This window comes from Aegilops tauschii, chromosome 2, assembly GCF_002575655.3.
Source record: "Aegilops tauschii subsp. strangulata cultivar AL8/78 chromosome 2, Aet v6.0, whole genome shotgun sequence".
Classification (NCBI taxonomy): Eukaryota; Viridiplantae; Streptophyta; class Magnoliopsida; order Poales; family Poaceae; genus Aegilops; species Aegilops tauschii.
In genome coordinates this window covers 638,579,244-638,651,332 of record NC_053036.3, presented here as the reverse complement: position 1 = coordinate 638,651,332, position 72,089 = coordinate 638,579,244, and the positions used below count along the sequence as shown (strand labels likewise).

The 72,089-nt window shown below is 43.7% G+C and overlaps 2 protein-coding genes across 2 annotated transcripts; one reads left to right on the top strand and one right to left on the bottom strand.

Moving 5' to 3' along the window:
• Positions 1-19,821: 19,821 nt before the first annotated feature.
• Positions 19,822-27,427, bottom strand: LOC109763350 (ABC transporter E family member 2). The gene is made up of 11 exons (XM_040400185.3): positions 27,146-27,427; positions 26,234-26,319; positions 26,028-26,125; positions 25,823-25,940; positions 25,639-25,728; positions 24,504-24,808; positions 24,214-24,409; positions 23,950-24,132; positions 23,252-23,521; positions 22,380-22,625; positions 19,822-20,233 (listed from the first exon to the last, which is right to left on the bottom strand). Exons 1-11 carry the CDS (start codon positions 27,246-27,248, stop codon positions 20,114-20,116), a joined length of 1,815 nt encoding a protein of 604 aa, XP_040256119.1. The 5' UTR covers positions 27,249-27,427; the 3' UTR covers positions 19,822-20,113.
• Positions 27,428-54,415: 26,988 nt separating this feature from the next.
• Positions 54,416-58,569, top strand: LOC109763347 (4-hydroxy-7-methoxy-3-oxo-3,4-dihydro-2H-1,4-benzoxazin-2-yl glucoside beta-D-glucosidase 1c, chloroplastic). The gene is made up of 12 exons (XM_020322183.4): positions 54,416-54,739; positions 54,906-54,975; positions 55,143-55,201; positions 55,722-55,797; positions 55,944-56,015; positions 56,108-56,195; positions 56,398-56,656; positions 56,762-57,095; positions 57,199-57,233; positions 57,381-57,483; positions 57,821-57,926; positions 58,129-58,569. The coding sequence occupies exons 1-12, from the start codon at positions 54,464-54,466 to the stop codon at positions 58,361-58,363; spliced, it is 1,713 nt and encodes a 570-aa protein (XP_020177772.1). The 5' UTR covers positions 54,416-54,463; the 3' UTR covers positions 58,364-58,569.
• Positions 58,570-72,089: the final 13,520 nt, after the last annotated feature.

Genomic DNA, 72,089 nt, shown 5'->3' with positions numbered 1-72,089 from the left:
ATGAGCTTCACAGCCCAAAAACAGCTCGCAAAGGGTGACATAGCCTGCGATGTGTAATATGGAGGCAGGAGTAAAATTATGCAGCTGGAGGCCGTAGAACTCCAGGAGCCCGCAGAGGAACGGATGGATTGGAAATCCAAGTCCCCTTAACAAATACGGGACAAGGCATACCCGCTCCCCCATAGACGGGTTGGGAAAGCTCTCCGCTTGTTCCCCGCCATTGTAAGTGGCTAGTCCAGCTTGGACGGGGACCATATACGCAGGAGGAAGAAACCCCTGGGGCTGTAACTCTACTAACTATCTGTGGGAAACGGAACACTTCTTCCAGTTGCCTGGCTTAGGGCTACGGGAGCGAGAGGAGGAGCTGCGACGACCGGCCATGATAGGATGGATTTTTTCGGGCGCACTCCGATGGATACTCGCTGAGGGAGGATGGTGTGATCTGGATCTAAGGATCCCCGGTCCCTTAAATAGACGATTTACTCACATGGTTAGGGTGGCAAGTGCAAAAATGCCCCAACTTCTCGCATTCGCTCGACACGTGGAGGATAGCCATTATTGGGCGCAGAAGCCGAAGAATGCAACATTTATGGGAAGCCGGACACTACTCGACAGGTACTCAGGACTTGGAGAAGAACCCGCCTTGCAATGTCGAAGACAATCTGCGCGCCGGACTCATCGTCATTGAAGACTGGTTCGGGGGCTACTAAGGGAGTCCTGGATTAGGGGTTCCTCGGACAGCCGGACTATATCCTTTGGCCAGACTGTTGGACTATGAAGATACAAGACTGAAGACTCCGTCCCGTGTCCGGATAGGACTCTCCTTGGCGTGGAAGGCAAGCTTGGCAGTACGGATATGTAGATCTCCTCCCTTGTAACCGACTCTGTGTAACCCTAGCCCCCTCCGGTGTCAATATAAACCGGAGGGTTTTAGTCCGTAGGACAACAACAATCATACCATAGGCTAGCTTCTAGGGTTTAGCCTCTACGATCTCGTGGTAGATCAACTCTTGTAATACTCATATCATCAAGATCAATCAAGCAGGAAGTAGGGTATTACCTCCATCGAGAGGGCCCGGACATGGGTAAACATCGTGTCCCCCGCCTCCTGTTACCATCCGCCTTAGACGCACAGTTCGGGACCCCCTACCCGAGATCCGCCGGTTTTGACACCGACAATTGTTGCTTTGGTATGCTGGTCCTATGGGGCCTTAACACGACATATTCCCAACTGTCAACTACGATAAGGCTTGCCCAGCCCTAGTGAGGGAGGGTCGATGACGGCGACTGATACGTCTCCAACGTATCTATAATTTTTTATTGTTTCATGCTATTATATTAACACTCTTGGATGTTTTACATGCGTTTATATGCTATTTTATATCATTTTTGGGGACTAAGGTATTAACCCAGTGCCAGTTCTATTTTTTTGCTTGTTTTTTACTTTTCAAAAAATCAATATCAAACTAAGTCCAAACACGATGAAACTTTATAATGATTTTCTATGGACCAAAGAGACCCTAGAAGGTTTGGGAGGAGGCCAGAAGAGCTACGAGAGAGCCCCGAGCTCACAGGGCTGGGGGTTAGGGCATGCCCCCTGAGCTCGTGGGCCCCACGCAACACCGGTTGACCTGATTATGCTTCTATATATATTCCCAAAACACCAGAGAGCCATCAAAACACTTTTTCCGCCGCCACAAACTTCTGTTCTTTCGCGATCCCATCTGGAGGCCTTTTCCGGTACTCTGCCGGAGAGGGAATCGATCACGGAGAGCTTCTACATCATCCTTGCTGCCTTCCAATGATGCGTGAGTAGTTCACCACAGACCTACGGGTCCATAGCTAGTAACTAGTTGGCTTCTTCTCTCTCTTTGATCTTCAATACAATGTTCTCCTCGATCTCCTTGGAGTTCTATTCGATGTAATCTTTTTTTTTGCGGTATGTTTGTTGGGATCCTATGAATTGTGGATTTATGATTAGATTATTCATTGAAAGTAATTGAGTCTTTTCTGAACTTTATTATGCATGATTGTTATAGGTTTGTATTTCTGTCCGATCTATCTGTTTAGTTTGGCCAACTAGATTGATTTATCTTCAGTGGGAGAGGTGCTTTGTGATGGGTTCAATCTTCAGTGTCCTCACCCAGTGATAGCGAGGCACGTATTGTATTGTTGCCATTAAGGGTAAACTGATGGGGTTTAATCATATTGCTTGAGTTTACTTTGTCTACATCATGTTATCTTGCTTAAGGCGTTACTCCATTTTTCATGAACTTAATACTCCTACCATAGATGCATGATGGATAGCGGTCGATTGGTAGAGTAATAGTAGTAGATGCAGGTAGGAGTCGGTCTACTTGTCACGGACATGATGCATATATACATGATCATTGCAATGAATAACATAATAACTATGCGCTTTTCTATCAATTGCCCAACAATAATTTGTCTACCCACCATATGCTATTGTTTTGAGAGAGAAGCCTCTAGTGAAAACTATGGCCCCATGTCTACCTTCATCATATCAAGAAAACTTAAATAGTTTGCTGCAATTTATTTACTTTCTTTTTATTTTGCAATTTATCTATCTACCACTACAAGATTTAATCTTTGCAAGTAACGAGTTTAAGGGGATTGACGACTCTCTTGCCCATGTTGGGTGCAATTTTTTTTTATTTTGTGTTGTGCAGGTTCTGTTCACGAGGATTTAGTTGGTGCTCCTATTGGTTCAATAACCTTGGTTCTCATCGAGGAAAATATTTATCTCTACTGTACTGCTTCACCCCTCCTCTTCGGGGAAAATCACAACACAGTTTAAAGTAGCAGAGGTGCGCCTTTGACTCGCTTCAATGCTTGTAGTCCTCTCTAGGTGGTTCACAGGCTTGCTTGTAATTTTTGTTAGGTATGGTGTTCTCTAAAGTGCCATCATTGATTACGAATAGAATGGAAGTTTCTCCCAGAAAAAGGAAGAATGGAAAAATGACTATTTTTCGGCTCATTGCTAGGACATCGACCTAGGGCTCACTTCTTTCCCTTGAATGAAAAAAAATATACCAGGAGTTATGTGACTATGGAGGGCTGGAGATACTCCGCATCACCAAGAGGACTTCTGAGCCAAGATCCCCTATCACTGGTGTGCGTCCATGGTTGTTTGAGGCGTCGCTAGGTGGCCGCCCATGCATCCCCTTCTCACAGGAGATTAGGTATGTTGTATTCCATAGGAAAACCCACAAAGTCTTGAACTTCTACGAGGCATAAGGCGATCTAGCCATACACCTGATAGGACTATTCCAAAACTAGGTTCAGTGTTATCTACGTGGGAAATTCGCAGGGGTACTTAGACGTGGGGCGCCTACTCAGTTGGTCGCACAATTTCTTCAAAAACTCGTTTATGCGATTAGTCCTTACTTTCAGTTCGTGGGGTCCAAGCTCTCTTTCTGGCTCCGCTCGAACCATCCCCCTGCTCTCTATGCCACATTCATGTTGGTTTAGAGTGGACGTGAACTTTCACTCCCGCATGTTGGCCGAACGATGTGGCATTCACACCGGTGCGGTAGTTGAGAAAGTTGCTCCAGCTCGCCACTCGCTCTCTGCACCATGTTAATGCCAATTCAGAGTTGACATGACCTAGCAGGATGAGGGGATGACTTGCTACCCCATTCAAGCAGGGTGACCGTCCGTCCGCCTGCCGGGAATTCGCATCGGCACGACCAAATGAGAAGCCACTCCGGGCACCTACTATTTAATGACCACAGTCTACGCCATAAACCGCACACCCTACAAGCCCCGTATCCATCCTTCTGAGTTGCCGGTGTACCACCTCTTCCCTCCTTCCTTCTTTGACCTCCACGAGCAATGTCCAGGATCCACTGTGGGTGGTGAAAGACTCTTTCACTACGGCGCCGCCACAAAATCGTGGTCGAGGTGGACGCTTGGCATGCCCAATGCGCGGCCCGCATGACGAAGGGAGAGCCTTCGAAATATCCGAAGGAGGATAGATCGGAGCTTGGATAAGGAGGGTGCAATGATGGAGGAGGCAGACGAGGAGGAGCAGGCAACCACTTTGGGTACCATGCCGGAGGCACACTACAACACCGTCATGGCATAGGTGCAACTAGAGGAGCAGGCGCCGACGCTATATATCTGTGTCTCGGATGCTGCAAGAGTAGCAACGATACAACATGCATCTCCTCGAGTAGCACCGGCTCGCGAAGTACCAAATCGTCGGCGAGAAGGCAAACTAGGAGCAATCGCGGCCATGCTCGCGGAGAATCCAGGCTTCATGGATGAGCAGCGGGCACTCTACAATTTCGTGTACAGCGCCCGAACCATTTGCCGCGAACGTTGGCAGCTCCCCGTCAATGATGCTGAGTACGACTGCATGTTCGATGAGATAGCGGCGAAGTTACAGGCGGGGCAGTGCATACGATGGTGGACGGGGACACTGCCAAAGTTAGCAACTCCACGACATTCGCGTCGTGCAGCAGTGACTACAAGGAGGGACTGTTTGCGTTGGTCGTCTGAAGGAAATATGCCCTAGAGGCAATAATAAAGTTATTATTTATTTCCTTATATCATGATAAATGTTTATTATTCATGCTAGAATTGTATTAACCGGAAACATGATACATGTGTGAATACATAGACAAACAAAGTGTCACTAGTATGCCTCTACTTGACTAGCTCGTTAATCAAAGATGGTTGAGTTTCCCAGCCATGGGCATGAGTTATCATTTTATTAACGGGATCACATCATTAGGAGAATGATGTGATTGACTTGACCCATTCCGTTAGCTTAGCACTTGATCGTTTAGTATGTTGCTATTGCTTTCTTCATGACTTATACATGTTTCTATTACTATGAGATTACGCAACTCCCGTTTACCGGAGGAACACTTTGTGTGCTACCAAACATCACAACGTAACTGGGTGATTATAAAGGTGCTCTACAGGTGTCTCCGAAGGTACCTGTTGAGTTGGCATATTTCGAGATTAGGATTTGTCACTCCGATTGTCGGAGAGGTATCTCTGGGCCCTCTCAGTAATGCACATCACTATAAGCCTTGCAAGCAATGTGACTAATGAGTTAGTTGTGGGATGATGCATTATGCAACGAGTAAAGAGACTTGCCGGCAATGAGATTGAACTAGGTATTGAGATACCGACAATCGAATCTCAGGCAAGTAACATACCGATGACAAAGGGAACAACGTATGTTGCTATGAGGTTTGACCGATAAAGATCTCCGTAGAATATGTGGGAGCCAATATGAGCATCCAGGTTCCGCTATTGGTTATTGACCGGAGACGTGTCTCGGTCATGTCTACATAGTTCTCGAACCCGTAGGGTCCGCACGCTTAAAGTTCGGTGACGATCAGTATTATGAGTTTTTGTGTTTTGATATACCGAAGGTAGTTCGGAGTCCCGGATATGATCACGGACATGACGAGGAGTCTCGAAATGGTCGAGACGTAAAGATCGATATATTTGACGACTATATTCAGACACCGGAAGTGTTCCGAGTGGTTTCGGAGAAAAACCGGAGTACCGGGGGGTTACCGGAACCCCCCGGGGAGTTAATTGGGCCTCATGGGCCTTAGTGGGAGAAGAGTAGGGGCGGCCAGAGCAGCCGCGCGCCCCCTCCCCCTCTAGTCCGAATTGGACAAGGAGGGGGCGCCCCCCTTTTTCCTTCTCTCCTCTCTCCCTTCCTTCCCTCTCCTACTCCAACAAGGAAAAGGAGGAGTCCTACTCCCGGTGGGAGTAGGACTCCCCCCTTGGCGCGCCCTCCTCCTGGCCGGCTGCCTCCCCGCTTGCTCCTTTATATACGGGGGCAGGGGGCACCTCTAGACACACAAGTTGATCTATTGATCTATTTCAGCCGTGTGCGGTGCCCCCTTCCACCATATTCCACCTCGGTCATATCGTAGCAGTGCTTAGGCGACGCCCTGCGTCGGTAGCAACATCATCACCGTCATCACGCAGTTGTGCTGACGGAACTCTCCCGTGAAGCTCTGCTGGATCGGAGTTCGCGGGACGTCATCGAGCTGAACGTGTGCTGAACTCGGAGGTGCCGTACGTTCGGTACTTGGATCGGTCGGATCATGAAGACGTACGACTACATCAACCGAGTTGTGCTAACGCTTCCGCTTTCGGTCTACGAGGGTACAAGGACACACTCTTCCCTCTCGTTGCTATGCATCACCATGATCCTGTGTGTGCATAGGAAATTTTTTGAAATTACTACGTTCCCCAATAGTGGCATCCGAGTCAAGTTTTATGCGTTGATGTTATATGCACGAGTAGAACACAAGTGAGTTGTGGGCGATACAAGTCATACTACTTACCAGCATGTCACACTTTGGTTCGGCGGTATTGTTGGATGAAGCGGCCCGGACCGACATTACGCGTACGCTTACGCGAGACTGGTTCTACCGACGTGCTTTGCACATAGGTGGCTGGCGGGTGTCAGTTTCTCCAACTTTAGTTGAACCGAGTGTGGCTACGCCCGGTCCTTGAGAAGGTTAAAACAGCACTAACTTGACGAACTATCGTTGTGGTTTTGATGCGTAGGTAAGAATGGTTCTTGCTCAGCCCGTAGCAGCCACGTAAAACTTGCAACAACAAAGTAGAGGACGTCTAACTTGTTTTTGCAGGACATGTTGTGATGTGATATGGTCAAGGCATGATGCTATATTTTATTGTATGAGATGATCATGTTTTGTAACCGAGTTATCGGCAACTGGCAGGAGCCATATGGTTGTCGCTTTATTGTACGCAATGCAATCGCCCTGTAATTGCTTTACTTTATCACTAAGCGGTAGCGATAGTCGTAGAAGCAATAGTTGGCGAGATGACAACGATGCTACGATGGACATCAAGGTGTCGCGCCGGTGACGATGGTGATCATGACGGTGCTTCGGAGATGGAGATCACAAGCATAAGATGATGATGGCCATATCATATCACTTATATTGATTGCATGTGATGTTTATCTTTTATGCATCTTATATTGCTTTGATTGACGGTAGCATTATAAGATGATCTCTCACTAAATTTCAAGATAAAAGTGTTCTCCCTGAGTATGCACCGTTGCCAAAGTTCGTCGTGCCGAGACACCACGTGATGATCGGGTGTGATAAGCTCTACGTTCATCTACAACGGGTGCAAGCCAGTTTTGCACACGCAGAATACTCGGGTTTAACTTGACGAGCCTAGCATATGCAGATATGGCCTCGGAACACTGAGATCGAAAGGTCGAGCGTGAATCATATAGTAGATATGATCAACATAGTGATGTTCACCATTGAAAACTACTCCATCTCACGTGATGATCGGACATGGTTTAGTTGATTTGGATCACGTGATCACTTAGATGATTAGAGGGATGTCTATCTAAGTGGGAGTTCTTAAGTAATATGATTAATTGAACTTAAATTTATCATGAACTTAGTACCTGATAGTATTTTGCTTGTCTATGTTGATTGTAGATAGATGGCACGTGCTGTTGTTCCGTTGAATTTTAATGCATTCCTTGAGAAAGCAAAGTTGAAAGATGATGGTAGCAATTACACGGACTGGGTCCCTAACTTGAGGATTATCCTCATTACTGCACAGAAGAATTATGTCCTGGAAGCACCGCTAGGTGTACCACCTGCGCCAGCAACTGCAGACATTGTGAATGCCTGGCAGTCGCTTGTTGATGACTACTCGATAGTTCAGTGTGCCATGCTTTACGGCTTAGAACCGGGACTTCAACGACGTTTTGAACGTCATGGAGCATATGAGATGTTCCAGGAGTTGAAGTTAATATTTCAAGCAAATGCCCGGAAGAGAGATATGAAGTCTCCAATAAGTTCTACAGCTGTAAGATGGAGGAGAATAGTTCTGTCAATGAACATATACTCAGAATGTCTGGGTACTGCAATCACTTGATTCAACTGAGAGTTAATCTTCCGGTTGATAGTGTCATTGACAGAATTCTTCAATCACTGCCACCAAGCTACAAGAGCTTCGTGATGAACTATAATATGCAAGGGATGGATAAGACAATTCCCGAGCTCTTCGCAATGCTAAAGGCTACGGAGGTAGAAATTAAGAAGGAGCATCAAGTGTTGATGGTCAACAAGACCACCAGTTTCAAGAAAAAGGGCAAAGGGAAGATGAAGGGGAACTTCAAGAAGAACAGCAAACAAGTTGCTGCTCAAGAGAAGAAACCCAAGTCTAGACCTAAGCCTGAGACTGAGTGCTTCTACTGCAAGCAGACTGGTCACTGGAAGCGGAACTGCCCCAAGTATTTGGCAGATAAGAAGGATGGCAAGGTGAACAAAGGTATATGCGATATACATGTTATTGATGTGTACCTTACTAGAACTCGCAGTAGCACCTGGGTATTTGATACTGGTTCTGTTGCTAATATTTGCAACTCGAAACAGGGACTACGGATTAAGTGAAGACTGGCTAAGGATGAGGTGACGATGCGCGTGGGAAATGGTTCCAAAGTCGATGTGATCGCCGTCGGCACGCTACCTCTACATCTACCTTCGGAATTAGTTTTAGACCTAAATAATTGTTATTTGGTGCCAGCGTTAAGCATGAACATTATATCTGGATCTTGTTTGATGCGAGACGGTTATTCATTTAAATCAGAGAATAATGGTTGTTCTATTTATATGAGTAATATCTTTTATGGTCATGCACCCTTGAAGAGTGGTCTATTTTTATTGAATCTCGATAGTAGTGAAACACATATTTATAATGTTGAAGCCAAAAGATGCAGAGTTGATAATGATAGTGCAACTTATTTGTGGCACTGTCGTTTGGGTCATATTGGTGTAAAGCGCATGAAGAAACTCCATACTGATGGACTTTTGGAATCACTTGATTATGAATCACTTGGTACTTGCGAACCATGCCTCATGGGCAAGATGACTAAAACGCCATTCTCCGAAACAATGGAGCGAGCAACAGATTTGTTGGAGATCATACATACTGATGTATGTGGTCCGATGAATGTTGAGGCTCGCGGCAGGTATCGTTATTTTCTCACCTTCACAGATGATTTGAGCAGATATGGGTATATCTACTTAATGAAACATAAGTCTGAAACATTTGAAAAGTTCAAAGAATTTCAGAGTGAAGTGGAAAATCATCGTAACAAGAAAATAAAGTTTCTACGATCTGATCGTGGAGGAGAATATTTGAGTTACGAGTTTGGTCTACATTTGAAACAATGCGGAATAGTTTCGCAACTCACGCCACCCGAAACACCACGGCGTAATGGTGTGTCCGAACGCTCGTAATCGTACTTTACTAGATATGGTGCGATCTATGATGTCTCTTACTGATTTACTGCTATCGTTTTGGGGTTATGCTTTAGAGACGGCCGCATTCACGTTAAATAGGACACCATCGAAATCCGTTGAGATGATGCCTTATGAACTGTGGTTTGGCAAGAAACCAAAGTTGTCATTTCTTAAAGTTTGGGGTTGCGATGCTTATGTGAAAAAGCTTCAACCTGATAAGCTCGAACCCAAATCGAAGAAATGTGTCTTCATAGGATACCCAAAGGAAACTGTTGGGTACACCTTCTATCACAGATCCGAAGGCAAGACATTCGTTGCTAAGAATAGATCCTTTCTAGAGAAGGAGTTTCTCTCGAAAGAAGTGAGTGGGAGGAAAGTAGAACTTGACGAGGTAACTGTACCTGCTCCCTTATTGGAAAGTAGTTCATCACAGAAACCGGTTCCTATGGCACCTACACCAATTAGTGAGGAAGCTACTGATATTGATCATGAAACTTCAGATCAAATTACTACTGAACCTCGTAGGTCAACCAGAGTAAGATCCGCACCAGAGTGGTACGGTAATCCTGTTCTGGAGGTTATGTTACTAGACCATGACGAACCTACGAACTATGAAGAAGCGATGGTGAGCCCAGATTCTGCAAAATGGCTTGAGGCCATGAAATCTGAGATGGGATCCATGTATGAGAACAAAGTATGGACTTTGGTTGACTTGCCCGATGATCGGCAAGCCATCAAGAATAAATGGATCTTCAAGAAGAAGACAGACGCTGACGGTAATGTTACTGTCTACAAAGCTCGACTTGTTGCAAAAGGTATTCGACAAGTTCAAGGAGTTGACTATGATGATACTTTCTCACCCGTAGCGATGCTTAAGTCTGTCCGAATCATGTTAGCAATTGCCGCATTTTATGATTATGAAATTTGGCAAATGGATGTCAAAACTGCATTCCTAAATGGATTTCTGGAAGAAGAGTTGTATATGATGCAACCAGAAGGTTTTGTCGATCCAAAGGGAGCTAACAAAGTGTGCAAGCTCCAGTGATCCATTTATGGACTGGTGCAAGCCTCTCGGAGTTGGAATAAATGCTTTGATAGTGTGATCAAAGCATATGGTTTTATACAGACTTTTGGAGAAGCCTATATTTACAAGAAAGTGAGTGAGAGCTGTGTAGCATTTCTAATCTTATATGTGGATGACATATTATTGATTGGAAATGATATAGAATTTCTGGACAGCATAAAAGGATACTTGAATAAGAATTTTTCAATGAAGGACCTCGGTGAAGCTGCTTACATATTAGGCATCAAGATCTATAGAGATAGATCAAGACGCTTAATTGGACTTTCACAAAGCACATACCTTGACAAATTTTTGAAGAAGTTCAAAATGGATCGGGCAAATAAATGGTTCTTACCTGTGTTACAAGGTGTGAAGTTGAGTAAGACCCAATGCCCGACCACTGCAGAAGATAGAGAGAAAATTAAAGATGTTCCCTATGCTTCAGCCATAGGCTCTATCATGTATGCAATGCTGTGTACCAGACCTGATGTGTGCCTTGCTATTAGTTTAGCAGGGAGGTACCAAAGTAATCCAGGAGTGGATCACTGGACAACGGTCAAGAACATCCTGAAATACCTGAAAAGGACTAAGGATATGTTTCTCGTTTATGGAGGTGACAAAGAACTAGTCGTAAATGGTTACGTCGATGCAAGCTTTGACACTGATCCGGATGATTCTAAATCGCAAACCGGATACGTGTTTACATTGAACGGTGGAGCTGTCAGTTGGTGCAGTTCTAAACAAAGCGTCGTGGCGGGATCTACGTGTGAAGCGGAGTACACAGCTGCTTCGGAAGCAGGAAATGAAGGAGTCTGGATGAAGGAGTTCATATCCGATCTAGGTGTCATACCTAGTGCATCGGGTCCAATGAAAATCTTTTGTGACAATACTAGTGCAATTGCCTTGGCAAAGGAATCCAGATTTTACAAGCGGACCAAGCACATCAAGAGACGCTTCAATTCCATCCGGGACCAAGTCTAGGTGGGAGACATAGAGATTTGCAAGATACATACGGATCTGAATGTTGCAGACCCGTTGACTAAGCCTCTTCCACGAGCAAAAAATGGTCAGCACCAAGGCTCAATGGGTGTTAGAATCATTACTGTGTAATCTAGATTGTTGACTCTAGTGCAAGTGGGAGACTGAAGGAAATATGCCCTAGAGGCAATAATAAAGTTATTATTTATTTCCTTATATCATGATAAATGTTTATTATTCATGCTAGAATTGTATTAACCGGAAACATGATACATGTGTGAATACATAGACAAACAAAGTGTCACTAGTATGCCTCTACTTAACTAGCTCGTTAATCGAAGATGGTTGAGTTTCCCAGCCATGGACATGAGTTGTCATTTGATTAACGGGATCACATCATTAGGAGAATGATGTGATTGACTTGACCCATTCCGTTAGCTTAGCACTTGATCGTTTAGTATGTTGCTATTGCTTTCTTCATGACTTATACATGTTCCTATGACTATGAGATTATGCAACTCCCGTTTACCGGAGGAACACTTTGTGTGCTACCAAATGTCACAACGTAACTGGGTGATTATAAAGGTGCTCTACAGGTGTCTCTGAAGGTACTTGTTGAGTTGGCGTATTTCGAGATTAGGATTTGTCACTCCGATTGTCGGAGAGGTATCTCTAGGCCCTCTCGGTAATGCACATCACTATAAGCCTTGCAAGCAATGTGACTAATGAGTTAGTTGCGGGGTGATGCTTTACGGAACGAGTAAAGAGACTTGCCGGTAACGAGATTGAACTAGGTATTGAGATACCGACGATCGAATCTCGGGCAAGTAAATACCGATGACAAAGGGAACAACGTATGTTGTTATGCGGTTTGACCGATAAAGATCTTCGTAGAATATGTGGGAGCCAATATGAGCATCCAGGTTCCGCTATTGGTTATTGACCGGAGATGTGTCTCGGTCATGTCTACATAGTTCTCGAACCCGTAGGGTCCGCACGCTTAAAGTTCGGTGACGATCGGTATTATGAGTTTTTGTGTTTTGATGTACCGAAGGTAGTTCGGAGTCCCGGATATGATCACGGACATGACGAGGAGTCTCGAAATGGTCGAGACGTAAAGATCGATATATTGGACGACTATATTCGGACACCGGAAGTGTTCCGAGTGGTTTCGGAGAAAAACCGGAGTACCGGGGGGTTACCGGAACCCCCCGGGGAGTTAATTGGGCCTCATGGGCCTTAGTGGGAGAAGAGGAGGGGCGGCCAGGGCAGCCGCGCGCCCCCTCCCCCTCTAGTCCAAATTGGACAAGGAGGGGGGCGCCCCCCTTTTTCCTTCTCTCCTCTCTCCCTTCCTTCCCTCTCCTACTCCAACAAGGAAAAGGAGGAGTCCTACTCCCTACTCCCGGTGGGAGTAGGACTCCCCCCTTGGCGCGCCCTCCTCCTGGCCGGCCGCCTCCCCCCCCCCCCCCTTGCTCCTTTATATACGGGGGCAGGGGGGCACCTCTAGGCACACAAGTTGATCTATTGATCTATTCCAGCCGTGTGCGGTGCCCCCCTCCACCATATTCCACCTCGGTCATATCGTAGCAGTGCTTAGGCGAAGCCCTGCGTCGGTAGCAACATCATCACCGTCATCATGCCATCATGCTGACGGAACTCTCCCGTGAAGCTCTGCTGGATCGGAGTTCGCGGGACGTCATCGAGCTGAACGTGTGCTGAACTCGGAGGTGTCGTACGTTCGGTACTTGGATCGGTCGGATCGTGAAGACGTACGACTACATCAACCGCGTTGTGCTAACGCTTCCGCTTTCGGTCTACGAGGGTACGTGGACACACTCTCCCCTCTCGTTGCTATGCATCATCATGATCCTGTGTGTGCGTAGATTTTTTTTTTGAAATTACTACGTTCCCCAACATGGTCGACCTCACGTCCACCGGCAACATTGAGAACCAGATGGCGGATTCAAACCAGAAGTATGACACGGGACATGGACGTGCCTACGTTCGGCGAAGAATAGACTAGGGCTGATTAGTTTTGCTATGTAAAAATAATCTTAATATAAATAAAAATGTCATGTCGGCTTTTATTTGATGCATCAGGTTGAATGACCGGCTTCTATAAATCTATCTGCGGTCTGCGGACATGTCCGGACGTGTCTATAAACATTTGATGTGTCCGTTTAAGGTATTGTGTTGGATTTGCCTGAGATGGATCAAAGAGGATTCAAACTCAAAGACGTGTGCAAGTCCACACACTCAGCTCGGTCCATGCAAGCTTGCTCACTGGTTGTTGCTGCTAGCCTTCTTTCTTGGAAGCGGGAGGCTGAGCAGTTAATTAGTAATTCTGAAAATTTTGTTTTTTTTTCTTTCAGGAAGATAATATGTATTCATGGTCGAGCACTCGCCGTGATTATTTATTGAACGGAGCGGACGTGTTTTGAGGGAGGTCGCGTGATGTGGGAGTCGTTCGGCAGTTTTGTCAGAAAACTCTGGTGTGCTAGTTAACTTTCTCATAGAAATATTTGTTCGGTTTCTATACATATTTGCTCTCCATCGGAGAATATGCATTTCAAGAAGAGATCTCATGAGCTCACGTCCAAATAATCTCCCTCCGTTCACATGCATATTCTTACATGTTTACATACAAACATATCCACACTCAAAAAGAAAATATTTTGTGTTTACTTGCATATTTGCGCATCGGTCCCCGCTAGGTTCACATACATATTTGTGTGCTAATTATATGGCAGTCCAAAAAAATCTAGCTATAAGATGGACCATCCTCCCTCCTTCTCCTTGTACTTACCAAACACAAGTGATGGCTCGTAGGCGGAGCGCTAAGATACAATGGATCGGCAACGACGCGAAGCGCGAGGAAGCGTTGAGGAGGCGCCTCCCTACGCTCGCGAAGAAGGCTCAAGAGCTAGCGATCCTCTGCAACATTCCAATCTGCCTATTGGTGTGTGTTCCCGGTGAAGCCCGACCGGTCCTACAGTGGCCATCACCGGAGGAAGCCACTACTCTCCTGCAACGGTATGGCAACATGTTAGACTCAGAAAAACTCAAGAATAAGGTGGATGCCGCCGGCTTCATCCAGCAGATGATCATCAAGGCAAAGGCGAGGTTGTTGAAAAACTACCGGAAGAACCACGAATCGAAGATCAATTTGTTGCTCAGTCACCTCTATGGTGGCCATCGAAGCTTTGGCGAGATGCCCCTTGAAATCCTCCATGTCCTTGGAAAGAGGGTAGAGATGCAACTCAATGCAGTCAATGCACGCATTGAGGAGCTCCGTTCAGTGTCAGCACTAGTGTTGCCTCCACCACATGAGCAAGATGCGTCACTGGCCATGCTGCCATCTCCTCTTGCACCCATTGAATCCATTCATGTGGTGCCAGCGACCGAAGTAATCTCAATGAATGATCATCACATTGGTGCAGCCACCTCAACTGATGGGGCGAACTCCTCTTCTGCGGTGCAAGTGCCTGACAATGTGCAGATGGTTGATCCTCTCCCTATGGTACTGTTGCCTCCTTCAATGGTGGATCCATTGCCTGATGATGCTTTTGATGCTCCCATGACCCATGATCATGATCCCCTCCATGGTAGCTACCTCTTCGAGGTGCTCAATGCATACAACGGGCACAATTTCGCTACGACCAGAAATTGCATGTTGTCTTATTCAAGACAGGGATATTTTTCTCGCCGACATTAAGCACATACTTTGAGTGCATCAAGGGTTGCACTTTTCTACTTACCGCCTAGTCTATGCAATATGCAGGGTGATCCATCTTCAGCGTCATTTGCTTTCATTGATTCATTGAGTTCGATCCATAGTGTCAGTATGTTCCTTTCTTGGACTCCATGAGATGGTATGGATTTTTGAAATTTCTTATTGTTGTGTTTCCTTCTTTAAATGACATCCATTGTACTTGACAACAGATTCTACAGTGTAATCTTGTCATGTCATTAATTAATAAAAATATATTGTTGTCAAACTATTAGTAAGAAATTTGTTGGCATCCATTTTAGATTAGTTATCTGTTTTTTATCTTGTTTGTTGCAAGTTTTATTCATGAAACATGCTCCCTTGGGTCATGTCACTAGCTCGTTTTTTTTGTCGTAGTAGAATAAGTAGGCAAAAATCGTGAAAATGTAATACATCAAGGGGTCCACTCCCCTAGTGCGTCCTCTACATTCAGAGGCATGATGATCGGTATATCTACCATTGCCTTTAATTTATTTTGCTATATTATACATTGTTGGAATCTTATGTCCATTTTCAGTTACTTCCATCGAGTCACCAGTTTGATTTCGTGCTGAAGAAGGAGAGCGATGGCAGAACAATGGTGGTGAGGGCAAATGCGATTAAATCGATTTTTTCATATGGATGCTTATACTATATAATTATAATACAAGCATCTTAAGTTGGTCAACTAACTAGTTGAGTTGACAATTCAAGTAAGAAGAAAAAGTTGACTATAGTATTTGACAATAAGTCACTTACCATGATAAACACCTGGGAATGGTCAGAGCCATCTCCAAGGAAACGGGAGCTCGCAATGATAATAGGTGCTATTTAAAAAAACATATAACTATAATTAAAACATACTTGCATTTATATGTTTTAAATGGAATATCGACCAACTAAGCGATCAGACAATACCTCTAGCTTCTAGAGTCAAGGCGACCTCATGACCAGGATCGGGAGAGTCAGGGACGGAGGCAGTGGGAGGGGGGGGGGGGGGGGGGGGGGGACGAGAAGGGGCTAAGCCACCCCTAAGGTTTAGATTCCCTTCATATTACTACTCATTAGAACACCATGTTCTTGATATTTGCCTTTGAGTTAAATACACCACGGGTGCTTTAACTTGTCATGTGTGATCAGTTTGGTGTCTAAAGTTGCAAAATACACGAAAGTGGTGCTCTAACTTATCCACCCATGCAAACACGGTGCCTCCTTCCGTATTCGGGTGTACGCCTTGCCTGTGTGGCGTGTCAGTGTGGCGGCAGCCCACATGTCAGTGGTTGGAAGTGAACGAGTGATTTTTTTTTTTTTTGCTGGGATGGAAATTTGAACCTGGGACCTTCTGATTAATGCAATAACGTGCTGGCCACCCGGCCAAACTAAGTTATAAATTGTAGTATTAGCCAGAAATGTATATAGACCAATTCGGCGTATCGGTCTGGAATTCTTCAACACATTTTCTACATGTTTTCTAAAGTTCCTGTTTAGTTTCCATGATATGTAAATTTTACCAAATAAAAAATACAATAATTATCAGTATGGCATTATTGTGTATTTTAAATCTTTATTCTATTTTCATTATTGTGTACTTTGAAGAGGTTAACATGAACGTTTTCTTAAATTTATGTGGATTTAGACAGTTCAACGTATATTGAAAATTATTGTGTAAATTTATGTATCTTCATGCAGAACAAGAAGCACGGACAATTATTATGCATCTTCATTGTATTGCTCTATTTTTAAAATACCCAGTTACAAAAAAAATGACAATGTAACTGTTCAACGTGTATTAAAAATTATTGTGTAATAACAGTAATTCTAGAAATGTATTAAAATATGTTAAAGATGTTTGTAGAAATGTAAGAATAATTTTACACAATAACCTTTTCAATACACGTTGAACATTTTTTAAAATACATGTTGTCTATTTTTTTGAATGCATGACAAATATCTTTCAAAAATAAGTTTACAATTTTATAATACACGTGAAACATGTTTCAAAATCATTTTTCCAAATGCGCTAGGATATTCCCTAAATCTCCCTCGATACAAAAACGTTTAAGAACTAAATTATCTCATTTAGGCATCAAATGGTGTCTTGTATGTTGGTTAGCACACACACACACACACACGTTGGTAGCACCGAGAGGTCCCTCGATGAACAAGATAACCACGAGGCAGGACATCACGTGGTGCCTAAAATGAAGAAATAATGTTTACATCTTTTAGAGGGTGAGACAAATAAATCCGCAGGAAAATTCCAACTAGATACTCTAATTAAACATAAAATCTTGCTTGGTTTATTGGCTATATTGCAAGGGTGGCACACCTGAGCTCCTGGGTTCGAAACTTTGGATCCCCTTTTCTTTCTTATTTTTTCTTTATTATTTCACACGGTATAACTATTATAAATTGCGTTATATCTGTGATTTGCACATAAAGTCATGCTTGGTGTCGCTGATCTGTGGGACCCAAACCTGACGGGTTGGACCTATAGTCTGCATCCGTGTGCGATAGAATTACGTGTAAATAAATAAAATGTGAGGGGGTTGGCTGTAAAAAACGCTCCCGGTCACTGACAGGCGGGCCGCCACCATACTGGCTCGCCATGCGGGCAAGGCGTATGCCCGGATACTGTAGGAGGTACCATATTTGCACAGCCGGACAAGTTAGAGCATCACTTTCGTGTATTTAGGCACTAAACTAACCGCGCATGACAAGTTAAGGCACCTATTTAGCCTTATTAGATTTCAGACGAATGAAGGATTGGTGGTAGTAGAACTAGCAGGTACCCTGCGCCTTGGCGGTTTAGACAAAGATGAACTGTCCCCAGCTGGCGAGATGATGGGACAGACAAGACAATCAGGTTTTTTAGTCAAAAAAAAAGAGACGACCGGTACTCAGTGCGGAAGGCAAACGCCAATGCTTTGTCTCGCTTATTGCGAGACAGAAGCATGGATGGCCTACGATGTTCGCTCTGATGGGCCGGGCAAAGGCGAAGTTCTTCAAAGTCAGCGAGTAGAATCACAACATGGAGATCAATGTATTCCTTTGTGGTCTCGGCGGTGGACCCCGGAGCTTCGGTGACATGCCACTTCACATACTGGAGGAAGGGTGGAGAAGAACCTCAAGCTCAAGCTGATCAATAGACCTACAATTTTCTTTAGTTTACTTTGCTTGAATTAAGATTACTGTTGGGAAAGCGTTTGGAATCGTTCGGCTGATAACTCACTCCCGCCATCCGCACGCGCAACCATCCGATCAGCAGACACGATTTGGGTGAGTTGTCACCCTATCTGCTTCTCAAACACGTGGACCCCACGGCTATTACTCCTTCACGTCTCAGTTTGATTCTCAAAACCGTAATGTAGATGTAGCTAGAGAAATAACTCTGGCTCACACAAACAGACGCCTACCACCGTCCAACCACAATCATTAACAACAAAGAAAACACCACGTAGGAATGCAGTGGTGGGGTGGGGGGGTACAAAAATTCTTCAGGGATTCTTTTAATCTTTGGGCACACACAGCCCCGCTAGTGCACGTAGGAACACTTGTATGATGCCGCTGATGGAAGCCAGTTGGATGTTGTTGGATCAAACATCGACGTGTCACCCTTCATATTCTAAAGAAACAAAGTTTATGATTTTTTTCCATTGTTAGCAATGTTTTCCGGGCACCAGATGAATCTTTCTAAAAGATTCACCGCCTCGATAGCCTTTTGATCTGGAGCCATGCATCTGGCTAGGCCTTTTCTCACCATTGCAACAAAGGTAGTGTTGCAGAACCCTTTGCAACATACCTCATATTGGAGAAATATTTGCAACAGAGGTTTTGTTGTAGAATTATTATTATTTCGGCCTTAACTTTTCTGCAACATGAATGTTGTTACAGAACGACATCTGCAACACAGATGATGTTGCAGAATTATTATTTTATCTCAACTTTTTACAACATGGGTGTTGTTGCGGAAGGACCTCTGCAACACAGATGATGTTGTAGAAAAATTGTTAAGATGGTAGAGGCATGCGTCAGTGGTGGAGATTCTGGCTGGCCAGTGGAAATGAGGAGAGGAGAAACAGGGTTGGCTTTCTCGCACAAATAAATAAACAGGGTTGGCTACAAGGTTGGCTCTTAGATTAGTGTTTTTTTCTCACTCTCTTCTCTCTTTGCTCATCTTACCTATGAGCACTTGTAGAGGTTGTCTTATTCCCTTCATTTTTGCTTGTCTCCCAATTAAAAATAACAATCAAAAGGCATTTTAATAAGGTTCAAAACAATCCAAAAAAAATCCATTGAAACTTATGTGTTCTGCACGAGCGTGTGATTCCGGCCAAACAACAAAAATGAAGGGCCCATTTTGAAAATACATATTTCTCTTTTTTCTGTACACCATGTGTGAAAGTATAACATTGTGAAATTTTACACATACATAGTATACATGTGTATGTGTTCACAAAAGAAATCAGAATTTTTTACACTGAAAATTTGAATTTTCAAAACAAGCTCCCAACAGCTCGAGCTCCATTGGCATTTTTCAGACTCATGCGGTTCATGTTAAAATAAATTGCGTTGCTGTGCATGAGTATGAACTGATAATCATGTGCGGCCTTTCCGTGCATAATTTCTGCAGTTTAAACCGAAAGCTTTTTCAAAAGAAAAATGCAAGTGCATAGATTTTTCATATGGCAGCCTGAACATAATTAGAAAAAACCCAGCGACACGAGAAAGAGCAGAAACATAACCATGAGATTCAGATCAGGTCTGGGTTTGCATGTATGCTAATTCAATTAGTAGCTGCTAATTAAGTAACCAAGATAACAGAGTTGCTTTTGACCTGGGACAGAGCAGGTGCAGTTCGCTGTCTGATCTGCCAAATCTCTCCAACGTCAGTACAAAACCCAGGACAAAAACGGGGACAAACCCAGGTCTGTCTGTCTGTCGATCCGAGCATAATTCAATTCACCTAAAAACAAGATCAGTCAAACTGAATTCTCTCGGGAGGGGCGGTGCGCCAATCGGTCAGTCATCGAGGTAGTAGTAGGACCCCGCGGCCTTCTGCTCCCGGTCCTTGGTTGAGTCCATCTTGTTGATCCGAGGCCTGTAGTTGGTCGGGTCCCTCCGAAACGTGATGTCAAGGTGCTGCCAAACCAGAAGGAACAAAACAACAGAAATTAGCGCTGAAAACTACAGATGCAAAACTCTACGTGCTGCTCAAATCAAGTGATGCTGCGAGAGGGATATAGCCGCTTATACATCTTCGAGGGTTTGGATTTGATAACTATAAAATAATACTCTAGTAGATAGATACACATTTCTTCAATATTTCGTACAAAAAAAATGGCAATCAAGCACAACAGAAAGCGGCTTAGGGGATGTCGCATGCCGCAGTCCTTAAATGCAGAATGCCATTTTTCATGTACACAGCCATTCAGTTTATGGGCATATCAAACTAAGTATTAATATTGTTTTTTCCTATTTCAATTTGCCATTGTTGCAAAACAGTGGATCAAGCAATCACACTAAACTTCAAACAAGACTCGGCCTTAAAATTAGTTATTTAGTTTACATAGTAAATGAGTAATATGCATAGCCAAAACATCTAAGCTAATGGCTGGAGAAATTACCAAAGTGTAACTTTACAGGAAAGACATTAAAGCAAAGCCCATTGAAGTAGTTACCACATTAGTAATTTTCAGCACTACCCATTGTCAGGTGTGCACCCCTGCTCAATGGGCTTTGCCAACTTAACATGAAACATTAAAGCCATTACTACGCTGCGCGCCCCTGCTCTTCTGCTCACAGTTCACTGGTTGGAGTAGTTATCTAGCTGAACTCGATTTCTAAGTATTTTGCAACATATTATCTACAATCTTGCATATATGTAACTGAAACTTAACTCGTGGATTTCTGTGCATGTAATTTCTCTCAATTGTTTTTCTTATTAGCGTATTGGCAAACATGAAGATGAGCCAGGGTGGGCACCTCGTACATGCTTGGTTCCAAACCGAAGGACTAGGATAAAGCACAGGTAAGAAAACTCCGGATTTAGAATTATCTGTGTCAGTGCAACAACCCAGGTGCCAGCTTGAATTTCATTTAAGAACTATGGTGAAGCTCGAAATTCAGTCACTTTTCCATTCGGTTGCCGTGGCAGCAAAACAGCGCGGGAAGATACATGTTTTTAATCTGTTACTGTGGATGGTGTGCCCCCACTTTTCCCATTCAGCAAAACAAGATGTTCAGAGTAAATTCTACAAAGAACTGATGGAGACTCGATCCAACACTTATTTTGGCATTAACGTGGTTCAGCTATATTCAGATCAGATTGACTTGTCTTCTCTAACTAATGGGTTTCAAATGAGATTTGCAAAGCTATAAGAGATGTGCCGAGGGATAAAAGCCCAAGACCGGATGGTTTCGGCTCCGCATTCTACCAAGACTTTTGGCAAGTCACTAAAGATGATATAATTGCCTTCGCCAACCAGTTCCATTCTGGGAAGCTGCAACTGGAGAGAATTAATAGATCTTCGATGATATTGCTTAGGAAGAAAGACAATTGCAACTCTCCTTGTACCTTTAGACCGATCTCGTTGCTCAATTGTTGAGCCAAATGGAATACTAAAGTTTTAGCGGCAAGACTGCAAAAGTTGATTACTAAAGTTCTAGCGGCAAGACTGCAAAAGTTTTAGCGGGATTTGACAGGACACGATGCATTCCGGATAATTTCTTATATGCAATGGATTTGGCCCAAACCTGAAGAAAGAGGGGGTAAAAAAGGCTTTTGACAGTCTCCTGGGACGTGCTGTTCTCTATTCTGAGGATCAGAGGATTTAATGATCACTGGATTGGATGGATGGAGGCACTCTTAACCATAGCCAAAAAAACATCAATTCTACTCGAAAGGAATACCGGGAGACTGGATCGACCTTAAAAGGAGGTCGAGGCAGGGAGACCTTCCCCCCTGCTCTTCACTGTGGTGGTTGGATGTGCTGCAGCAAACCATCAGGAATTTTGCCTCTCGTGAGTTGCTTCGACACCCCGTACTAGATTCTCAACCCTGCCCCATGCTACAATGTGCGGATGACACTCTAATTGTGATAGAAGGGGAGGTTATTCAGACCAAGTTGTTGAAGGATATTTTGGATGCCTTTGCCAATACCACTGGTATGCAAGTTAACTTCTCAAAGTCCACTTTTGAGCCCATCAATTTAACTGACCAGGAAAGCTCGTCGATTGCCCTCACTTTCTGCTTCCCTAGATGGATGGATGTTGCTTATGCACTTACCGATAGGAACCTGTTCATCCCAGACACCAGGGACTGCGGCGTGCAGGCAGTGCACTCGACAGAGGGGCGCCCTTCGTAGACCACCACCTTGTCCGCAAGGTAGGCTGCCATGATGAAGTCGTGCTCGACGATGAACGCCGTCTTCTTGGCGTGGAGGATGAACCTCTTGATCACCTTCGAGGCGACAATGCGCTGCTCCGAATCGAGGTACGCACTCGGCTCATCAATAAGGTAGATTTCTGCAGGCTGAAAAGTACATAAACACAAGTTAGTTAGTTAGTTAGTTAGTTATCCACACACGCTGATGACGGTACTCATATTCTTGTATCCCACATCTGTTGTGCTAGCTGAGTCTCATCCATATTATGCTGTCGTACAAAATCTCTTTCAGCAAACATTGAAGAAATAGTAACCAGCAACTGAACATGAATCACTTGGCATGTTGCAAATGAAATTATCTCTTATAGCATCTACAATAAACTGGTCTGAAGTTATATCCATGTCAACAATTAATACAGCCATTTTTTTATCTTGGTACAAATTCATACAACAATATGACTTTAATGTCACCAAGTCCACCTTCCATGTTTCTCTAATTCTTTACCTTCTCACTGCTGGTATCTCTCAGACCATGTGAAGTAGGAATGACATCTTTTCAAACACATTTTGTGCTTTATCTAATGCTCTTGGTTTGGTTTTAAAAAATGCTCTTGAATTGCTGTTAACAAAATGCTCTTCATTTGCATGTGGAGGTTATATCTCATGCAAGATACTGTTGTCAATACAGATGAGGTGGTCAAACATGAACTATGGTGTCCTGCTAAACCAAGAATACTAAGCAACAGTTCAGAACTTCAGATACAAGGAGATACCTGTCCAAGGCAAAGACATAGAGCCACCCTTTGGAGTTCTCCACCTGATAAATTCAGCACCTCCTGATCCATGAGCTGCTCAATTTGTAGCGGCTTCATTACATCGGATATAAACTGAGGATGAGTATATGAATCGCGTATTTTCTTATGAAGCAGTTGCCTCACTGAGCCTGGGAATTTTGGGCTAATCTTTTGGGGCTTGTAGGACACATTAAATTCAGGAATTTCGATCTCAACTCCATCCACGGTATCTGGCTTCAAGTGCCCAGCCTGTTCGGTCATAAAAGACAATGAACATAAGAACCAAGGGCTTCATCAATTCAAATGCAAATTAGATTACAAACTTCTTGTATAGAAGAGTAGCTATCTGGTAACAGTTTTGACTTGACAACAGTTATCAGGAATTGAATGGCATTAGAAAGGTTGCTATAATTTTAAGAAGTGGATAAGAAAAACAAGATACCATTGCTTCTGAAAATTCCGACCATGAAACGGTTGATCATAATACGTAAGACTAGAGTTATCACATTATCAAAGAACTTACAGCATTATAGGTCAAGAGCACAAAGTTTCCATTTATATCATTTTAGTCATAACGCTATTTACACGAATATAGCAGTGCCTTGCAAGATCAAGAGCGCAAAGTACACTATAGAGAGAGAGAAGATAGGGGGGAAGTAAGGGGTGGAGAGATGTACCAGCATTCTGATGAATGTAGTTTTCCCTGTCCCGTTCTCACCAAGCATCACAACAATCTGAGAATCAGTGAATTCACCTTCCATGACAGTGAGCTTGAAATTTGCTAGGGTTTTGCTCATGGTAGGGTACTTGTATCGTTGGTATGTTTCAATCTCCTCCGCGTTGTCTTGCGTATCCACAATCTAAGAGGACAATGTAAACATCAGAACATATCTTCATCATGGAACAAGGATCTGAAATACCATCTGCGTATCCTGCCTTACCTTAAATGTAAGAGATTCATCTCGGAACCGAAGATTTTCAGTTGGAACAAATCCAGCCAGGAAAATATTGATACCTTCTCGGACTGAAAATGGCAGTGTAACTACACCATAAGCTCCTGGCTTTCCATATAAGCAGCAAATGAAGTCGGACAAGTAATCTAAGACGCTCAAGTCATGTTCCACAACAATGACGTAGCTGGAAACAAAATCAGAGTACTTGTAAGTAAATTTTCAAAGTTTTTATTAGTCAAAAGATTCAAAATATATCCATGAAAACAAATATAGATTACCTGTTCGATCTCAGCAAGGACCTAATGACTTGTGCAGCCTTCAGTCTCTGCTTAACATCAAGATAACTTGATGGTTCATCAAACATGTAAATTTCTGCACTTTGCACAGCAACAACTGCTATTGCAAATCTCTGGAGCTCACCGCCAGAAAGATCTCCCACATTTCGGTCAATAACTTGGTTCAATTCAAGGTCAACGCACAGCTCAGCTTTCATATCCCTCTCATCTTTCAGCTCAAGTACTTGCCCCACATTTCCTTGGACAGCTTTTGGAATGTGGTCAACATATTGAGGCTTAATGATTGCCTGCAGAGAGAGTGCGAGGAATCATCAGAAGAATTCAACTGTTAAAGAAAACAGACAGTACAACAGTCTATTAGAAATATGAAAGAGCAGGTATTTGGATGTCAGCCAGTAACAGAGGGCATGGTAACAACTGCATGACTTAATAATATCAGGAATACTAAACCATAAGATATAGAGTACGCTATTATTATATACCTAATTTTGCAACACTTCACATAGTAATGTCTCAAAGCATCCACAATAGAAACACTTACACAAGAATCGCCATAGCCATGGTTTTAGTAAATGATCATTACATATTACTATTTTGAAGTACAAAAGAAGTTGGATGTGTTACCATAAGCGAATACTATATGCCTACTCCGGGTACATTATTAGACTATCTACTACAAGCATATCGCTGAATGCATAAGTGGAACAGAATATTGCTACTAGCCTGCATGCCTATTTTCACATATGATGAACAGAACAGAAAAACAACATGGCAAATGAACAGGTTATCACAAACTTCTTGTCAGAAACTACTCCCTCCGTTCCATTATGTAGTGCATATAGATTTTCTTGAAAGTCAAACCTCCTAAACTTTGACCAAGTTTGTGGAGAAAAATATTTACATCTAGAATGCTAAATATATTTCATTAGATTCATCATAAGATGTAGTTCATATTTTATAAATTTGGTGTTATAGATATTAATATATTTTTCTACAAACTTGATCAAAGTTTGACTTTTTTTAAATCTATATGAACTATGGAATGGAAGGAGTAAATACTAACAGACCCTGCCAGAATTACGAACACGGTGAATAAAAAACTGTGGCCATACAGTACCTTCAGGTTATCCTCCAATAAACGTGTAAAATAATTCTGAAGTTCAGAGCCACGGAAGTATGTAAGGATCTCCTGCCAATCAGGTGGATTCTGCAAAAAAGGAAAAGTGCAGAGCTAAATAACACTATCTTGAGCAGTTCACTGAATACGGAAGATTTTTGTGTAGGAGGTACGGGATATATACTTTGAATCGTCCCAAATTTGGTTTCAGCTTGCCAGCTAAGACTTTAAGCGCTGTGGACTTTCCAATTCCATTAGTTCCAACAAGTCCCAAAACTTGACCAGGCCTTGGAACAGGCAGCCTGCAAGTGCAAAATTAATAATTGCACAGATGACAAATAACACGCAACTTGATACAAATCGAGAAGTCTTGATCAAACAAAACGTACCTGTGCAATTTGAATGTATTTGGCCCATAGCGATGGGTGGTATCCTTTTCCAGATCTTTTGGGAGGTTGATGATCTCGATGGCATCAAATGGGCATTTCTGCGGCAAGAATTAATTACAGGGAAATGAGAAGACCAAATAGTAGAGCGCATATTTTAATAAAGACAATGCAGTTTAGTAGCTGTGTTGAAGTTATCATATATATACCTTGACACAAATACCACAACCAATGCACAGCTCTTCAGAGATGAAGGAAACCTTGGACGCCGGACCAACTTCAATGCACAACTTCCCTGTGCAACAAATTAACCAGCAAAAATTGTCGTAATCCAGTTCAATCAGAATAGGCCAAGTCTCAAAGCCGAAAATGTATACAATCAGAATAAGCATGCATCAGGATATATTGCAAACGCCACACCGAGTGTAGAGCTAGTGCACACAAACAAAATAAGTGATACGCTACAAACATGCACGCCAGTTGCAATATGTCCTTCACAGACTATACAATACATATAATCAATTAATCAATCGATCAGAGAGGCGGTCCTCTCAAATTTGTTCTGGGCATGAACATGGTCTCCAAAGCACAACCTTTTTTTCTCCACCAATTCAAGTTACACGTTGTCAAAATATTTTCGAAGGCAGTTTTTACACATGATTTTCTTCAAGCATGTTTAATCCAGATATTGAGAAGATGCTAGTCAAAGCTTTTGACTTTACCATTGACCGGACCTAATTTGTCAAAACTCGAAAGCACATCCTCAGTTCTTTTCAAGAGGCGGAGAGAGCACTCAAATTGGCCGCATACTCGCATTGCATGAGAACAAAATTAGTAAGAGAGCCCGTAGCAGGAGCGACACTGGTGCGGGCTGGAGAAATCAAGGGGGCGCCTTGAGTGCCCAGCAGCCAGATCTCGCGAGCAATTCGGCCAGAGGCGCGCGCCAGATCAAAGCCACCGCGCACGCACGGACTCGCACAGATTGCGGGCGGGCGGGGCGCGGCGGAAGCAGCCGAATCAACCTGGGGATCTACACCCTTATACTCGAGTCGACCAAACGACCTGGCTTTTCCCGGCCGGCCGGCGGCCGAGTGGGGGAAGAGGAAAGGAGGGGGTGTTACCGGTCTTGACGACGGGGCAGCTCTTCTTGCACTCCTGGCGGCACTTCTTGGGCTTGCAGCGGTCGTCGTTGACGATGGCGATCCGCGTCAGCCGGTCCGCCATCTCCCCCGCTGGCGACGGCGGCGGCGGCGATCGCGGGCGGCGTGGAGCGGGGAAGCCCTAGCGGCGGCGGCGGCGGCGCGAGTGGCAGGTGTCGGCTGCTCGAACCGACCCGGGGCTGCCTGCAGGTCTTTTTTTTTTAGTGAAATCCCGAGGCTGCACCGCAGGTGGGATCTGCTGGCTGCTGCTGCGAACCGACTCGGCACGACTCGGGCCGGTCGGATATGATACGCGTTGCTTTCCTTCTCTCATTTTTTTCCATCCCATGATTTTCCTATTCCCACGAGCGCCTCGTCGGACAAAAACGTCTCTTCCCATTAAAAGCGCATCGTCGAAAATTCTGAAATAAATTCAGAAATAATGCGAACACCAAGGCTTGAACCCTGATGAGACGGGGATACCCCTGTCATTCTAATCGTCCAACCACAGGTTGGTTCGTTCCTATTCTTTTTGTTTTGAATGATGAGGGCTGCAGTTAAAAAAATTGACAAATGCCACAGATTTCTTTCTACTTTGACACGTTGTGTTACCGTTGATATATTTTTATTTTTTTAACATGGTACAGATGCAGGCTTATACACTCACCTCTTTATGAACGCACACAGACCCTACCCAGAGCACCTCCGAGAGATTGAGGCGACGCATCATCTTGAGATTGACGAAGTCGCCACAAACGTCTTCGTAGTCGATGGAAACATCTCCTCCGACTGAACGCACATCGTCGAAAGGCCTGAAATAAATCCAGAAAAATGTGACCACCCCTGATTGATTGATTCCACCACAAGGAACCTAATCATCTAAGCTACGCTCAATTTGCGGGGGGGGGGGGGGGGGGGGGGGGGGGGGGTTGTGGATGCTCAATTTGCGGGCTTTTAGGGGTATGTGTCAATGGTTGGTGGTTCTATATGGAATTTTCTATTAGACATATTGCGTCAAATTGTCCCCATCCACACATAGCCGGTCCATGTCAGTTGTCACTATGTTTACATTCTTTAAGTTTTGGGAGGTTCTATTTCTTTTTGTTTTCGGTTTTACCAAGCTTCTAGAAGGTGGCTGTCCAGTTTTGAAAAAGCACAAGCAGTTCATAAAATGTTTGTGAACAATTTTTGAACAAGAAACAAAGTTTTTTTGACTTTCTAAGAAAACGACCATTGTTTGAAAATTATTTGAAATTTTTGAAAGTTTCTGAAATTTTGGAATATTTTCAAAGTTGTCAAACATTTTAAAGTGTACGAACATCTTTTGGGAAATTTGAAATTTTTATAACAAAACATATTTTAAAATTTGTGAACAATTTTCAATAACTGGAACATTTTAAAAAAATTGAACTTTTTTTAAGTTATTGAATTTTTTTAAACCTTTTAACATGGGATCTAATTTCTAAGATCTCAAAGAGAAATCCAAGGATGAAAACGATTCATGATTTAGATGCATGGTTCAAGAGATAAATGATTTTTAGAAATGAATGTAAGAAAGGAAAATTCATAGGTTGCGATAAACCGTGCACATGCAATGTGCCACTTGTCAGCACTAGAGAAGATAGAAAGTGATATTTACAAGGGGTAACCCTTAACCATGATCCAACATGTACGAGGACAGTGGTATTCTCAGCCTACCAGAGTTAAAGTCCTAAACTTGACATTAATGCTCATTTTTGCTAGATTTATTTCAGGTCTTCCGGCGATGTACGTTCAATGAAGGAGACGTTCCCGTCGACTATGAAGGCATAACGACTTCGTCAATCTTAAAATGATATGCCGGCTCGGTCTCTCGAAGGTTTATGGCTAGGGTGTACGTGCGTGTGTTCATAAAGGGTGAGTATGTGTGCGTATGAGCGTTTGCGTATATGTTATGTTGAAAAAAGTGTTATCACATCCTTAACTAGTCGATACGTATGTGTCGCTTATAGTTAGTGCACGAACATGGGCCAGGCCAAAATAGATCACTCGGGAGTTGTGGAACATTTCTTAGGCATGATATTGGGAATATTCATTTTATTTTTTCCATCATTTTTTCCTATTTTTTTTCTTTTCATATGCTTCCTTGCCCTGTTTGTGGTGTCCCGAATGATTTATTTTCGAACAAGTCCAACTGGTTTCTGAGAACCTTTCATTCGGTTTTTCAATGGTTTTATTTTTATTTTATTTTTTTGTTTGTTTCCGTTGGTTTCCTTTACCCGGTTTTCTAGGATTTTTGACAGGTTTTGTTTTACGAACGTCTCACTGGTTTCTAGGAACCTTCCAGTTTCTTCTCACTAGCTTTCTATTTTCTTTCTTTTCTTCTCTTCACAGGTTCTTTTGCCCCATTTTTCTGGTTTTCTAACCGTTTCTTCTATTTTTATTTTCTTTCTTCCTATTATTCATTTTTAAGTAACTTATATTTTTAAAATGTTTGGTGTGTCCTACAGAAAAGTTCACCATACATTGAATTGTTTCTTTGTATATAAGAAATATTCATCGTATATTGGAAATTTATTCAGTGTATTTAAAAAAAGGTTCATCATATAACAAAAATTGTCCGGTGTATATTTTCAAAAAAAATCACTGTATGTTAGACGATCCTCACTGTATATTAAAAAAAGGTGTTCAGTGTGTATTTAAAATAATATTCACTGCATTTTAAAAAATCACCATTCATTGAAAAACTTCATTTTATATAAACAGTGTTCATCGTATATTAGAATTTTGATTGGTGTGTATTTAAGAAGTTCATTGTACATTGAAAAAACGTTTATTGTATCTAAGAAATATGCTTAGTATATTTGAAATTTGGTCAATGTGTATTTGAGAAAATGTTCAGCATAGGTTAAAAAGTATTTGGTGTATATTAAGAAAAAAATTGGTCTGTATTTGAAAACTCTTCACCGTATAATAAAAATGCTCACTGTGTATTTGAAAATTGTTTGCCATAGTTTCGAAAAATGTTTATAATACAGAAAACTATAAGAAAGAAAATGTGAAAAATGAATACAAAATAGTAGAAAACCAGAAGAAAAACTATACCTGGAAGAGGAAATGAAAAAAACAAATGGGAAAGAACCCATACGTGAATGGAACTGGGCCTAGCCCATTATGAAGATAGCAGTGAGCGATCGCCCGATATGTGGGAGCAACTAGTTAACGAGCGCTCCTTCGGGAGCCTCGCAACGATCAGCGCCACTTGGCGCGCTCTCAGCCATTTGCCACGTGTCGCGCTTTGGACGCTCCCTCCAGATTTTGTTTTTTTATTTTTCCGCACGCGTTTTCGGCTTTTTAAATGGTTTTTTCTGGGTTTTTTCGACGTTTTGGTTTTTCCCTGGTCTTCCTTAGCGTTTAGACCCAATAAAAATTCCGCGAAAAAACGCGTTTACTTTTTTTTTCTTTCGTGAAAAGTCACGTTTTTTTCGCGAGAGGCACGGTTGTGCTTTAGCGAGAGTCACGGCCGTGCCTTTCGGAAACGAAAAAAAACGCGTTTTCTATTTTTTTTTCTTTCGCGAGAGTCATGGTTTTACTTCCGCGAGAGGCACGGTTGTGCTTTCGTGAGAGTCACGGCTGTGCCTCTCGGAAAGGGAAAAACAAAACGCGTTTTCTATTTTTTTTCTTTCGCGAGAGTCACGGTTTTGCTTTCGCGAGAGGCATTGGGTTCACTTGAACCCAACGATCACGTACATGCTCTCGCAAAAAAAAACGATCACGTACATCTATACACGTATTCACTTGCATGATCCCGATACAAATGCACGGTTTTTTTTTCATGGTAATACGTGTCTCATTTATAAAATAAAGATCCGGTTACAAGGCACGTAAGCACCAACATTACAAGACTGAAAAGATAGGATAATCCTATGCAAAATACCAGCGCCTGTTCCTTTCCTCCGACACCACCGAAGCGGCCACCAAAGGGAAAGAAAACAGATCACCTCTTCACCCGAGCTCGACGCGGCTCCATCACTGATCAGCAGCTTTACGGACCTCGAAAGTAGTTTGCCAGAAGCAAAACCATTGCCGTTGAAAGAATCAGACCGGGGCAACATGTCCCCGGACACGCCATCGAACTCTAGATCTGACACCCCCGCACGACAACGACGTCGAAGGAGGAAACCAGAATTGTCAGCCACCAACAACAAACCCAGCACGGGATGCACCATCTTCCAGCTGTCACTTGCGCAGACAACCGTCTGCGCATACTCCTGGACGATAAAACCTCCCTGCTCCACATTGACGTCGAAGACAACGCCACAGCAACGGGGGCAGAGCAGAAGGAGAGACACACCTGATGGAGTCGCCGCCGCCGCCTCGCCGACACCATCCATGAACCCAAACACAGCCGATCTAAAGGATCGGCAAACACACGATGCCATCAACTCCGAGACGCCGCCATAAAGGACACCGCCGGTGTGGGAGTGAACTGAGGCAGATTTATTCGTCCGGGCGCCGCTCCCACCACCCCAATGGCGCACCACAACCTACAAATCCAAAACCTAACTACAGAGCGGAGGAACAGGGCCCCCCTTCCCTCCTGCCGCCGGAGCAGCTGGAGGGAGAGGGGGCCAACGCCCTGGCCGGCTGAGATCGAAGGAAGAAAATCGCCCCTGGCGGCTAGGGTAGGGAACACAATATACAAATGCACGGTTGAACCCATCAAAGAGCTAGCACGCACGAGCAAGAAGCCTCTTAGCCCATTGAAAATTTATAACATGACAAATACCCCAACAAAAAGCCTACAACTATTTGTAAAAAACAAAAGAGCCCAATAGCTACGATATCATCCACGCAGCAGGCTCGACAGTTGACGGCATGATTCTACGCAACACGCCGCCGCTTATCGTTTCTCTCACTTCGTTTCCCAACTCGGCCCCTGGCAAAACCTATTTGGCGCTGCAGGCGCCGGTTAACGTGCATTTTCGTTAACGGTTAACCGGCGCCTGCAGCGCAAACCACATACCGCGAGCTGGGCCGGTCCATTTATTTTTTTCTCATTCCTTAAATCCCAAAAAACAATGCACGGGGTGAGAATCGAACCAGCGACCTGCTAGTTTCAAGTACAACGCGTTAACCACACAGCGAACTGCTTAGTACATGACTTATTACCTTCTTTTGTGTTTATTTACTTACAGTTCTTTCGAACGATTTGTTCGTTTTTTCTTTTTAATTTTTTTCCTTTTACTTTCTTTATTCTTACACTTTCTGATAAATGATAAATGGGTGAACATTTTTCATTTTCGATTTTTTTTGTAAAATTGATGAACTTTTTTTAATTTGATGAATTTTTTTTCAAATTGATGAACTATTTTCTCAAATTTGATGAACTTTTCTTAAATTTGTGAACTTTTTGTTAATTCGATGAACTTTTTTCAAATTGGATGACTTTTTTTCAAAATTGATTAACTGTTTTTCAAATATGATGAACTTTTTTCAAATTTGATGAACTTTTTTCAAATTTGATGAACTTTTTCAATTTTGGTGAATTGCTTTTCAAATAAATGTTTTTTTTCAAATCCGATTAACTTCTTTCAAATACGCTGATTTTTTTAATCAATGTAATATTTCAAATTCACGAATTATTTCCATTTTTGTGATTTTTTTTAAATTGGTACAACCTTTTCTTTTATTCAAATAATTTATAGAGGATATATGATACTGGTATATGTTTTAAGGTTTGTACGGAAAGCAGTGCCAAATAGAGCTGTTTATTCAAGCGATCAACGAACTGAGTTTGGTCGGTTGGTTAACGTGATTGATATGGACGCTGGAGACTGGACTTCGACTCCCAGTCCACCCGATAAACCTTTTTCCTTCTCGCGGAACCATAAAGCAGTCCACAAATGTTTTTTGGGCGACGGCCTATTACGGGTTTCTGTGAGCGCCAGCGCGCGTAACGGGCGCCGAATGAGCTGATTAGGAGCTCTCTCGGCCCCTTCGGTGTCTCATCCCCATCATCTTTCCATGTTCTCCCATCGGGGCGCCAGATCGGCAGCCTCCGGCGGCAATCCGAGAACAGTAAGTCGGCCGTCAGCGGTGGCTGGCAATTGTCCAACTGAACGTAATTAGATCACGCCATCCCTGTTGTGTGGTATTACCTTTTACCCTAGTTTTTTGATTAATTTCTCCTGAACTTTGATTGGTTTATACTATGTTATGCAATAATATTTCTTAAAAAGAAATCGATCACCTGATTCAGATAACGATGCTAATAAACCTTTTTGGGCGACGGCCCATTACGGGTTTCTGTGAGCGCCAGCGCGCGTAACGGGTGCCGAATGCGCTGATTATGAGCTCTCTCGGCCCCTTCGGTGTCTCATCCCCATCATCTTTCCATGTTCTCCCATCGGGGCGCCAGATCGGCAGCCTCCGACGGCAATCCGAGAACAGTAAGTCGGCCGTCAGCGGTGGCTGGCAATTGTCCAACTGAACGTAATTAGATCACGCCGTCCCTGTTGTGTGGTATTACCTTTTACCCTAGTTTTTTGATTAATTTCTCCTGAACTTTGATTGGTTTATACTATGTTATGCAATAATATTTCTTAAAAAGAAATCGATCACCTGATTCAGATAACGATGCTGGCACTTCTAGGCCATCCGTTAGATGTAAGTAGTACATCGAATGCCGCTGCAGGAAAATTATCTCCCAAAGTTTTCAACTGAGGGATAAATTACTTTAGATGATCTGTCATATGATGTGTTTGATCTTCTCATGATAATGAAAGATCAAGAAGCTACACACTAAAATGTGAGTGAGTTTACATGCTTCTTTCACTTGATAGTACTTACTCTGAATTTGTCAAACTCACTTGTCATTTTTTTCCAATGTTTTCAGCAAGATGAGAAGCTGCACATGAAGTTGTGAAGCTATTTTGGTACTACCATGTTAATAAAATGAAAATAAGTTATTTTATAATTTCATCCAACAGGTATGCCTTGCACTCTTTACATTTAAATTTAATCAATATATATATATATGATAATCGACATCATATTGTGTTTGTTACACTGTCTTTTGAGTGTTGTAAGGTTTCGTCGAAAAGACCCTTGTCCTAACATAGTACGAAATTAGATTTTACACTTAATTAATTCATAATCCCCACAATGAGCTAATGAGTGAACCCATTGGCCAAATTTTCTGGCTCCACCCCTAAGCATCAGGACTCTGTTCGCGTACTAGGGCGGGATGTAATTGAGGCGAAATGAGCCCAGGTCTCACTGGTTTTGTTTTCTTTTCATCAAGGATGTTTCTTTTCTTTTTTCTTCCCCTTTTTTTCATTTGTTTCTTGGACTTATTTTTCATTTTTTCTTTACTTTATTTTGTTTCTTTTTCAGGTTTCATTTTATGTTTTCTTTGTTTCTTTTGGTTTTCATTCTACTTTTTTTGTATATGTCCACAATATCTTTTCAATACAAATTTAACATTTTATAATACATAGTCAACATTTTCTACACACATTTTAAATATTTTTCAAATGTTGGTGAACAAATTTTAAATACAATATTACTATTTTTTGCATACATGATCAAGATTTTTCCTATAACACTTTCAATTTTTAAATGCTTGATTGAAAATTTTCAAATAAATGGTCAACATTTTCCTAATACATGGTCAACATTTTCCTTATACATGGTGAACATTTTTGAATAAATACTTACATTTTTCAATTATTTATCAACATTTTTCAAATGCAATATTAACATTTTTTTGAATGCATGGTAAACATTGTCCCTATACCCATTTAACATTTCCTGAATACTTGATTAACATATTTGAAATACTTGTTCAACAGTTTTTTAATGCTTGATTAGTATTTTCATTTACATGATCAAAATATTTCATCATTTGTTTAATAGATGGTCGACATTTATTCTATACACATTCAACATTTGTCAAACGCTTTACTAATATATTTCAAATACTTGTTTAACATATTTTAAATACATGCTCAACTTTTTTACAACTATAGTATAAATTTCGAGTACATTTTTTGTATACATCGTCAACATTTTTATATACAGATTTAACATTTGTTTAATGCATGATTAATATCTTCAAAGAATATATTGTAATATATATTTTCAGAATTTTTAGAAGTGTAAACAAAAGTAAAAAAAACAAGTGGTCAAACAAAAAAAAAGGCAGTGGCCTCGCACGAGCTAAGCCGACCCATTTAGGTCACTGCCTTCAACGAGAGCCGACTCTGTCTCGCTTTCAGTGAGGCATCGTACCAACGACCACCATAATCGAATACCGCAGGTGTAACCAGCCCACCACCAGCATGATCGGGTAACTTTCATTCTTTTATCTTTCTTTTTCCTTTTTCCTTTTTTCTTTTCTTTCTTTCTTTTTTCTTATTCCTGATTAGATGATTTTTTTAACAAATACGTGAACCTTTTGTTTGAATTGACGAACTTTTTCTGAAATTATATGAAGTTTTTTAAAAAATTGATGATTTTTTTATTTTGATGAATTTTTTTTCAAAGTTGATGGAGTTTTTTCAAATTTGACAAACTTTTTATCAATTTCAGTGAATATTTTATTCAAAATGCATGAACTTTTTTCAAAATCATGAACTTGTTTTTAAAATTTATGAACAGTTTTAAATTCACGATTTTTCTAGTTTTTATGATTTTTTTCGTTCTTTTTTTTCATACGTGATCGAGGGAACCCCGAGGAAACAAATGCAATCGATCTCGCTTACATGGGCGAGTCCACCAGGGTTGGTGCATGGGCGCCAGGGAGCTTCCCTGGCAATAGGAGCACCCCGCGCCCGTGCGCACCGGGAGCCCTATTTGACGCACTTTGCGTCAAAATTGGCGGCGAAATGCACATGAGAAAGCGCGACTGAGCCGGCCCATTGAGTGGTACCGCGGGACGAAAAAGGATAGCAAAAAGCAACAATGGCGCGATGCGAGGATTCGAACATGAGACCGGCAACTTGAGATTGCGAGCTCACAGCTACTCCGCCACAAAGCTTTGTGGTTTATACCGCAGCGCACAACTTAAAGAACTAGTGCTTGCGTAGAACCAGGCTGCCCTACTGTAACGAATTTGAATCAGTTAATGTAGCACACTAGAATTAGTTACTGCAGCGATAGTTGTTTTTTTAAACGGTACTTTTAAAGTGTATATTTTAAAAATGTGCAAACAGTTTTGAATTTCTGAACAAATTTTGGCAAAAGGAACATATATTTGAATATGTGTACAAATTATGAAATTCTGAACAAATTTTGAAACCATGAACATTTTTTCAATTATTGAGCAAATATTTGAAAAAAGAACATTCCATGAAATTTCGAACAAAAATTTATAAGTACAAACATTTTTATAATTTATGAAAAATTGAAAAATGGAACTTCTCATGAAATTCTGAGAAAAAATTTGGAACTCCGAACATTTATAATTTTTTTGACCAAATTTTGAAATCATAAACATTTTTTGAAATATAAACGTGATTTTTTGTTAATTGGTGAACAAATTTGAAAAATAGGAACATCTTTAAACTACTGTACATTTTTTGAATTTGTGAACAAAGTTTTCAAAATATGAACATTTTTTGTAATTCTTGCACATTTTTTTAATGTCTGAACAAATTTTAATAAGAGGCACATTCTCTGAAAATCTGAACAAAATTTGAAATTTTTGAACAAAATAAATAATAAAAGTAAAATTGAAAAGGCAAAAACGAAAAGAAATAAAAAAACAGATTAATGAAAAAAGAAAAAAGAAAAAATAGAAAACAATACCGCTTTGAGATCCTTCTAGAAGGTTCACAAACCCAGTCCCGAACCTGCCACCAAGGTTCACAAAACCGGTGCTCTCGAACGCACAGATGGGCCGTCCCATTCGATCGAAATCTGTGTGTGATATGTCGACAATCTGCCGCAGAAAGCAGCAGATAGGATTTTCCCGCGCGCACACCCATTCCCTTTTGCCCGCGAGGCCCCATGGGCCGGCCAATGTTCGGGGCGGGTAGCCCCTTTGTTTGTTCTTTTTTGTGTTTCCAGTATTTTCCCTTTTAAAACTAATTCGTGATTTACAAAAAGTTGCAAACTGTAAAAAAAGTTTGTAAATTCAAAGAAATTTCATGATTGAAAAAATGTTCGGGAAATGATAGATGCTCACAGATTCAAAAAGGGAAGCGTTTACCATCATCCGACAGACTACAAAGACTGCGTCCTCCACCTTCACTGGATGACACGTGTCCAAGTGAAGGCTCGCCGGACACGCTTCTGCAACAAGGGTTATGTTCTGAAATATATGTGGTGTTGCAATGATTTACGACATGATCTATTATTTGCAGCAAAACCTTTGTTACAAAAAATTTCTGCTACAAGACCTCAGTTGCAAATAAATTGCAACAAAACCTCAACTGCAAAAAGAATTGCAACAAAACCTCAGTTGCAATTTTTTTTATCAAAATCGACATTGCAAAAAGTTTCTGCAACAAGACCTATGTTGCAGTAGTAGTTCTGCAACAACACATCAGTTGCAATGGTGAAGGCGCACTCAGGATGCTTCATGCATCAAATCCAACAGGTCGTGACGGGGTCGATCTTTTAAAAGGATCGGTCGCGGACGCGTAGCACACCCAATTCAAAAAAGGTTCATGATTTCCAAAACATGTTCGTGTATTCAAAAAAGGTTCATGAATTTTCTTTAAAATGTTCATGATTTTTAGGAAATGTTACAATATTAAAAAAAGCAATTTCAGATAATGTTCATGAAATTCAAACAAATGGTCACGAATTTGTAGAAAAATGTTTAAAAATTTAGAAAATGTCCCTATTTCAAAAACAAATGTTCAGGATTTCATAAACTGTTCATGAATTTCGGATACATGTTCAAGAATTTTAAAAAAATGTCACAATATTCAAGATATAATTCAGGAATTTTGATAATTGTTCCAAAATTTTCAAAGTTTTCAAAAATGTTTGCTGATTCAAAGAGTATTCATAGACTCCAAAAAAGTGTTTGTCAGAAACAAAAAAAAATGTACCTGAATTTCAAATATTGTTCCCAAATTTCAAAAAATGTTTGCTGCCTCAATACAATTGTTCACGTGTACCAAAAAATGTACACAATTTCAAATAAAAAGTTAGTCAATTTGTAAAATGTTTACAAAGTTTTAAAAAATGTTTAAGAATTAAAAAAGTTCTTGATTCCAATATAAATGTTTATGAATTTGGAAAATGTTCATGATTTCAAAAAATGTTCACGATTTGAAAAGATGCTCGTGAATTTGAAAGATGTCAGCAGATTGATAAAAAGGAAAAAACATTAGAAAAATAAAAAAATGAAATTGGAAAATGAAAAAAAAGAAATGGAAAAAGGAAAAGGAAAAAAGAAAAGAAAAAAGAAAAAATGAAAAAGAAAGAAATACCCGAAAGGCAAAAAACCCGGTTTTGGTACAGATGAAATCCAGAAATGGGCCGGCCCATATGAAAACCAGCGTGTGGGGGGGGGGGGGGGGGGGGGTACGCATCAGGTCGCTTGCAACCTGCGCGCCAAATAGGAGGCACTGCTTAGGGTCTCCCTCTCGATGCCCCTAGTTGGGTCAACCCACGTCCGCTACGCTGTTACTTCTGTTTCTCTTTTTTCTATTTCTCTTTTCCTTTTCCTTTCTTTTTCTTTGTTTCGGGTGAAACAAGTACATATTAATCACGGTATGTGGCTACACTTGTTTTCACAAATCGTAGAGAATTCATCGGGGCCTGCGCCTAACCAAACTGTTGTACTGTTGGAACAATGTCTGAGTTGCGCCATGAAGTGTGTGACTTCATTGCATGTTCTCGTCATATGCACAAATCTGTGCCGGTGGACCCCATGCAGGAGCCTCTTCATCTCCCATACAAGGCCTGCAACGGGCGAACATTTAACGTTTCCATCTGTGAGTTGTTGCACTCCCTCCTTGCAGTCCACCTCAATGATCGGGTCCTTGTCTGACCTTGGCAACGTCCTTCAAGAGAAGCTGCCATTTCCGCCTCCAGCGGGGCCCAACAAAAGCGCAGAAAACGACAGGACGCAAAGATGATGGCGCTGGTGTCATCGCGAAGCACCATGCTAGCTCCCCGCCCGTGTTTTGAATCTTTGCACGTTCAGCGATTGGCCGGGTCTCCTCATCGCTTCCCAGAGTGCTCGCGTCATCGGACCACTGCAAAAGGCGTGAAAAGTGTCCTCACATTCAACGCCACAGAGAGCACAAATGGCACAATTTCCAATGTTCTTTTTTAACTTATTCTCCATCGTTGCTAGAGAATTAGTAGCCACTCCCGAGCTGAAAATTCATACTTTCGGGGGAGTAGGGCACCTCTTAATGTTGTCCAGACAACACGATTGCTGTTCGGTGCCCTGTTCGTGGCGCGCATAGTCGTGTGTAGTTTATCCTCCAAGCCAAGTTTATAGGCTGACCTTACGGAGAGGACTCCCCTCAGGTCTGGACCCCAACCTAGGACGTCCTGCACACTAGGAGCCGGACGTAGCTTGAGCATCTCCTTAATGTCCGGTGCATTGAAGTGTTGATGGAGAAGGTGTGTGTTCAACACACCATGGTCGGTGATGAGCTCGCCCACACATCGAAGCCTGCATCTTCCAGCAAGCGAAATGGGCATGTATGACGTTGGTCGAGGAAGCCAAACTTATCCGACAAAAGAACCCCTTTTTGAGGAGGTTCTAGGCCGTAGGTAATGGCCTGCCTGGTTGACGCAGTGTTCCCTGCAAACATAGTGTCCTCCAAACGACCGTTAGAGTAGTACCTAGCTTTCAAAACCCATGCACAAAAATTGTCCGGGTTGAGCAGTAGCCTCCACGCTTGTTGAGCCAACATGGCCTGGTTAAAGAGCCTATAATCCCTAAAGCCAAGGTCTCCCTTAGCTTTAGTTTTGATGATTTGATCCCATGCCATCGAGTGAGTTTTCCTTTTCTCCTTCTCGGATCCCCACCAATAAGTCCTTACTATCTGGGTATAAGTCATCACACACCGATAATGGTAATTTGAATACACCCATGATGTAAGTGGGGATAGACTGTGCCAGAATTTGATCATCACTTTCTTTCCTCCCCGAGCCATGTTACCATCACCCCAAATGCATTTCCGTTTTAGAAGTTTACTTGTAGGTTTTGGAATCTACCATGATGCATGCGTCCCTCGGGAGTCAGAAATCCCAAACACTTCTCCTCAAAGTTCCCTTGATGCACCTCGAGCTCTCTCTTCACATTATCTAGGTCGGTGTCAGAGAAAGATTTCCCAAACAAATTGAGTACTTGGTCGGATTTAGAAGTTGTCTAAGGGCACCTTCATATGCATGTACTATTTGCTTCACTACCAATGCTTGCTACTAGGTAGCCTTGAAAAGGAGGAGTGTGTCCTTGGCGAAGAGTAGGCGTGAGACCCCTGTGCGCCACGACAGATCTTCAAGGGATCAATAGCATTTGTTCTCACCCTTGCTTTTGAAGCTCAGACAGAATATCAGCCACAAAAAGGAACAAAAACGGAGATAGGGGATCACCTTGCCGGAGGCCACGCTCCACTGCAAATGGTTGTAAGAGGGTTCCGTTGAATTTAGGATTGTATCTCACCATGGTGACGCACGTCACGATCCATTGCACCCACCGATGAGTAAAACCCAACTTAACTATCATCACTCCAAGAATCCCCAATCAACACAAGTGTAGGCCTTAGAAAGATCAAATTCGTAGGTGGACTAACTGTTGCCCTGCTTTCTTTCCTAATGTATGGTATGAATACACTCGAAGGCCAAAAGAGCATTATATGTAATGAGCCGGCCTGGAACAAATGCACTGTGAAGCGGAGAGATGATATCATCCAAAATAGGCTGGAGGCGATTAACGAGGTATTGGCAACGATCTTGCAGATGACGTTACAGAGACTAAGAGCAACTCTAGCAGACCCCGCATCCCGTTAGCCCGCAAAACGCGTTTGCAGTTCGCGCAAAACCGCTTTTGCGGGCCGGCGCGGACGGCCACAGATGCAGACCCCTCAAACCGACCCGCATAAAAGTATATTCGTGGAATATGCTTTTTTATGGGTCGGCTTCTGCGGGTTCGGCTCGGGCACCACCGCGACAACCCACGAACAGAAAAACTGCAATTCTCGCATTTGACAAAAGAGTTTCACAAACAAGTTCAAATTCAAACGACATAACACAGTTTTACGCGCAAATAAAAGCCAAGTTCAGTACGGCAAACGCAAAAGAGGGCCTTGCAAAAGTTTGCGCCCATGTCCGGCACCATCTTGGTTGATCTACTCCGCGCCATCGAGTCCATCTTGAAGTTCATCGCCACCACTGAATCCACCTCCGGCGCTTGTTCCAACTCCCGCACCGAAATCATCAACATTGCCACCATATGGAGCGGAGAAAACATCTCCGGAAATGTGGGACGCACCGGCCGACGCAACCATTCTCCTTTATAAGATTTCTCTCCTTGTCATATCATGCCATGTTTTGGTGAGGTCGTCCATGTCATTGCGGTTCATTGACATGATCTTGTTCTCTTCGGCGAGCAACAATGACATCAATCTTCTCCCTCGTTTGATTGCACCATGGCATCAATCTTCTCCCTCAAGCTCGATGCTTCTTGCTCTCTCTTCATCTTCTCCTTAGTTTTCTTGTCGTCATCGGGCTTGTGCAAGTTTCTTGGGCCATCATCATCCTCATCTTCATCCATGTTTGTAAGTGAGCCTCTCTTTGGTGGAGATTCTTTGTCGTTCAGCTTCCACTTCTCGCAGTTTTGGAGCAACTCCCAACAATGCTCTAATTTGAACAATTTGCCTTCCGAAGCTTCCATGTCCTTGTATCTATGTTGAGCAATCTTGTCCTATAAAATGTGAACAAAGTGATGCAATCATTTCTCATGATGCAAATATGATGATGCACAACTTGAACAAAGGCAAAACAAACTCACATAGTCGGAGTCCACGGTGCCACTTGGAGGTGCATTGCGTACTTGCTCCAAGCAAGCTGCCCAACGGTTGCACATTGGTTTGATATTCTCCCAACGCCCTTGAAGCGACCGAAATGTGCGTGGAGTCCTATTGGGATGCTTTGCCATAATGCAGAAGTATTGATCTTCGATCCTTTGCCAATATCTCTTGGCGGTTTGAGAGGTACCCGTGCATGCAGCAAGAGACACCGCACTCCATGCTTTGATCAAAGCTTGATCTTCCAAGATCGTGTAGTTCTTCGATCTTATGCTTTTCCCAGTTTTTGTTTGCGATTGCTCATACGCTTCCGCTTCGATCTCCTCCAATTCGTCCTCGCAACCATGATCATCCACACCGCCCTCCGTTTCATTGTAGTCGAATGCGGCGAACAGGGCTTGGTCAATGTCAACCGCGTTTGTGTCCAACAAATTCACGAACTCGGTAGTTGCATTGTTTAAACCACCGCTGTAGTGAACGATAACAAGTCACGAGCTATCGAGAATAATGGCGATAATGAAAGGAAATCACCATGACCGAAGACGCATACCTTCCGGCCATTTCGTCGAACACCTCGCTTGCAGGGGGAGCGGCACCATTGAACGGCATCGTTGGAGCACCTCTATCCGGGTTGGAGTGAGAGGATGAAGAAGGTGGCTTCTTTGTAGCCGGAATCCTCTTCCTCTTGCCGCCGGCGGCCTTGGTGACCTTCTCCGCCGCCGGACGGGATCGCGCTGCCGCGTTGGCGCCCGGAGCGCGGGCCTTTGCGGCAGGGGCAGCCGGATTCTCGCCCTGCACGACCACGTTGCCCTGCCGCTTGCGGGCAGGCGCGACGTTTGCTTGGGCGACGGCGGCGGGGCCAACATGGCCGGCGACGAGATCCGCCCGACGGGAAGGAGCGTGCGCAACCTCGACGGTGACGGGGGACAGTAGGGGGTTGTCCATGGCGGCGAGGGACGGCCGGGGAGGAAGCACCGGAGCGTGCGGGAGGCGGGGCAATGGTGGCGGAGGGTGGGGGAGCGGGAAAGGGCGCGCGGAAATGTCCCTCCCGCCAAATCTCGCTGCGGATAGGGGTTGAGCTCGGGTCGGCCTCCCAGCCCGTGAAGATAGAGGTTGGGGGAGAAGATTTGCCGCGCCCCGCAAAAATATTTGCGGGCCGAGGCGGGATGCGGGGTCTGATCGGGCAGTTTTCCCGCCCCGACCCGCAATTTGGCGGTTATTTTGCGGGCCAGGGCGGGATGCGGGGTCTGCTAGAGTTGCTCTAATGGGATGAAAACTAGTAACTCTGGTGAGTTCATCAGTTTTCGGGGTGAGTGATACATCTCCAACGTATCTATAATTTATGAAGTATTAATGCCATGTTTACAACAATTTTATATGGTTTTGTATGATTTGATTAGAACTAACCCGGACTGAAGTTGTTTTCAGCAGAACTACCGTGGTGTCTTTTTTGTGCAGAAATAAAAGTTATTGAAATGGGCTAAAAATTTATGGTGTTTTTTTGTGGACCAAAAGAGACCCCCGAATCTTCGAGGAAGGACCGGAAGCCTCACGAGGAAGCCACAAGCTCGCTAGGCGTGCCCTACCCCTAGCCCCCCCACCCCCTGCCGCTACGTATATTTGGGAAGGTTTAAAGGTCTTTTTTCTTGTTGTCTTTCCTGCATTTTTCATTTTCATTTTTTAATTTGTAATTTTCTTTTCTTTTTCATCTTTATTTCTTTATTTAAAATATTGATCATTTTTCGAATTCATGAGCATTTGTTCAAATCCTGTAGATTTTTAAAAATTGCAAACATTTTTCATAAATCAATGAACAATTTTTTAAAACATGAAAATTCTTTGAATTTTTTTTAAATTGTTAGTATTTTTAAAATTGTGATCCTTTTTCTAAACCATTAAAAACTAACATTTATTGAATTGACGAATATTTTTTGGAAATTGGGTTTTTCTTAAATTCACAAACATTTTTTTATTTTGATGAATATTTCTCAAATGCATAAACTGTTTTTTAATACACGAACAATTTTTGAATATATGAAGTTTTTGTAATTGACCGATATTTTTCAAAAAATCATAATCATTTTTTTAATTCACGAACATTTTATCAGTTTCAGGAACATTTTTTGGCACGGATATTTTTTCAAAATTATGAATATTTTTAAAACTGTCGTGTATTTATAAAAAAATGTTTGTGCGAACTGCCGCCGTCACCAACAAGAGCCCAGGACTTCTCCCCAAGATCTCCCTCACATTGTGAGCCCCACCGCCGGCGGCCTCAGACCCCCTGGTCCCTCTTCGACGGCCCCAGCGCAAGCATGGCAGCCACCCTTGGACGCGCCCACCAAGTCGCCCGTAGTCTCGCTAGCTATCAGAATAAACACCATAGGAAAATATCAAACGTGCATTAGATGTATCAGCATCAACGATTTCAGTAGTATAGGGAAGTAGTTTCACATAATATAATGGGGACCACCCTAGCCCATAAAAAAAACCTACTCGCCTCTCCCGCGCTTTTCATCCAACGCCGCGCCGCTTGCCGCGCCACATTCATGCCGGCCCAAGCATGCAGCAGCCTACATTGATCTCCGTGATTTGCTGGACGGGAAGGCGGCACTGATGGACGCGATCTCTCGATCGTCGCCGCTCCAACGTCGACGCCGCTCCCGAGAAACAACCTCGGTCCGCTGCGCTGCATTGAAGCGGGCTGACCGCACATTCGGCTTGCCTGACGCGGCTATTTAAGTCGTGTGCCAGTGACGCACAGAGGCGCACTCCCCCGAGCACCAGCCCCTTCCCTTCCCTATCACCATAAGGTGCACTCCCCCGAGCACCGTCCCCTCCCCTTCCCCGTCACCATGCCCGAGCCCCTCCTCTCCGATCCCAGCGGCGATGCCGAAGTCGTGGGGCTCCGCATCGGCAAGCGGCGTAGGTAGAAGCTCTTCGTCCGGTGGTTCTTGGCGGTGCCGCCCTCGCTCCCGGGCCCTTTGGCATCCACAGCGGTCGGCTCCCCCGCCAAGGAGGAGATAGTCATCTCCTTTGGTGACGAGAAGGACCATATGTCGCCGCAGCGGCCCCGCCTCCTCTTGGAGGCCACTATGATGGACAAAGACTTTGTCCGTCAGATCGATATAATGACAAAGCATTCGCTCCGACATGGGGCCATCGCCACCATCACCAGTGCACATCAAGGTGGAGCCGCCGTCCCCGATGCACCACCGCGTGAAGCGTGAGCCTGCGTCCCCGCTCCGGTCGGTCAAGGACGAGCCGGTCTCGCCGCAGCGCAACCACGGCGTCTAGATCGGACGCCGCGTGAAGGACGAGCCATCATCGCTCACGCACAACCGTGACGTCCAGATGGGATGCCGCGTCAAGGACGAGCCGATGTCCTCGTTGCGCAGCTGGTACGCTGCGCTGCCACGCCTCCGTCGCCGCGACGTCAAGGAGGAGCTGCCGCCGGCAATCACGAAGGCGCGGGGCCGCGTCCTCCACTACCTCAGAGGAGTCGGTTACTGCGATGCCTCCGGCTCTTGGGCCATGGTTTTCGAGGCGGAGCGCGCGACAGCAGGCGAGATACGACCAGCGCAATGTCAGTCGCCACTCTGCGATCGCCAAGTCAGACGTGGCGCCGGAATGGGCCCGCAATGACCCTGACCTCACCCCCGCGTGGGCGCTCGACCGCTCTGTCACCACAACAGAGACGGTCGCCAGGCACCGCCGCCTTGACGGCGAGGACTGGTTGCTTAGCGAGTGCTCTGCCAACGCCGGTCGCGGCAAGGCCGTCGCCAGGGCTCCGAATGCTACGTCGGCAGTGGCCGCGACGACCCTCCGCACCGCGCAACAGGAGGCGGAGCGGCTCCTCCGCGAGCGGCAGGCAGCCGTTGGACAAGGCTGTCGTAGCCGTCTTGCGCTGTTCCGCCGCTGGAGGGACGACGACGGCGGCGACGACACAAACGGTGACGGCGGTGCGACATGGCAGGGCGGCCACGCGTACGAGGTGGTCGTCCGGTATAGGGTTTGGGTTTTTTCCAGTTTTTTTAAAGGTCGAAATATCGACATTTTTATGTAAATTATAACCGAACTTGAATGAAATCCGCCGTGTTTGCACAAATTTCGTCCGACTGGTTTAAAAAGTTGTTGAAATGTATGCAGACAGTGTTAGATGGCCGCCTCCCGTATTCGTGTCCGTGGACTGGTCCCTTGTCTCTGGACGGATGCGGGAGCATATTTGCGGATCGACGTTGGAGATGCCCTAACATGAGTACTGTACTATACAAATAGGGGATTAGGTAAGAAGAATCGTTCAGCCAATGTTGAGGTGGCATATCAACGAGCTAGCGTATCATGCATGCAAAGAAGGAGCATGGTGTTGTTGTGGCAAATTGGCAATAAAAATAGTTGGAACCACAAATCATGTTAGTAAAAGCCATCTCAAATTGACAAAAAAAGTATCTGTATGCAATAATCTATTTACGTGTGTTAAAGAAAATACAACTTGATGCAAATATTATACATGGACACGATTAGAAGGTATACAAGCTATATGAGAGCGATGTGGATGTGCGAAAGGAAAAACAACTAAACGCAAATACCATGCATGAGCATGATAGAAGAGATACAAGCTATGATGAGAGTGATGTAGATAAGATGATCTAGCAAATTTCTATGAGTGCGCCCCGATGAACACCCTATGTTAGATGTGCGGCTATAACACATGTTAGCTAGAGTGATGAGCATGTGTAGATGCTCTTATATGGCCTTGGTGGCCTTTTGTACTCCTAGTGCGAGATGTTGGAAACCTTATATTACAATAAGAGAAGGATCCTGCACCGATCCATGCAGAAGCTGCGGTGCTTTCACCATCTTTTCGGGAAAGAAAAACAACATTTTTTTATCGAGGTTCCAGGGTTGATGAGGGCGGTGGAGCTGTGATTTAAACAGAATCCAGCTGCTGGGGATATGGTGGTCAACCGTGGGTACTGATTGGGCGGTCGGCTCGATCTGGATCTGCATGGGGGAGCATGAAAGATCTGCCCCCTAATAAAGGCTTGACACGTACACATCACATGGCCATATTAAGCATGCTGCCAAAGAAAGTAAACGTACTCAGTGAGTCGCGGTCCATGGTCTGTGCCTATGTGCCACGAATTACAAAAGTTCACCAAAAAGTACAAAACACCCCAGACATGATAAAAAAACAAAAATCATCGAGGTCCCTGAACCACCGAACAACTCTGTTGGCGTGTTTGGTTGTCGTAGGAGCCGGGCCTAGCTAGCTCAGCCTGGCTCAACCGAGCCTAGTTGAAGAAAAACAGGCCAGAAGTCGAGATCTGCACATTGTTTGGTTGTCCGCATCTACGCCTCTCGCATTAGGGGAACAATTTTGTCATAGCGTTTGGTTAACTGCATTGACTCGGCTCACGCAACTACACAGTGTTTGGTTCCATGCAATAGACGTTGTCTGGTAACCTCTTCGACATGGTGGTGAGGTTACCAGCCCACAGCGGCATGAACAAAAAATCATACACATACAACAGAAGATAGTTGTAAACCATAGCTAGCCGGAGTTTAAATAAGGTACCACACTTAAACATATCAGTTCAAACGCAAAGCAGTACGATAAGAAACTAAACCAGCTGGAGCATAGGAAGGGCGGTCCTAGACGTTCACGGCGAAGGCGTCGTCATGCTTGCCGCACTTGGTCACCACTTCAGTGCCGGGAGTGAGCAGCTTGAACGTAACCATGTAGCCAATTCTGATATGATGGACGGCGACGAAGGGGGCCCAACCCTGATCGAGGGTCACCCTGTTGTCCATCAGCCGGACAGTCACCCTCCATGAGCATTTAGTGTTGGTCCTCAGCTTGAACTCCTGCGGCACCGCCGGGAAGTGCTTGGTGAACTCCAGGGACATCGGAATGCACTCAAGCTAAGGGGCAATGATGACCTTGCATAAGTGGGTTGGACCTCCCTCCTCATGGTAGTGGCCGTAGTTACATCGCTTGCTGCAAGGGTGCTCCTCCGGCACCACGTCCTCATTCGTGGCCATCTCCTTTGGCATGGTCGGCCCAACCTCCTTGCCCTTGTTGTCCGTGTCGATCTGCATTACGAAGAGCGTGCATTATGAAGAGCACAAAGTTCCGAGGTTGGTCGCCATTAAAACCTATCGTCCATAACCCCTTTATTTACCCATCCTCACGATCACTACTTGCCCACCATCTCACTCAGTCATCTCTCTGTCTCTCACTCTTCCTCCTATCTACCGTCATGAATTCCAGCAACAACTCCAACCCCATCCCCAACCCCTTCCCTTGGGGCATTGGATGGAGGGCTTTCTTCCTCGGGTGCTCGCTTGGTGACCGCACCAAGTGCGAGAACACCATGGAAGTCTGCTCCAACTTCACCAACATGGAAGACATGCAGAAAGATTTGGACCCGGTGGTGTAGAAGGCGACGTTGGAGGAGTTGAAGATGATGATTCTTTGAAGGGCACTATGTTAGTCGACATCCTTTGCTGGCCATGAATTAAGCCGACTCCGGCGATGCTCGACAGAGAACAAGGTGGGCCAAGTACAGAGAGTAGAGGCGTCATCATGACCATCGTGCTGCAGTGTACGTCATGACAAGGACCGTGGGGCGGTGGAGGAGGAACAAGAAGCGGTGACGATGGTTGTAAGGGCGTCGGAGCGAGGACACCGAAGCATGCCCGTTGGTCTGGACTCTGGCGAGGAAGAAGATACGGTGGTGCAGCGCGAGGAGAAGAACAAGGGCATGGCCACCCGCCGCTCCAAACGCCTCGAGGCTCACCGAGGATAAGATATAGGACTACTGTGTAAGACTTACCTCCAATCCCCATTACCCTTGTACCTAATCCCGATCGGTAACCTCAAATCCATCGGTACTACGAACTCATGATGATGTTATGATCACTCATGTGGATATTTACACTGTTTCCTCATTCCCCATAACGCGGATCGAACCTAAACGTGAATCGATGCGAGGAGGTGAAAAAGTGCTTACCGCCATTGTCGTGCCGGAGGTGATGATGCGGATGCCAGTGAAGGGGCCGAGGTCGCCTTGCTGTTCTCCGATCTACAGAACGGCGCCGCCGCTGTCGGTGAGAGTGGGGACAGGGGAGAGGTAGCGGTGAGGGGGCGGTGAGGGTAATAACTGCCGGCGCTTTGGGAAGCAAGGCGGCTTCTCGTGCGTGGCTCTACACGTGCAGTCCCTACCGTCCACATGCATCGTGCAGACCTGGCTCGCTAGAAACTGCTGATCTGAGCATTCCTAGCGAGACATGTCCAAAGGTATTTTGAGTTTCGTACTATGCAGGCCCAACAGTGAACGCAGGCAACCAAATGGGCCACAATCTTCCCGCGCGGGCCTGGTTGGCCTATATGCCGGCAACCAAACACGTCCTGTGTGAACAAGCCACGCGATGTGCCGCTGTCGCCAGTCCCATACAGGTGCCGGCATGACCATGTTGATAACAGTCGAAAAGTGAATAATGGCACCAAGGGCATGGCTAACGCTCCAAGTTGGACGGCTGCTCCATAGAAAAAGCTGATGATCTGGAAGAAAGAGGGGGAAAAGCTAGTGCTTGAGGAGAAGAATGGGATCTTGCAGAGGAGGACAGTGCTTCATCCAAAAAAGTGAAATAAAGCAAAAGAGAAGAGCTGGCTGTGAGAGATGTGATGCATGTGTAAAGGAAAAAGTAAGAGAGATACTAAGAAAAAATGGTAGAGATGTGGTCCGGCCAAGCTATGGCTGCTTTGGGGATAGAAAAATTATACGGTGGTTTCAACCTACATGGCAGATGGGACAGCTACATGGTGCTGCCTTCACTGTACATGCCCTAAGTGAGTGGTTGCCAGTCACATGCATTGATGACACCGGCATGTAGTCAGTCCAGCTAGTGTTCCACGTCGGTAAGCATAGATGGCTGGATGGTACATACTACCTTGTTGCGCGATCCACACTGACACATACTTCTTCCGTCTTGGTTTATTGCGCCCCTCGTATTTTAAATCAAATTTGATCATAAGACAATATATTTGACTGATAGAAAACTTTGATCATAGACGTATAGTTGGCTGATCGTGATATATTGTTGCCTAATCCACACTAGAAGGTCTGCATCAGTGGCCACAATTAATGCACAACCCTGTGTGGCAGTCGACATCATATGATATTATTTCTTTTTGGCTGTTTTATCCTTGTCGTAGCCTTGTGGCCTTTTGTACCACCGTCTGAGATGTTGGGTTTTAATAAACTTTGCAATAATAAAAGGATGTGTGCAATAATCGCATCCTCTTTCTAATCCGAAAAGAAAATCACATCCATTATTCAATGAGGAAAAAAACAATTATTGAGGTTCTATGGTTGATGGGGGCAGTGGAGTTCCAGCGATATTTACAGAATGCGGTGAGGATTTGGGGGGTCAAAAGTGGCTGCGGATTGGGCAGTCGGGTTGATCTGGATCTGCATGGGAAACATAAAGGATCTTCCATTGATGGTAGGCTTGAAGATATATTTTTGCCAGAAACGGCGGAACACACATCACATCACACGACTATCTTACCCTATCGGTACCCTACTTATCTTCATCGCTGATGACCGTAGCTGACTGGATGGTACGAGTACATTATATATTGCTGCGTGATCCACGCTAGTAGCACATCCGTATCAGCGGCTACAATGCACGGCACTGCGCGCCACGATCGTGTGCCCACCTACTTGTCTTGTATCTTAGCACTTACATGTTTCCTGCGTGCCCAATGCAGATGGTCCCGGATTAACCGCGCGCGTGTTCCTTGCTCTACTCAATGAACGCTCTGCTGATGCACAGGAGCAAGGTAGGGATGCAAGCGGACGTCTCCGTGAGACTGAAAATAAGCTAATAGCTTCCGTTGTAAGGCTAGTCATAGTGGGAGTAACTTAGTTAGTAACATAGTGCACTTCAAGAAAATTTTGCTTATGTTGCATGTAGTTAATGAGGAGAGAGGTGTTCAAAGTAACATAATATGTAATGTAACATAACGCTTCCTGAGAAAAAATGAAGCTACAAGCTAATAAATGAAGCCATCTATATTACTTTGCACTATGAAGATAGTAACTTAGACTAGTATCATATGCATGACACTAATATAAGTTACTCTCCACTATGACCAGCCTAAAATCCGAGCTAACACAAAACCACCAATGCAAATGGTCGCGTAATTTGCAGACGCATCCCCCTAGAGTGAAGGAATTAATTAGTAGTACAATTAATATAGCACATCTGCCTACGCTCTGATTGACCCAAACAACATTAATAACATGGCAGATTCTCCTTTCCTAGCCATGTGATACCAACGTGGCGCATTGATCCTCGCCACTGATACGGAGGTACTACTTTATGTGTTGGGAGTATCGCATATGATATTATATATCTTCATAGTGCATTGTATCAGAGATTAGTATCATACATGATTTTATTTGTTGTTATTTATGACACATAATAGCATAATATTTATTATGATACGGTATCTACCTATATTACTCCTCTAACCTATCTCTCTTATTTAATTGTTTGCCACATCAGCGTGTTTGCTAGTCCCAAGTGCATGATACTGGCTAAGATACGATCACTCTGGCTATTCTAAGAGGGTGTTTGTTTCCAGGGACTTGTTAGTTTAGGGACTTAAAAAAGTCCCTATAAGTCTCATCTAAACCAAACAGGAGGGACTTATAGGGACTTAAAGTGGGCATTTGGGACTTATAAAATAAGACTCTCAAAGAGGGACTTATAGGGACTTATAGTTGTAATATGGTCTTTTAGTCCATGTTAATTCCCAGGAACCAAACAGGTAGGGACTTTTTAGGGACTTGAGACTTATAAGTTGGGACTAAATAAAGTCCTAGGACTTATGAACCAAACAGGGCCTAAGGTTGGTCGTAATGGAAGTATTATAAGTGATATCATGCATGCCGACTAGACTTTTTTTAATGATGTGGCTCACAATTAAATGAGAAAAGAGAGGATGTTGTATCATATCATGATACTGCTGTATCATATTAAATATGGTACTACATTGTGTCATGCATGACAATTAATAAGGCAACCTAAGATACTAACTTATAATAGTATGCATTACGGAAGTAGTATCATAGTATAACTGCATAGTATCATATGCTGGTATCATAGATGACTTCATTTATTGACATGCATTACAGATAATATCACATCAATTAATATGATACGGACTCAACGCTCTCTTTCTTTATTTAATTCTACGTCACCTAATCAAAATTTTCTAGTTGGTATGCATGATACTATCTATGATACTCCCATTACGGGCAGCCTTAGTGTGGATCAGACAACAATATATTACGTACAATCAAGCCACGTACTTTTGGCGATGCGATGCGATACGCTAGCTGGACTGACAACATGCCGGTGACATCAATATGTAGATTAATAGTGTACTTATAGAGATATGGTACCTACTGATGTGCAAGATAATCTTTTTTTATATGGACAGTGTAAGATGGCCTTGTCTTGATCTCAACTGACGGCGACGAGAAACGCGGCGAGAATCCTACATCCCCCACATGCATGCGATGACGGACAGCCACACACAGGATGTGTGGACTGCACTGACAAATGGAAGAACCACGAGCCACGCGTTGCACGAGCAGTTTATTGTTCGGAACACCAACGGTGAGTAGCAACAAGGTGAAAAGGGCCACTGTTCGGATCCATGCATGTCACCACAGGCCATGGTAAAAGATTGATTCGTTAGCATCGTCGGCGTATTCCTGGGTAATTCGGAAGTGGAGATAGGTACATGATTTAGATGCAAATTTAGGGGGCTAGACTATTCTGATAATGTAGTAGGTAGGTGATTTAGATGAGGATTTAGGGGGTTTCTTTCTTCTATAGGGCATTATGATGGGATATAAACGCTAGGATTACTCACTTTAGATAATTTTGAACTGAAAAAGGTGGGTATTTCTCTAGCAAACACAATAGATCTGATCAGGGGTGGAGCTAGTTTTGGTTACGCCGCTAAGTTAAGCTAACTGGATTGATGCACTAAAAGTTAGGAAGAACAATTTTCTGAAATTTTATATTACTTTACAAAGGGAGTACTTCCAAGATATGTGTCGAGGGACATCTTTGCTCTAACACTTGCATGTAGAGATGGATTCCCAGCTGAACATATATACTTTTTACTTTCTATAAGAGGCAGACTTAATAAAGTGGCCGTATGCATCTCTCAGATGCAGTGGCCGGGGGTCATCCTCCTTTTCTAAAAAAAAGAGGCAGAGTCAAGTCATGCCTTTTGTCTACCTTTAATTAGCTTTTTTTTTCAATAAAGGACATTTCATTCAATTGACTTATAGAGGTGATACAACCACATTAAAAAGAAAGCCCATCTTCAGCATAGCACAATGCACACAACCAACACGTCCAACACAACCAAAAATAAAATACTGTTCTACAACAATAATAATAAGTCTAGCCTAAGGTGGGGTAGATCCTATCCGGAGTTACTTCCCCGTCCATGAATGGAGGAACCTCCCTGGCCGTATGCTCTAGCCGGGTAGACGCCATCATAAAAATTATATCTGTCCTCTGGCCTCTGCAGGATAAACCATGTACGGAGCCATCTCCTACATGCATGAATAACCTGCAAAGGAGATGAAACACATTTATTATTAAAAACCACGTCATTCCTGGTAAGCCACAATGCCTAACATACGGCAGCAGCCACCACAAGAATGTGTGTAGATAATTGTTTGTCGATACCAGCAACCAATTTCTAAACATATTTCATGCACTACGTGGGGGGTAAAGATTTGAATCTATTGTTAGTTAGCTTAGGATAAGAAGAGTTTCAACATGTCGATTAGGGTAAAGAGATTAATATTTAAAGAGCACAGTTTGGCTATTTCTCTTTAACTTAGCGTGTTCAAATTTATATGTGTGCCATTCGAATGTCTACAGGTACAACTTTTCACTGTTCTCTTCAATGAATGTACAAAACACATTTTTGTTTTGTTGGATTTGACCCAGAGGGATATGCTCCTCTGCCACTTTTTTGGTGTGGGCTGCAGGAATGCACAGTGGTAAGTTACAAAGAGGTCCCACCAGGCTAGCCAACTGGTGTCCTTGTCTTGTGTCTTAGGGTTCCAGCCGTAGCTTCATTCTCATCCCACCATCACCCCCACTTGACAGATTCTCCATCCTCATCTATAAATAGATGCATAAGCGTACAAGGGAACTCACTCCTCAAGCTGCTCACAACACTTCAGCCAGCTGCTAGCAAGAGATGGCTCTACTTGCTGCCGCTACCCTGAATCCCACCACCCACCTTAGCATTAGAAGCCGTGCAGGACACAACAGTGAGAACCTATGGCTCCGGTCTGCTGCTTCATCACAGAAGAGCAAGGGAAGGTTCTGTAACCTCACCGTCAGGGCAGGCACGCCGTCAAAGCCAGCAGAGCCCATTGGGCCTGTGTTCACTAAGCTCAAGCCCTGGCAAATCCCTAAAAGGGACTGGTTCGACAAGGACTTCCTCTTTGGTGCCTCCACTTCAGCGTACCAGGTATTAATTATTTTCTAGCACAAATGTATATCCGTCAATTTAAAAGAAATAATGGCATCAACTGTTTCAGTGATAACTAATTACTAAGGGAAAACATGATGCCAAAATGCATGTTTAATGGTTTGTTCGATTGCACAAAATGTTATATATGTCGTCATCCATGTAGATTGAAGGTGCTTGGAATGAAGATGGCAAGGGGCCAAGCACTTGGGACCACTTCTGCCACACATATCCTGGTAACATAACCCTGCCTTAATTTTTGTTCTATCTACGTAATATAAGTTGATATATATGATGCATATATATAGCAACAACAAGATCTACTTTTCAGTGTTACAAACATGTGATATTATTCTTTCCTGAGTCCTTCTCCTTAATTTCATGTGTGTATATATATGAACAGAGCGCATATCCGACAGGACCAATGGGGACGTTGCAGCAAACTCCTACCATCTGTATGAAGTAAGTACTGGGATGCCAGTAACTTTGGAGGGCCACTTGTTAAAATGCACCGCATAACTCATCATTGGGAATATCCAAGGCACGGCTACAATAATCACGCTAATGGAACAGGAAATTTTTGAACAATTTTTTCACAGAAACTGGATATGTTATCTTTAGAAAAGAATGAAAATACGAAGGAAATCACAAGTGGATATATTAAAATATTGTTAATAAGAACATTAATTATTTTCTATGGCTTGAATTGTGTTTTCTGGACATGCTTATACCAAAGTCAAAAATGGGGAAGCTGGTCGAAAAAGATGCGAGTGGTCCTTTCATATTTTTTGGAATTGCATGAATTTTGGGTAACAAGCTAATATATTGGTTACATATGTGAGTTAGTTCTGTTACATGTAACAAATGTTATGAGAGAATTGATTTTATGTCGTTGCATTTTTTGTTTGGAAAAACCATTTTGAATATGCACTTCTAATGAAAATATGCATGACAATATGTTGTCATCATTTATGACTGGCAGGAGGACGTCAAAGCGCTGAAGGACATGGGCATGAAAGTGTATAGGTTCTCCATCTCTTGGTCAAGAATACTGCCAAGTAAATACTACAAAATAACCATATATGTTTTGTACGGTGAATAAGTTAGGAACAATAAAGATGTCCTGTACAAATTTGACGCAACCGATAAGAATTGTTATATTGTTGGGGTCCTAATTTCGGCACATGCTTATTATGGCTTTCAGATGGGACGGGAAAGCCAAACCAGAAAGGCATTGACTACTACAACAACCTCATCAACTCGTTGATACATCATGGTGAAAACTTTTTTCTTCGTGGTTTGATTAGTGCTTAATGAGTCAGACTTGCAAAAGCTTGCATAAATCATTATTTGTTTATTGTAACTCAGGCATAGTGCCATATGTTACAATTTGGCACTGGGACACCCCTCAAGCACTGGAAGACAAGTACGGCGGTTTCTTAAATCGGCAGATTGTGTAAGTATGCAGCAAACAAAAGAAAATTGATTTGTAAGAAGATGGTTCTATTCGTGGACCATGAGTAGAAAAACGGTTCTTTTCAGATCACAAACAATGTTGTATTGTCATTCGATGATGCACCAGTAAACTAACATAACTACTTGTTGTTAAGCTAAAAAACAATTTTGTTGAACATCCTTCGGGTTTGATTTTTTTGCAGAAATGATTACAAACACTTTGCCAAGGTGTGCTTTGAGAGCTTCGGCGACAGGGTGAAGAACTGGTTCACCTTTAACGAGCCACATACATATTGTTGCTTCTCCTATGGAGAGGGGATTCATGCTCCTGGGAGGTGCTCGCCGGGGATGGATTGTGCCGTCCCAGAAGGAGACTCGCTCAGAGAGCCATACACTGCTGGTCACCACATCCTCCTAGCTCATGCTGAGGCTGTTGAGCTGTTCAAAGCGCATTACAACAAGGTACATACACAAAGAGAGAGATATACATTATCTAATAAACAAGCAACAACTAGTCGTATGTATATGTATATTTATAATTTAGTTATATTGACCGACCAACTGCAGCATGGGGATTCCAAAATAGGGATGGCCTTTGACGTAATGGGTTACGAGCCATACCAAGACTCCTTCCTCGACGATCAGGCCCGGGAAAGATCCATCGACTACAACCTCGGATGGTTCCTGGAGCCAGTGGTTCGGGGTGACTACCCCTTCTCCATGAGATCACTGATCGGAGATCGTCTACCCATGTTCACTAAGGAGGAGCAAGAGAAGCTAGCGTCCTCATGTGACATCATGGGGCTCAACTATTACACCTCCAGATTCTCCAAGCATGTTGACATTTCGTCAGACTTTACGCCAAAGCTGAACACCGACGACGCTTACGCCAGTTCAGAAAGTAAGAAAATATGGCTGAGGACAAACCTTAGTACTTCACAGATCCTTTGAGAAATTTGATGTTCTCATGCTAATCCTGCACCTTTTTTCTTCTGTTCGACCAGCTAAAGGGAGTGACGGGAATGACATCGGTCCTATTGTATGTATCTTCTTGCTACTTGGTTAATTTTGCATACAACATACGTAGAACGAGTCGCCAGGACTTCAGTTAAACTTTTGAACAAAAAGTTTAAGTTTCTGAAGTTCTTTCTCGTTATTAATTTAAAGTTTGGACATCCATTTGCAGACTGGGACTTATTGGATTTACATGTACCCAAAAGGCCTAACAGACCTCCTTCTGATCATGAAGGAGAAATACGGAAACCCACCCATCTTCATCACTGAGAACGGTAAGTAGTGATATGTGTGTGTGTGTGTGTGTGTGTATAGCATTGGATTTTGTAGTAATCGAATGATCAATCAACGGTTCATATCAAACTTTAGTTGACTTGCCGTTAATAAAAAGGTTGAAAATCTGACATCAAAAGTAACTTGTTAAATTTCCTTGATCCTCATTACGCTAATCCTCATGAAGATTGACACACACTAATGTGTAAACAATCTTTGTGCTCGACTGGTACTAGTTCCCTCAAATCAGACAAGAAACTAATCCATGGATATGATGTAATGGTTCATGAGAGGTTTTTTTAAGGAAGTGTGATGGATTTAACTTGTGTGTGTGTGCAGGAATCGCTGATGTGGACAGCGACCCAACCATGACAGATCCTTTGGATGACTGGAAGAGGCTAGACTACCTCCAGCGCCACATCTCAGCCGTCAAGGACGCAATAGAGTAACTACCCACACTAAAATCCTACCTTTTTTTTCCACTTATTTTGCACTCTTACCTACATACATACATACATACATACCCTAATAGCACATTGATTACTGTAATGTACGTACGTTACCATGCATGCACATGTATACATACACACAGACACGTGGTTGAAGTCTAGCTAAGCGCGCTTTCATGTATGTATCTGTGCTTTCAGCCAGGGCGCGGACGTGCGGGGCCACTTCACGTGGGGTCTGATCGACAACTTCGAATGGAGCCTCGGCTACAGCTCACGGTTCGGCCTCGTCTACATCGACAAGAAGGACGGCAACAAGCGCAAGCTCAAGAAGTCGGCCAAGTGGTTCGCCAAGTTCAACTCCGTCCCAAAAGCCTTGCTTAAGACCACCAATACCAATAACAAGCCAGCCGTGACTGCTTCCGTTTCCCTATGATGGAGAGGTGGTGCTCTGCTATGTTCGAATAAATAATCCGATGCCGAATGCATGGCATTTCTCTTTTTCTTTATGTCGGGCTTCACCTGTGTTGCCGCCCCAGCCCGAACTATTTCCCTTTTGCTTGTTGAACCTTTGTATTCAATAATCGTGTTCCTGTTGAACTCGTCGATTTATCTATATAAAGTGAGGCCTTGTGCTGGTTTTCTAATGTTGAATTAGTATAGATGATGCATTTGTATACATCATTCTGATGCAGAGGCCCTGGATAATCCTCCTTTAAAAAAAAAAGAAATGTGAGGGGCAAAAGCAATTGTCAAGGGAAAACTTATGTTGTTTGTTATTGGATTCTGCCTTCAAAGGCTCAACCATCCATAAATCTGTTTTAGTGATGGCGTGTATTTATAAGGTTGGAATATTGGCAAGGACATTTAGTATCCATTGGAGGCATGTTCTCTTTTCTCACTCCATCTTTGAGCAATAAACCCATGCGTAATGTGTTACAGACTTCATCTCTTCTTCTCCTGCTATTTCAGCCTTAGGATCTGGAATTACTTGTAGATAGATCCGGCACATGGGTCTTGTTGGGAAACGTAGTGGAAAACAAAAAAAATCGCCCTACGATCACCCAGGAACAATAAGATGCATTGATGGTTTGGATTTGATCGTTACCGACTCCGAGTTGCAGCGCAAGAAGACGAGTCGGTATAGATCGTACTTGGAGTGCCTCAAACTGTAGATGAACGATCCCGCGAACCAATTTCCTCGCACGGAAGACCGAAAGCATGGTCTCTCTATGAGTTACAAGCTTATGGTCTTCACGATCCGGCAGCGCTTCGGCATCCAGAACTAATCATCGCCGGAGAATTAGAGGGAGGAGATCGGAACCACACTGGGCTCCCAATTATGAGGATTAGAGGATCTAGATCTAGCTCTTATTGATCAACTAGGACCAACTAGAACTAGAGGAGTCTCAAAACTTGTGTGTACAAAAGGTGAAAAAGCCTCTAGTATATATAGGTTTGAGCGGAGGAGGGGCTGCCAAGAGGAGGGGAATCCCTTGTGCTGGCCAAGGGGGGAAGGAGGAGTCCCCCCCCCCCTCCCCTCACCAATTCAGCCTCCCGCTAAGGGAAAAGGGGGCGCCACCCCAATTGGGCCTATGTGGCCCAATTCTCCCTCCACCTCTTGGCATTTTAAGCCCCGTTGATATTAAATTAAATATAAAAGCCTCCTAAGAATTACTAAAGCCTTTTATTATTAATTTAACATCATCGGAAATACTTTTTACCTATGTATTATTTATCGAAAATACCCGGTATTGCCAGATATACCTGGCCATCCGCCGGGCTGGGCCGGGCCCGACCAAGCCCGAGGCAAAAAACTCAGGCCCGAGCCCGGCCCGGCCCACCACTACAAAAGCCTACCGGGCCTCTTCATAAAACATCAAATATGGTGGGCCCAGCCTTCGGGCTCAAAACCTAGGCCCAGGCCCGGCCCGTGGGCAAGACCGGGCCGGGTCGGGCCGGGCTGCCCATGGCCAGGACTATTGCCAGATAAGCTCTAGAACCATTGTGGTGACCCCGGAACGCTTCCGGTTCCCCTCGAAACTATTCAGAATATTAATGAAACAATTCCACAAATATATTCTCATTATTTCCGTCAACTAACACTCATCCGATCAAGATTACCATAAGCTTATGACCCTGTAGGTTCGGTAAAATCGTGGGCGTCCATATCGATCCCTATGAGTACACGACTGACATTCGAGTGAACGTTTGGTTATCATGTGATGTTCCCTTTGCTTCGTAATACTTTACAAAGCCCGAGGTGTATCAATATCCTTTTGAGTCAGAACATGCTCACTATACCGATCTCCTTGTTATCGGTTTTGTTCTTCTTTCTCGTTGACGTGTTCCGGCATTCCCGTGATATAATCACCTGTGTCTGGCCAGACGATGATAGATGTCGTCACACCGAGAGGGCCCTAAAAATATCTCTCCATCGTTGGAGGAGCAAATTTCACTCCTGAGCTATCTAGTCCCTTGTCAAACTTTTCGACGAACCTATAAATTGCCACTACGATCACCGGGTTACAGATGATGTTTGAGCAACCCCAAAGTCCATCGTACGATAAAAAGTGGCTATGATACTCTCATGATTTATAAGGAACTAAAACACATGTTAGTGTTATAACAATTGGTTAAAACACATCTTAACACTCCGTGTTATGATCTCCGGGTTATAACAATTGGTTAAAACACATGTAAATATGCCCACCCTAGTTTACTAGCTTGCATAAGGGTCAGCCAAGCCCGCTTGATGTGGTTTTGTTTTGTTTGCTTCCAGCGTTGCACCAAATTTTTGGCCTGCACGAATCTTAAAGCACCGCTAGGCCTGGCTCCGGAGGAACACTCGAATTGACAGTTTTCAACTAGCCGGGCCCCGAGCGATGCAATCAAGCTGACATGGGTGGGTCTAGTGTTGTAGTTAGATGCGAGCCGGTGCAAATGTTTGTAGACCTGTATGTGAGTTTGCACTTGTTCTAGTGTCATTACCTCCTTGATATCTTTCACCTACCCTGAGGAAGCTAGGGATTTGAACCACGAAAATAGATACGGCGATAGCCCACGCAACGCAAACCTGCTCCACACCAACTAACAGCCGTTGCACCATTATAAAAAAATATCATATGAAAACCAACATACAATGGAAACATGTGAAAACCACGCAAAAACAATGTTTTAAAGTTTTGTAAAAAACTCGAAAAGTTACAGGATGTTAAGAGAGTGAAGGACTATTGCCTTATAAAATTTCAAGGTCATACACATTACGAGATGTGAGCTATAAAAAAACAAAATCAGCATTGAATAGTGCCAAATAGTAATGTCACTATTCATTGCTGAATTTGTCTTGTTCATAGCTTGCATCTTGTAATGTGTTTTAACTTGGAATTTCACAAGACAGTAGAACATCATCCTCTTAGCATCCCACTTCTTTTTCAGATTTTTTTGAAACTTTCAAACATGGTTTCCACTTAGTTTCCTTTGAATGTTGGTTTCCGTACGATATTCTCCAAAAAGAAAAATGATACATTTTTTTATCAAAGAAGGGCTTGCCCCTTCCGATTTTCATTACTGAAAACCACCACGATTCACAAATAGTTCCGAACAGCTCCAACCTAACACCAAACTATAAGCTACCAGGTTCAACTGAAACAACACAAAAGGCCATCACAGGCCAAAACCCACGCTAGGACCCAGTATCCAAAGCATCCGAAGACATAACAACCAGTCTAGACCATCCATTACATCAAAATAAAAACGAGGAGCTAAAAGAAGCCCAGCAGCAACTAGAACTAATAGCAGCGCCAGGGTCACAACAGCAAGAGTTCCTTCATTCCAATCTAGCGACGTTGATCCTCCACCCCTGCCTGGCTGTGAACACCTCACTTGCTGCCCGTTCTAGCACTCTTGCTCCCAGCTCCAGCGTTTTTTACGGCTCCTTTATCTACAAAATAGACCAATCAATCAACCATCTGCACATCATTTTGATAATGCAGAAAGGATCATTTATCCTTTTCTTATCAAATATAATCGCATTTCTGCTTTTCCATATTGCCCAAAACAGGGCTGAAACCCCCACCATAACCATTTTCTTATCTTCCTTTTTGAATTTCCTTATCCAATCTCCAAAGCATTCTTTTACATTTAGTGGAACAGTTTTTAAACCACACACACATCTAACCAAACTCCACAGCAGAGAAGCTGCAGAGCAAGAAAATAGAAGGTGATCAATTGATTCATCTTTCCCACAAAAAATACAATTCTTCCCTCCTTTCCATCCTCTTTTCAATAAAACATCCCTAGTCAGGATACTTTTTTTGTTAACTAACCATAGGAAAACTTTTAACTTTGCAGGCACCTTAATTTTCCATAAGTACTTCCATGGGAATTTCACCCCTAAGGTAATAATTTTCCTATAGAGGGACCCCACAGAAAACTTATGGTCAGCAGTGAGGGTCCAGGAAACTTTATCCGCCCCTCCTTGCAAAGGTATTTCTTCACATATATTTTTAGGCAATTCCATAGCCCAAGAGTCTCACCATATAGGGTTCTTCTGAATTTGAACCCATGCCACCCTTTTTGAATGGCCTCATCCACAGTTATATTGTGGTCAAAACATATGTCATATAATCTAGGATAAGCATCCCTCAATGGTTTATCATCTACCCAGGTGTCTTCCCAGAAACTAGTGTTCTTCCCATCCCCCAATTCTTTTTTGACAAATTTATAGAAGATCTCTTTGATCTTCAACAAATTAGCCCAGAATTGGGAATCTCCAGGTTTCTTACTAACTGATGCTAAACAGCCACCTTTTTTATATTTTTCATCTAATACATCCTGCCAGAGACCTTCTTCTGTCTCCAATTTCCAGAACCACTTAGCAAGCAGCGCAATATTCATTACTTCCAAATTAAGTATCCCTAAACCACCTACATCTTTAGGCAGACAACATTCTTCCCATTTAACTAGGTGATATTTTTTTTCATCTTCCTGCCATACAAACCTAGCCCTGAAGAAATCTGCTTTTTTGATGATCCCTTTGGGAACAGCATAAAAAGACATCATGAATAAGGGGATATTAGTCAGGCATGCTTGCACCAGAGTAATTCTGCCAGCAATGGAACCCAACAGCTTCCCTTGCTAGCAGCCACATCTTTTTTCAATTTTATCAGTCACACAATTCCAATGTGTGTTTCTAATTCTAGTTTCTCACACAGGCATCCCCAAGTATCTAATAGGTAGTTCCCCCATTTTACATGTCAGAATTTCCTGATATACTATTTGTTTTTCTTTGGCCTTGCCAAACAGCAGCAGTTCACTTTTATGAAAATTAATTTTGAGCCCAGACATTTTCTCAAAAGCTCCTAATATGAATTTGAGGTTTTTCACACTTTCCACCTCATCTTTGATCACGAAGATGGTGTCATCAGCATATTGTAATATATTTATCCCTTTATTATCCCCTGTTTCCAATACCCCTTTAACTATGTCATGCTCCAGAGCATTATTCATTAGAATGGCCAAGGCATCAGCAGCCAAATCAAAAAGTAGAGGCGACATAGCATCTCCTTGTCTCAGTCCTTTAAAAGTTTTAAAATATGGACCAATTTCATCATTCACCCTGACTCCTACATGCCCCCCCCCCTCATAGTCTCCATCACCCAATCACACCATTTATCTTGAAAGCCCTTCAGATTCAGCATCTGAATCACAAAGGGCCATTTGATTTTATCATAGGCCTTCTCAAAATCTACTTTGAAAATCAAAGCATCTTCTTTATTTTTGTGAAAAGAGTTCAAAGCTTCATGTAGTATAACCACCCCTTCCATTATATATCTACCCTTAATAAAGGCTGTTTGGGTTCTGGAGATCACAGGAGCCACACACCTGGCCAACCTATTCATCAGCACTTTAGTGATGATCTTAAAGCTGACATTCAATAGACATATAGGTCTAAATTTTTGAATTTGTTTGGCATCATTGGTTTTGGGAACCAGAGTAATAATACCATAATTGAGCCTCGCAATATTAATTTCCCACTTTGCAAAACTATCAACCAAAGTTTTCACATCCCACTTAACCAAATCCCAGAAATCCTGATAAAAGTCAGCAGGGAACCCATCAGGGCCTGGACTCTTATTTCTTTTCATCCCAAAAACTACCTGATGAATTTCATTTAGAGAGAAAGGGGCTAACAGCTCCTCTTTATCTTGTGTACTAATTTTAATCATTTCCATCTCCCTCAAAGAGATATTAGACTCTTCAGGGTGTCCAAATAGTTCTTTATAGAATTTGGTTATATACTCCATTAACCTGTCATCCCCTTCTATAATCCCTTCATCCTGTTCCAGAGAGACAATTTTATTCTTCCTTCTTCTTCCATTCACCTTTGCATGATAGTATCTAGTGTTCCCATCCCCATCTTTAATTTCTGTATCTTTATATCTCTGCAACCATTTCATTTCCTCTTGTAGCATAACTCTTTTTAATTGAGCTCTAAGCACTTTCTGTCCAGTCCTGTCCACAGCAGTTAACCCCATTATCTCATCTCTCTTATCCAGTTCATCTAAATTCCTGATAATTTCTATTTTGATTTTCTTATACCAAGCATCCATGTTCTTATTCCAGCCTTTGGCCTTTTTTCTCAGTTTTCTCAATCTTAGTTGCCATCTTTCCAAAATATCTCCTATATATCTCTCATTCCAGGTTTTATATACCAGCTCTTTGAACCCCTCTCTCAAGATCCAAGCATTTTCATATCTGAATGTATATTTATGTTTGTGTGTCTCCCCTGTATCTAAGAACAAAGGGGTGTGATCAGAAATTTCTCTAGCAAATGCTTGTAGTATGGTTAGTGGATATTTCTCCTCCCAAGCTGGGCACATTAGAACCCTATCTAGCTTCTCAAAAGTGGGATCTTCCTGGTTATTGGCCCAGGTGTATTGTCTCCCATTCAAAGACAACTCTCTCAACCCAGCTTGTTCAATAATAGCATTAAACATAAAGGGCCACTGATCATTTAGCATAGGTTTGTTTTTTTCTTTTCCATTTCTAATAATGTTAAAGTGCCCCCCCCACCAGACAAGGTAGAGGGTTGTCATGATATAATCTTGCAAGCTCAGCTAGAGCTAGCTTTCCCTTCCTTCTGAGCATCCCCATACACAGTTATCAAATTCCAGTGCATTTTAATATTTTTATCAAAAACTAGCACTCTCAAAAAATATTGTCCTTTCTCAATACACTCAACATCAAACATATCTTTGCTAATCCCAACTAAAATCCCTCCAGACATCCCTCTAGGAGGGTTCCAATACCACTAGTAGTTTTTCCCTCCACACAAGTTGTGCAACTCATTTTTAGTGAAGTCTTGCTTTATTGTCTCAGAGATCCCAATAAAGTCTAGCTTCTGATCTATGATCATTTCTCTGATATATGTCTTTTTGTGGTCTTGTCCTATACCTCTAACATTCCAAAAAAACCTCTCATTTTATATTATACTTAGTTTATACTATAATAAGATACTAATTAGTCTTTCTTCCTTTTTTTCTTCTTTGCAAAACCCCAATCCCAACAGTTTGCTTCACACAGTCTAATGCTGGTGAGCTTTTTCTACCACTTTTCTTTCCTGAGAGCATTCCTCTCAGTTTCTTAATTTGTTGCTCCTCAATATCAGCATCAGAGTGTTCAAAATCAGAACATAATCCCTCAACATCTACATCTCCAGTATTTATATATGCTGGGATGTCCTTTTCTTTCTCTCCTTTTTCCTCAGATGCCTTTCTTTCCCTGTCACTGTTTTCTTTTTTTATATTTTGGAAGTATATGTCTCTTCTGGCTCTCTCCATCTTATTAATGATATCTAGGTTTTTGTCAATCATATCAATAGAACATCCTAGGTCAATCCCTACCAAAGAACTAATTTGTAATAAAGAAGCATCAGCAAACGCAAAATCAAGATTCTTACCATAATTATCTCTTTCCTCAGCTCTAATCTTTGCCATCTCTTAAATTTTTTGGTCTTCCTTTCCTTTGTTCCTGAGACTTCTTTTGATCTCTACTTCTCTTTCCTCCCCATCTTTCTCCAAGACCTCACTTCCATGTAGCTCAACCATTTCCCCCCCAAGGTCCCTATTGACTCTTGGCTAGCATTATAATCAGTAGGCTCATTATATTTCCCAGAATCAGTTTCCTCCTTTTTCTGTTGATTTTCTTTCTCATAATCCTCTAAATCCATATTGGCTAATTCCATGTCATATTGCTCCCTGTTGGCAGCCTCTTGCACTAGCTTTTGAATATCTTCTTGCTGTTTTCTGCTCATCTCTTGCAAATCCAGTAGGTTACTTTCCATCTCCTTAATCCTTTTTTCACTTTTGGCCCATAGTGCACTGTTTCTGACTTTGTCTTCCTCCAGATTTTTATTTTACTGAACATGATTTCACTTTCTTTTTGCCATTTCCCCCTTTCCGCAACCATCTCATTTTGCCACTACACCATGCTCTCTTCCATTTGTGATCTTATTTTCTCAATTCTCCCATCTATCTCCTCACTTTGTTTCAGAGATAAGCACCCCAAAGCAACCCCTTTATGTTCTGTATCTTCCAGCTTTGTTCTTTTCCTTGTTTCCACCTCTTCATCTCCACCTTCTAGGATATTGCTATTGTCATTCTTCCTTTTCTCTTCCTTGTACCAACCAATTTCCACCACCTTCTTAGCTTCTGTCCCAATTCTGAACATAAGAAGATCAGGGGAAGTGATTTCCACTTGAGAGGGGATTCTTTCCACATCCCTAATTCCACACTTGACCCTGATCTTCTCTTCATTAATAGTGTCCATATCAATTTCAAGCACAGGCCCAACTGCAGCAGCAACCTCACAAATGCCTAAGAAGTGTCTAAAACAATCAGGAACCTTGGTCAATTTGATCCAAATTGTGTGCATTTTTTCAATAGCCTGATGGTCCAGAGACCAGGGTTGGGCTTTGGTTACCACCCCTGTCCCCAGCAAGTTGAAGTCATTGAACTTTGCTAACTCCACTAGTTTTGCCTTGTTGGGAAATCTCATCATGTAGCCATTTTTCCAAACTCTTTCACTCTCCATTGCCATCCCCAATCAAACATTTCTCCCAAAGCTCTAGTAAGCTCAGCCTCATTAATCTGTCCTTCTCTTATGACCACCACACCCAGGGGGTTTGTGTGTTCAGCTACCGATACATCTTTATAGCTCTGAACCAATAGGATCCATAAGCCTTTAGCAGCATATCCCACATACTTAGGTACATGCTTCATTTGTTTCAGCAGATTGCACTCTCCAGTTATGTGGTTGTCTCTGCCACATATCAAACAGTGTCCCACCCTGCATTCTTTGGTGGTATGTCTGGGGTCTTTGCACTTGCCACAAACCTGCTTGCTGAACCTATCAAATCCTTTCTTGTTATCCTCAATGTTCCGTTGCCAACTGTTTCTCCCCCCTGTTTCTTCAGTTCCATACCTGAATTTTGTTCAAAACCTTTGTCAGCCCTTTGCTGTCCTTCTCCACCTCTTTCTTCTTTCTTTTGACCGTCTTCCCCAGGCTGATTTCCAGAATGTTTCCCAAACATCTCCTCAATCTGGTCTTTCTCACTGTTCTTCATCCCCTGCACTAACTGAGAGAGCAGAGAGGTCGGCAGCTTCTGTTGTTGATTCTGATCTGACTGGACCAGTTGTTCCTTATTTCTATCTTTTTCAAGTCCAGAAACCCCTGCATCTCCATTTGCTTTTTTGATGGTCTCTTCCCCTGCTTCTTTCTTCCCTGTCTTGGCTTGCCAAATCAGATTTTCTCCATTTCCCTCAGTCGAGGAATCCTCTTCTTCAAAACCTCTGCCTACTCCATTTCCTATACCAAATCGACCACCACCTCTTCCAAAACCACCCGATCTCCCTGGGAAGGCATGTCTGCCCCCATTCCATCCTCCCCCCTGTCAGCATAGTTGAATCTTCCCCCTATGTGTCCACCCCCACCCCCTCGATTGAATCTGGAAGCTCCAAACCCTCTCCCAAAGTTTCCGGACATCTCTTCTTCTGGCGGCGGCGAGGGGAGGAGAGGGGGAAATCCTATGTGGTGGGATTGCTTCCCTCCCACCTCTGCTCCCTCTTTTATATCTGCGAGGACACAGTCTTCTTTTTGGGTTGTGTGACGCCCCCGATTTGACCGTACACTAATCATGCACGCAAATGTGTACGATCAAGATCAGGGACTCACGGGAAGATATCACAACACAACTCTACAACATAAATAAGTCATACAAGCATCATAATACAAGCCAGGGGCCTCGAGGGCTCGAATACAATTGCTCGATCATAGACGAGTCAGCGGAAGCAACAATATCTGAGTACAGACATAAGTTAAACAAGTTTGCGTTAAGAAGGCTAGCACAAAAGTAGCAACGATCGAAAAGGCAAGGCCTCCTGCCTGGGACCTCCTAACTACGCCTCGAAGCCGAACTCCATGTAGAATCATCCTCGGGATCTCTAGCTCCTGGACTCCAGCATCTGGTTTCGACAACCAGGTATAGAAAGGGGAAAAGAGGGAGAAAAGCAACCATGAGTACTCATCCAAAGTACTCGCAAGCAAGGAGCTACACTACATATGCATGGGTATATGTGTAAAGGGCCATATCACTGGACTGAACTGCAGAATGCCAGAATAAGAGGGGGATAGCTAATCCTGTCGAAGACTACGCTTCTGGCCATCTCCATCTTGCAGCATGTAGAAGAGAGTAGATTGAAGTCCTCCAAGTAGCATCGCATAGCATAATCCTACCCGGCGATCCCCTCCACGTCGCCCTGTTAGAGAGCAATCACCGGGTTGTATCTGGCACTTGGAAGGGTGTGTTTTATTAAGTATCCGGTTCTAGTTGTCATAAGGTCAAGGTACAACTCCGGGTCATCCTTTTACCGAGGGACACGGCTATTCGAATAGATAAACTTCCCTACAGGGGTGCACCACATAACCCAACACGCTCGACCCCATTTGGCCGGACACACTTTTCTGGGTCATGCCCGGCCTCGTAAGATCAACACGTCGCAGCCCCACCTAGGCTCAACAAAGAGGTCAGCACGCCGGTCTAAACCCTATGCACGCAGGGGTCTGGGCCCATCGCCCTATGCACACCTGCACATTGCGTACGCTGCCGGAAGCAGACCTAGCCCCCTTAATACAAGCGCGAGCTTACGGTCCAATGCGGCGCGCGCCACTCAGTTGCTGACGTCAAAAAGAGCTTTGGCTGATACCACGACGCCGGGATACCCATAACTACTCCCGCGTAGATGGTTAGTGCGTATAGACCAAATGGCCAGTCTCAGATCAAATACCAAGATCTCGTTAAGCGTGTTAATTATCCGCGAACACCGACCAGGGCCAGGCCCACCTCTCTCCTAGGTGGTCTCAACCTGCCCTGTCGCTCCGCCACAAAGCAACAGTCGGGGGCCGTCAGGAACCCAGGCCCACCTCTACCGGGATGGAGCCACCTGTCCTTTCAGCTCCCTCATCAGAATCACTTGCGGGTACTCAACGAGCCGACCCGACTTTAGTCACCACATGTGTCATGTATATAAAGTATATAGTATATACCCGTGATCACCTCCCGCAGTGATCACGGCCCAGTAGTAGCATGGCAGACGGACAAGAATGTAGGGCCACTGATGGAAAAAACTAGCATCCTATACTAAGCAGTAGGATAGCAGATAAGGGTAACAACTGTAGCAACAATGACAGGCTATGCATCAGGATAGGATTAACAGAAACCAGTAACATGCTGCACTACTCTAATGCATGCAGTATAGACAAGAATAGGCGATATCTGGTGATCAAGGGGGGGGGCTTGCCTGGTTGCTTAGACAAGAAGGAGGGGTCATCAGTGACGTAGTCGAACACAGGGGCATCAGCATCGTCACGGGGTCTACCGAAGAGAAGAGGGGGGAGAAACAGTAAATACATAGCAAGCAAGTGCATAACAGGACAACAGGCAGAGCTAGACGTGTTCTAACGCGGTATGAGGTGATACCGGTGAAGGGGGGAAACATCCGGGAAAATATCCCCGGTGTTTCGCGTTTTCGGACAGATGAATCGGAGGGGAAAAGTTGCGTGTTCGTTATGCTAGGGATGCGTGGCGGACGAACGGGCTGCGTAACCGGATTCGTCTCGTCGTTCTGAGCAACTTTCATGTACAAAGTTTTTTCATCCGAGCTACGGTTTAATTTATATTAATTTTAAAAGATTTAAATCATTTTTTAGGATTTATTTAATTATTTTAAGGCAACATTATCCAGAACAGTGCACGCTGACGTCAGCAGTCAACAGAGGAGTTGACTGGTCAACTGACGCGTGGGTCCCAGTTGTCATGGTCACAGTTTAACTAAACATAATTAATTAGGTTAACTAATCAGAGTTAATCAGGTTAATTTAACAGATCTAATTAAGTTAATTAATTAATTATTTTTATTCTCTTTTTTTAACAGAAGGGTGTGGGCGGGGGCCCCACTGGGCAGTGGCCCATAGGGCCAAACGGGCGCGGGCGAATGGGCGACGGGCGCTACCCGATCGGGCACAAGCCCAAGGGCGCCCGAGCATGGGCGCACGGCGGCCGTGGCCGCGGCCGGAGCAGCGGCGCGACGGGCCTAGGCGGGGCAGCGCGGTGGAGCAAACGCGCGGGATGAGCTCCGGCGCCCAGCGGTGTCGCGCGCGAGCAGGGAGGAGAGGTCAGGGGCGGCCGGGCTGCAGCGGGACGAGACAGGGCGCGAGCGGTCGGGCCAGAACGCGGCACCCACGGGCAAGGACGTGCGGAACGACGAGGAGAGGGAACCAGGGGGATGGCGTTCTCACCCCCATTGCAGGGGAGTTGGGCGGTGAGGCGTGATGGCGCCGGCGATGGAGAGACGGGGACGCGAGTGACAGGGACGAGGCATTCCGGCGGTTTCCGGCCACGGCGCGGTCACAAACAGGGCAGCGCCGGTGCGGAGGCGTCGGGGACACGGCGGGGCGGAGTCGAGTGGCGTCGTTGGCGACGTGGACGGCGAGCGCGTCGGGGCGCACGCGGCCGGCGGTGCCGCGGCGGGGTGTTGCGATCCGCGCGCGGGGGCTTGCCAGGGAGTGGAGTGGGGGAGGCGGAGCGGTTGGGGGCTCTGGCGAGGTCGCCAACAGGACGCGCGAGGCCGGGGGGGTGGGTAGGAGGCGCACGGGGTGGCGTCGGCCCGATCCCGATCTGGATCGGGGGAGGGGCAGAGGGAGGACACGAGGGAGAGGGGGATCGTGGGGGGATAGGGTTTCGGGGGGGTGGAGGAGGGTTAAGTGGTGGGGTGGGCCGGCCCGTTCGGGCGGCTGGGGCCAGCTGGGCCACTTGGCCCAGCGCGGGGGGGGGGGGTTCTTTTCCTTTTTTTGTTTGATTGTCTTCTGTTTTTTTGGTGTTTTCTTTTCTTTTATTTATTTTCCTTTACTGTTTTATTTTATTTCTTTAATAGTTATAGTTTTATAATAATTTAAAGCCCACACCTAAATTGGAGTTGTAAAAAGTTTTTAGTGACTAAATAAACTAGTTTAATATTTGTTTATATTTAATAACACTTATATAATTGTTTTTGCTACTGTTTTATTCATCTCATAGTATTTAAACATTTTGTAAAGGTGTGGTTTCTCCACCATAATTATCTGTGCAATATTTGGTTCACTCCGAACATTTTTGTTTCAATGTTTGAAAACTTTTGTTGTTTGGCATATTTTGAATTGATTTTTGAATTGGGTTTGTACTAACGAAGGATTAGAAACAGTAACGGAGGTGACGGGGCATCATTAGCAGAGTTTTACTGTAGCTTGATTATCCGGGCGTCACAATTCTCCTCCACTACAAGAAATCTCATCCCGAGATTTAAGAGGGGAAGTGACGGGGAAGGGATTTGGTTACGAAATTCTAACGAGTCATCTCGGTCTTGGTTGCTCTTCTCGAAGAGGTCGATCCATTACGTGGGTGTCTTCATTTCTCTGCTTCGGTCATCATGATGATGTTGGCATCCTTTCTTCGGGAGCTCCATCGTACTTACGAATAGGAAAGGGGCAGCTTGACAACGATAGAACGCTACCAGGGGTAATCACCGGGGGTTATCCCACGAATGAACATATGAGTATCTCTCGAG

What these genes read in the sequence shown, in the direction of transcription:
- LOC109763350 (XM_040400185.3), bottom strand. Translation starts at nt 27,248, where the DNA reads ATGGCGGACCGGCTGACGCGGATCGCCATCGTCAACGACGACCGCTGC. An exon ending in CAAATTTGGGACGATTCAAA is followed by an intron (nt 25,729 to 25,822) that starts GTATATATCCCG and finishes CCTTTTTTGCAG; the next exon opens with AATCCACCTGATTGGCAGGA. An exon ending in TATTGGAGGATAACCTGAAG is followed by an intron (nt 24,809 to 25,638) that starts GTACTGTATGGC and finishes CTCTCTCTGCAG; the next exon opens with GCAATCATTAAGCCTCAATA.
- LOC109763347 (XM_020322183.4), top strand. Translation starts at nt 54,464, where the DNA reads ATGGCTCTACTTGCTGCCGCTACCCTGAATCCCACCACCCACCTTAGC. An exon ending in ACTCCTACCATCTGTATGAA is followed by an intron (nt 55,202 to 55,721) that starts GTAAGTACTGGG and finishes TATGACTGGCAG; the next exon opens with GAGGACGTCAAAGCGCTGAA. An exon ending in CGCTTACGCCAGTTCAGAAA is followed by an intron (nt 57,096 to 57,198) that starts GTAAGAAAATAT and finishes CTGTTCGACCAG; the next exon opens with CTAAAGGGAGTGACGGGAAT.